The 72,089-nt window shown below is 36.0% G+C and overlaps 3 protein-coding genes and 1 long non-coding RNA gene across 13 annotated transcripts in view; 2 read left to right on the top strand and 2 right to left on the bottom strand.

Annotated features, from left to right (window-relative positions):
* The window catches only part of tcf7 (transcription factor 7), a 69,262-nt gene extending 65,730 nt beyond the window's left edge, over positions 1-3,532 (bottom strand). For 3 of the 10 annotated variants that reach the window (XM_024265599.2, XM_024265639.2, XM_024265638.2), the window contains exons 1-3: positions 2,221-2,403; positions 1,934-2,003; positions 1,066-1,172 (exon numbers count right to left, since the gene is read on the bottom strand). In XM_024265599.2, the coding sequence (XP_024121367.1) occupies positions 1,066-1,172; positions 1,934-2,003; positions 2,221-2,403 (360 nt within the window). Of the gene's footprint in view, positions 1-1,065; positions 1,173-1,933; positions 2,004-2,220 lie in introns of all 10 variants that reach the window. The other 7 variants (XM_024265593.2, XM_024265622.2, XM_024265631.2 and 4 more) reach the window with 7 other exon arrangements.
* Positions 3,533-40,261: 36,729 nt separating this feature from the next.
* vdac1 (voltage-dependent anion channel 1) lies at positions 40,262-49,210 on the top strand. The gene is made up of 9 exons (XM_024266104.2): positions 40,262-40,411; positions 43,221-43,290; positions 44,262-44,311; positions 44,589-44,741; positions 45,259-45,311; positions 45,412-45,639; positions 46,235-46,385; positions 47,524-47,581; positions 48,179-49,210. Exons 2-9 carry the CDS (start codon positions 43,224-43,226, stop codon positions 48,268-48,270), a joined length of 852 nt encoding a protein of 283 aa, XP_024121872.1. The 5' UTR covers positions 40,262-40,411; positions 43,221-43,223; the 3' UTR covers positions 48,271-49,210.
* A 1,936-nt stretch (positions 49,211-51,146) lies between these two features.
* lg14h5orf15 (linkage group 14 C5orf15 homolog) lies at positions 51,147-56,553 on the top strand. Its single transcript, XM_024266723.2, has 3 exons — positions 51,147-51,297; positions 52,781-53,448; positions 55,161-56,553. The coding sequence occupies exons 1-3, from the start codon at positions 51,177-51,179 to the stop codon at positions 55,293-55,295; spliced, it is 924 nt and encodes a 307-aa protein (XP_024122491.1). The 5' UTR covers positions 51,147-51,176; the 3' UTR covers positions 55,296-56,553.
* A 13,007-nt stretch (positions 56,554-69,560) lies between these two features.
* Positions 69,561-70,035, bottom strand: LOC118599652. The gene is made up of 2 exons (XR_004949087.1): positions 69,880-70,035; positions 69,561-69,792 (listed from the first exon to the last, which is right to left on the bottom strand). It is a non-coding gene; the product is annotated as an uncharacterized LOC118599652 (long non-coding RNA).
* Between the last annotated feature and the right edge of the window lie 2,054 nt (positions 70,036-72,089).

Below are 72,089 nucleotides of genomic sequence, written 5' to 3'. Positions count from 1 at the left end.
GCCAAGTATGAAGATGGTTAGGAAAACAACAGGGACACTCGCTCACGTTCTGTTCTAAATCACTGCAACGCAACTTTTTCCTCAAACACCCAAAAGTTTGGGTTGTTTTTTGTAAACATTTTTTAGCATTAATGAAAAGGAAATGCAAACAAATTATTTTTTAATTTTTACTTTGAGGATTAATAACGTTTTATTAATTGAGTTGATTATGTCCTAAAAGCTTTAAGGATGAGCATAAATCTTTAAGAGGTTTTCCAACAATAAATAAATACATGTTCTATAAAAAAAAGGCAAAAAATGGGAGGAATTTAAAGACATAAATTCAATGGGTTGGTAGAGTAAACATTGAATGGGAAACTACAAGGTTATATTCTAAAAAAAGTAGTTTTTACCCATTTATGACACAAAATGTTTGCTGTTTAAGAGCTGATTTATGGAGGCGAGAGCCTCACAACACCATGAAAATGAGGCAAAACTTCCCATGTTTCCCACAATTAGTCAGCATTTTTCTGTTTTTGCTGGTTACTTGAAGGGATTTTGTGATGAATATTTTAGGGCTGCTTGAGTTGACGTTAAACACTGAACTGCTGTCGAGACGACAAACCTCGCATCCTTCGCTGTTGACACCAAGACACAAACAAAAACACTTTTCTGTCTTGTCTTAATGCAAAACTTCCATTTCATGAATAACTTCTTTGTAATAATGCATATTTAACAAGGAAAATAACAGAAAACAAAAAGAATAGTTGAAATCATTTGTATCTAAAACCTGCAGAAATATTTAAAAAATATTTTTAAAAAGTGCCTCAAAAAGATGAGATTCAGTAAAGTAGAAAAAACACTTCACTAAAAAAAGTTTTTGGATTGTGGAAAAATAATTTAAAAAAAGCATAAATCACGAGACTTTTGCTGATATTTTGAAGTGCTTAGTTGTTGCACGCCGTAACGCCAAAAGCATCACTACACAAATCAGATAGAGTTCAAACTCAAAACCACATTGTTGTGTTTAGGAACAAAAAAAAAAACCAGCCAGACTGATGCAGGAATGAACGCAGGCGGACTTACAGATGGAGACACCGAGCTGTTGGGGAGGTAGGGGTCCGGCAGCATCAGGAACGGATACCCCGGGTACGCCGCCGACTTGTACATGCTTCCATCTTGTTGCTTCGACACTAAATAAAAATCAGAAAATCTGCGTCAAAACTGATGCAATCGAGAAAAAAATCAATAAATAAATAATGGATAAAAGTTGCATCAAAATAGCTGCAAAACTTACTTCCGCAACACAGATGAAAAAGATTTAGAGCGAAAATAAATAAATAAATAAATATGCAGCTAAAGTGAAAGTTGCTCTGAAAGCAGGTGAACTGTTACCAAGTAGTTACATCATGTTAGACGCCTGTATGAGCGGAGAGGAGATAATGCCTGAGACAAAACCATGACAGTCGTCACCTATAGCCTGAGAGGCGTGAACTCCTCCAGATTATTTCCACCACCCATATTAAGTAAGACAGGTTGATGGTGTAGCAGCTACACCTTACAACATCACTTCTGCTGATTTCACTGAAGGCCTTTCAGAAATCTGGATTTTAGGGAGAACATTTTTCTTCTTTCTGAAGACTGAAATGAGGTACACTGACTGCAGCCTGTAATTAAAGCTGCCAAGCAAACTACACATTCTGTGCCCACATGTAGGGAGGGAAATTACTCTGTTCTTTTTGGGTGGTAAAAGGAGAAAAAAAGTTGGGTGACTCTGATTGATCACTTTCTGTGGAGATTTTGTAACATTTTCGAGAGATTTTCATCAACATAATTCCATTTTGTGTCAAAAAGTGTGTTAATGAACCTACTTTGGAGTAGAAACGTTGCAGTTTTTGATGAATCTGGTGTAATCTGTGACAGGTGGCCATCATCACTTTAATAGTTTTCTTACCCACTTCGAGATGCTCTCGGTGTTTGTCTGGGAAGCCCCTCTGCTCGCCCTGCTGCCCCCGTCTGACCGCCTGGAAGTGACCGAAAACAAACACGGAATGAGCTGAGAGGACTCCCGAAGAAGAGGAAACTTTTGCCGCATTTTTACTCGCAAACACCGCTGACAGATCAGGGAGTTTTACTACTGTAAGTCCGGACCGGCTGCGCGCCGTGCGTTCATGATCCGGCGCGTCAGCGGCAGCGTCTCCCCGCATGGTACCGCAGCCGTTTACGCGCCGTGCCACCTACCGCCGCGCTCGGACTCTGATGGATCTCCGACTCGTTGACCAGGGAGGACTTCAGGTCGGCCAGGTCTCTCTCCGTGAAGGCGTTTTCTTGGATTTTCTCCTCTTGTTCTCCCTCGTCTTTGAACGATATCATCTCATCATTTGCGCCCAGGTCATCCCCTCCGCCACTGCTGAGCTGAGGCATGACTGCTCCCCCCTGCGACCTTATTTACGTTATGTAAATAGAATAAAATAAAAAAAGAAAAGGAAAACAAGCAAAAGTAGGGGGGAAAGTGACTTTTCTGTTAACGCTCCTCAGTCTGGGGCGCCTCCAAAGTCGAGAAACCCGCAGCGCATTCAGAAAAAGTTGCGTTGATGGCGTTCCCCCGGCTGCCCGATCCGTAGAAGACCAATGTTTCTCCACTACAGCAAACAGCTCATTTGAGCGCAAGACAAGGCAAGGAGTCCCGACATCAAAGGGCGCCGACCGGATGATTGACAGGCCCGATGACTTGTTGGGGGGTTGTACGATTGTTTCGGCAGAGCCTCTTAAAGAGACATCACCTCCCCGAGCTCGACTCAACAGGCGCTTTACTTCACTTCCAGGGGCGGCTCTGAGATTTTCACGGCCCCACTCTGACAAGCTTCATGTTAAATATATATTAGTGCTTTCATAATGTGTGATTAATTAATCGTGATCTGTAATTAATTAACCTAAATAATCTATTTTAATTATTTTTATTGCTTAATATTTGCTCTAAAAAGCCTAATTTTGAGATATTTTTATTTAAATTCATAACAAAATAAAAGATCAAAATGCAACTAAAAGTTTTACCAATATATCAGACTTCCAACCCTCACTTTCACATCAACAAGGGGTGTTTTTTTTGTCTGAAAAAGCAAAGCACAAGAAAAAAAAAAAAAAAAAATTATTTAACCAAAATAATCCCATTAATGTTGCAAACTTCTTTTGGCCACCCCAGATAATTAAAAATACTTTAAAATTTCAAGACAATAAAAAAAATGTAAACACTGAAACATATAAACAATACATCAAAATCTAAAATATGTGGAGATTAAAATAATAAAACAGCGAAAAAGAGAAAAATGTCAGTATTTTGTGGAGTTCTGTTTCAGGTTCAGAGTGCTCTAATTTAACGCATAAAAACAGTAGGAATCCCAAAAATATTGACCACAAACTTCTTATTAATACCATAATACATGTGGTTTTGCTCTGAAGCACAGAAGTTTACATTTAAATGTAGGTAATGACTTGTTGCTTTGGCACAATATTTTTAAAAATTACAAAACTAATGTTAAGTATTTTTGAGCGCTAGCAGTACCTCGCTAACGTAGCTGACCGGCCACTATTGATGATGTCATCGAGTGGGAGTGACGTCCAAATTTGAAGATACTATCCGTATGAGGGGATAAATGTAGGGGTAGGGAGAAGCCGTAGGGGAAGAATTTGGATTTGACCTACATTTCCAAAATTGAGAAATTTCCCAGAATTCTCTGTGAAAAACCAGTGTGCAATAATGCTTCAGAGATTGGGAAATATAGACCACAATGCATTGCGTTTAGAAAAATTTGGGGTGAAAATTTTTTATTAAAATGTGTTTTTTTAAATAAGCAATACATGTTTTCATCATCAGAACAGAATGGATTCATAAATAGTCATTGTAACATTCTCAAATTGATCAGGTCTTCACTTCATGATATCAGTGATGTCATATTTGGAAAAAAAAAAAAAAAAGTAGTGAGCATGGTGTCTAAATTGTTTTCAAGATCCAGGACATGAAATGGTCCTATACTATGTTGTTTTTTTAATAAGGAGAGAATAGCGTCTATGTCCGTCCGTCAATGCAGCACACTGCGGTCAACAGTCAATATTTGCTCCTATTTTCTGTGTTAAATTAGAGCACTGTTTTGTTCTAGTGTTCTTCTTTTTTTTTCTTTTTTCAAGATAAAAAAAAAACCCTCTGGGGGTGTAAAAATAAAAGTTGGAAGACTGTTATATTAGAAAAACTTTTAAAATCTCTTTTTTAGTTGTGTTTTGGTCTTTTATTGTGCAACAATGTCACAAATTTAAATGAAAATACCCCAAAATTAAGCTTTTCACAGCACTTATTAGGTTAGATTAATAATTGATTAAGTAGATTACATTAATGACAGGTCATGATTAATTAATCACACAAAAAATAATCACATGACAGAACTAATATTATTGCTTCTCAAACAAAAAAGTCTATAATTGTGTCTATTTGTATTGAATTACTTAAATCCATTTAATTTTCAAAGCTCATGCTTTTATTTTAAAGAAATATGTACATGTTTATATTGTTGCTGTTGTGCAATTAATTTTTTTGTGTGATTAAATAATTGTAATGAATTACTATATTTATTGTAAGATAATAATTGCTGAGAAAAGCCTAATTTTGAGGTATTTTTATGTCATTGTGGCACAGTAAGATGCGGTCAACCCTCCATGCACCGCATTCATGTATGATAATGAACACCTTTTCATGCTTTAGCCTTACATAATAAGTAACAGCTGTGGTGTTGGTGATCAAGAACTACAAAGTCGCACATTGATGATGTCACTGCAGAGATGTGCAGCTGCAGAGACAGTGATGAAAGACGCTTTTTAAGCCGAGTTCAAGTAAAAAGTTCATGCAAGTAAACAGTTGACTTGAGAACATGAAAACAGTTATAGATACAAAAAAAATAGATTAATGTAATCAAAAAATACTGCTAATTTGTCTGTAAGTACTTGGGTATGATTAATGTCATCATTTATGTATTTATTTTAATAATTTATACTATCTTTTCACTTTTAAAACTAACAAATAAAGTTTTTATATCTGTTTTTTTTCTTTATCTTCACATGTTTTTGCTCACCTCTTAAAGTCTTGAGGTACTGCTTGATAATAAACTGTTTTTCATTGTTTCTTACAGCAAAAACATAAAAAAGTCAGTAAGTCAGTCTGTTTAATATTTACCAAGTTTATTATTTTTAGATATTTTTTAATGTTCATTACTTTACAGCTCTACTTTTATACTTAACGAAACCTGAACATAGACTTTTTTATTTATTATTATTATTATTATTTGTGCCAAAACATGTAAACGACAACAAAAATGGACCAAATTGATATCACCTTTTTTGTCTCCACCCCAATAATTTTAGTTTCCTTCTTTGATTTTCTGTTTTCTCCTGTTAGTCACATGTTTGCACATTTATTCGGGTTTGAATTTTTTTTTTTTTTAGTTAAATGTGTCAAATCCATACCACAAACCCAAACATCCTTTCTTGAAAAAAATACTTCCTTTTCCTGCTTTGCTTAAAATGAGAAAAAATCAACTGTCTTCATAATGTCATAGTAAACATGGCACAAATGTATGAATAAAAGGCATTTTTATAGAAATGTGAACATTTACAAATTTTGATTAAAAAAAATAAAGAGTGGTTGTAAAATCTGAAAATGCAATTTTACTGCACACAGCAAATTCAACTTTTTGTGTTGGTTTATTATACTTTTAATTATTTTCGCCTCTTTTCTCCGTCAAAATCTACTAGAAAGACATTGATCGCTTTAACAATTAAAAAATTATAGTAATTCAAAAAACATAAACGCCGGAGCTCTGATATTAAGTGTAAAAAGAAAAATATTTGATTAAAATGTTTTTATTTCAAGCAATTTAAGCATTTCACATAAAAAATGACCACTTCATGAATTATCCCAGAAGTTATTCTGAAAAAAATGGGGCAAATGTTTCAATTATCAAACTTTTTTTTTTAGAAATTATTTGATGAATAAACAAATATAAGTTCATGTGGAATATTACTATTACAGGGGTTAAAGATTTAACATTAAATGCATACGTTTTGTGTGAAATGATAATAAAAAAATAATTGAGCTCCATAAGGAGTGCTACACATTTAAAGGGGGAGGGGGTCATGGTCACATTATGAGTCCAAATCATCACCCATCCATCTCTGTACCTCCCATGAGGCTTTGCTGTGACACGCTCCATCTGATTTTCATCAAAAGCCAGAAACTTCCATTTTATTCTCTTCTTTCATGAAGACACTGCCAAAAGTCTTGTGGTTTCTCGTGCAACTTTGCAAACCTAGTGCTGCCATGTTTTTTTTTTTTTTGAACCAGTTCTATCTGTGCAGTCTCTTATTTTGGGGCTTTTATGAACTTTAGCATTCAACCTAAAGACTGGGAGTCTTTGAAGGTTTTTCTGAGTATTGTCTGACAAAAAGTTGGAACATTGAGGCAAAGTTGCAGAGACCTCCACACGCAACAAGAAGAGCAATGGTTTTCAAATCTTTGAAAGAAAAGAGTGGACTCCATTTTTTTTACTTATTTTACATATTCAAGCTTTTAATTTGGTACTTTTTTTAAACAAATTTTAATGCACATTTTTTCAATTTACACACTCAATAATGCAATAAAGGACATTTTAATACAAGAAAACAACAACAAAAAATAGAAATAAGCACAGGGATTCGTTTTAATGTCAAATTTTGATTGCTTTTTGATTCTTAGTGTTTTGGATACTCTTAATATATAAATTAAAACCAGAAAAAAGTAAAACGAAACATGGTTTTTGTCCAGAGAATTTGCATTTGTGAATATGATATTTGGGCAAAATGAACAAGAAATGTATTAAAAACAGACCAGAATCCCTTTGCATATTCTTTGATATGTGACCCAACAAGACATCCTTCCAGAAAAAACAAAACTAGTTCATGAAGGAAATCACAAATTTAACTGGAGGACAATAGCAAAAAAGATGGGTAACTGTTTTATGGGAATCACAGCTAAATCTACAAAGAGTTTCAACGTTCAAGCTAAATCTATGTTAAAAGATGAATGGTATTCTTTAAGATTTTAATATCAATGTTTAGTAATTAACTAAATCATTATTTTTCTGATATTCTTTTTTAAATTGCCTCTATCTAATGTCTAAAATGTATTTCGCTCTTTCCTGACAAAAAAGTATGCATCTTTGTTGGAATTTTCCTTAATCCATATATTTCAAGAAGTTATCTAATCCACCGTTTTTGCATTTATTTCTACAACGGCGAGCAGCTCAGAACTGCAGAGTGTCAGCTTGTGCAGGAAGAAGGAAATGTAGGACGTTCTGTGAAAACATCAGCAGCTCATCAGTAACAGAGGCACAGCATGTTTTGGCTGGTCCTTACATCCCACAGATTTTGTAGCAGTCTCCAAAACAGCAAAAAAAAAGTGCTGGATGTTGCAACTACTTGATTGGAGGAGGAGGGAAAGACGATGGGGGAGAGAAACACAGTTCAAAGATGTAGCACTGAAGTTCTGATGTCTTATCAAACTCATAATTGCCCCCCCACTCCACCTCGTTCACCCCCCCCATCACCAATGCATTTTTAATGCTGAATTCGTAGCCTAGCTAGTCTTCAGAGTTTTTAATTGAGAAATATTTATACACTCCCATGCTGTGACTTAATATTCGACTTAATCTTAGTCTGTTGCCTGGAATGAAAATGACGATCCACAGCTGGGGAACAGAATTAAATACAAACAGAAAACGGGCCTGATATTTGCATAAAACTGCATATTTATACAATATCGTTGATGCATATTAATAAAAAGATTAAAATGAGCAGTTTTAATGTATGCAAATCTAAATTATAAATGAGTTGTTTAAACTCCATGTTTATTCGCCTTGATTAAATATAGACAGCTGTTTTTCCAAAGAGACAGCACTACTTCTGTTTGGGCTTGCGAGCTGCACTCTGGTCACCGACAGCATCTATAAATTTATACGTTTATCAAAGTGCAGGTTCACCTGAGGCCACGGAAAGGCTGACACAAAACAGAAAGTCGGAGATGAGCACATACATGTAACCTGTCTGATGTGAAACCTGCGAGACTCAAACCGACAGACATTTCTATCATTTGGTGCTTTGTTGTCCTTTTTTTTGAGTGGTGGTTTGTCTCTTCTTGTTAGATCACACAGTAGTTGAGTTTTAGGTTTAAATCAGCTCTTTCTGCCAGTCAAGGGGGTTTGTGCCTCACAAACATCCTTTCTCCTCGTCTTTTATCTCACATTTTAATGAGTGCCGTTTGTGACATCAGAGCAACTGTTGACAGGAAAGGCCAAAAAAGGAGACGCGAGCAGATAGAGACGATACGCAGCCTACACAGCCAATGCATGGCTGCTGCGACCCCACAAGGTGAGCCCAGATACAGCTTTACCTCAGAAAAACACAGCGTCTGTGGTTGATAAAGGAAACGTCTCTGATGGGAAGATGTTCGGGTTTATATTTAGCAGAGGCTGCTGGAGCACGGCTGCATTTTATGCGACAGAAAACAGTGCAAAAAAGGCTTTCATGCTCATTTTTTGAGTTGGTTGAATTAGTTTAAAATTAGTTTGTGGTGTGTTGATAGAGACTTTCATTAAAAATCAGCAAGTTACTAAATAAAATTTACATTTAAGTCAAACTTTTCAGCAAGTTTAAAGAAAAAATTGAGAGAAAAGTATTAAAGATTTATTATTCTGAACTGTACTTGTTTTGTTCTTAAGGTCTCACTTTTTAGAGAAGTGATTATTACAAACTAATTTAAAAGAAATGCAAAACCAGTGTGTCAAAAAAGTAACTTGTGGAACTTCTACTAACAAAAATACAATACTTTTTCTCAAAATTTGTTTAAAAAATAAAATAAAATCTTTTTTTTTATTATTTATTTATTTATAGCAATTATTTTCTTTACATTACATGTGAACCTTGAACCTTTATTTTGAAATATTATAGTATTTTCAAAGTAAAGCTTTAAAAGCATTTTTTTTTTGTTTTGTATGAAATATTATTAATATATATTAAATTAAATTGAAATATTCATCATTAAATTTTATTTTTTAAACTACAGTACTTTATATTGTTAAAACATTGAGGTTAAACACTTCAGTTTTAATGAATGGAATGAAAGTTTAATCAATAAACTGGTGCATTCTATAGTCATTTTTTGTTTTAACTTTTTTAGTTTTTATTTTAAAAATACTTAATGGTCAGATGTATGTTTCTTAACTTTTTTTCCTGGATTAATGAAGAATGTGAGCATGTTTGTCTAAAAAAAAACAAAAAAAAATTCAAGCAATAGAAGAACAAAGTTACAATTTTCCTGTTGCAACAAAAACATCAGAAACTGGAAAAAAGCAGTTATGCAAGCACTTCATCTGTGCCTCCTTTAAATGCTTCTTCTGCAGTGAGCTTGCATAATGTTTTTCCACTATCATCTCTAACTATTCAGAGAGAACTAAACTGCACTGAGTTGAACATAAATAGATATGTTGCTGCACTAAATAATTTACTGGCACAAAAACAGAGTTTTGAGTGGGATCAGCAGATGAGACAAATGCTGATTTAAATCACACTGTGGCATAAAAATATATTGAAACTAAAGTTATTTTGAGTGTAGTGATTAATTGACTTAATCAATTAATCGATTTATATTCTGAAATCCCATCAGATCGATCTGTCTGAGGTAAGCTGTTAATAAAATCATGATAAAGTTGTTTTAAAGAGAAATAAATGGATTATATTGATCTTGGAAAATACAGTTTAGGTTGAGACAAATTAATTTTTGTTGTAACATGACCTTCTTAAAGTTATAAAAATGTAGTTGTTATGAATATTTGAGCACTGGAAGCTCTGCGCTAATGCTAGCATACCAGCTACTATCGGTGACGTCATCGAACGAAAGTGACATCCGAAATATGAGACATTATTTTTTTTAATTTCTCCATTTGAAGGGGTTAAATTAAGGGGAAGAGAGAAGGGAAGAATTCAGATTGGGGCTAAGACCTTCTTCCACTAGCTTACAGCCCTCACAATTCCAAGCCAACATTAGTGGTGCAACAAAAATGGCAAACAAGGATCTAGTCGTCTACAAGTGGATGCATCAGAACGGAGCGGAGCAGGGAGCTTGTGGCTCCGCCCAGCGTATATTTTACGTAGCAAATATTAAAATTCTTTTCTTTCTTATGCTCCTGAGTCACATAGAATATGTCCTTCATCATTAAAAATATGCCAAAAAAACACGTTAAAATAAAGGTTAAAATAAAATCTAAACATTTTCGGTATTCCTTTTGAATTATTCCCCTCCACCCCACTACATTTTTGGCTTTTTTGGCTTAAATCACTGAGATAACTTCAATCTATGGGTCTAAAAACACCAAAAAGCATCATTTTCTGTGGTGTTTGTCAAATATAAAAGAGTGAAGATCCTTTTTTGTGTAGTTTGACAAAACTTTACGCTCATTTTGGTACATAAAAACCCACTTAATACATTGCAGTGCTGTCCAAAAATACACCAAAAAAGTACCAGCAGGTGATTTCACACATTTCCTGAAATCGTTCATTTGTCATGAAAAAGCTGATTCTTTCGCATGTCTCTCCAGTATTTAGTCAACGCTGCTGAAACTCTCCTAAACGTGTCTGTTTCTTTAAAAATGAATCACAATTGGTTGAAAAAAAAGAAAAAAAAAGATTACACACTAGGAGTTCTGAAGAAACATCAGGCGCATTAAAACTGTAGAGTAATTAAATCATGTCCTTTCATTGGGGTGAAGCCACATCCAAGCGAACGGCTCTTAACTGGAACCACTTGTGTGCTTTTTTATTGGCAGTTTTCCTACAATTAAAACCATGTCCTTGAAGGCGGCACGCAGCTGCTCGAGTGGAACCTCAACCAATCATTTCAACAGTTTTGTTTTATGTCCAAGTTTTAAAACCTCGATATTCAACATAGTTCCTAAAGATGAATATGCTACTTGATTTATTTATGAGCTGGCATGAAATTATATATATATAAAAAAAAGTTCACTATGAAGATGTTTCAAAATGTTTGTGTAGGTGGGTTTGATATGTGTAGGAGGCTAAAAATCAAACATTAAAAGTCTTAAATGAAAAAACATGAAGACCTCAAGGACTAAAAGACTAAGGATCATAGAAAAAAGGTTTTCTGCTCAAAAATACGGAGAAGAAAAGAGTCTTCTTTTGGTTTGGATTAGGAAGTTTGTGACCTGAGGTCAATTTCCACCTTCAGCTCGCAAAATACAGACAGTTTTCAGCTTCCTTTAAGCTGTGTGAGACTTAAAAAAAAACACGGGAGGGAGAAAACTGCGCAAAATAAATAAAATACAGAAGTTGGTGTTGTGAGGAGTCTAACAAATCCTGCGTGTTTACTGATTTGAATCTGTCTCTTTTGATTTCGCAGAATGCAGTCCCCTTACCTCTTCGTTAACTCCTAATCAATCATTTATGAGGTGATAGCACAGATCTGTGAAGGGCTTTGGGGAGGAAAATCAACAAACATAAACACGGAGGAAAAGAGCTTTGAAAAAAAAAAAAGAAACAGCATCTCCGTCCACTGATCATCCACAGAAGACCTGCAAACAGTTTGTCTGCGATAAGACATTGCATGTAATTTGATGCTGTCCTGAGACTCTGAAATCAAGATTGAGGATGCACTAATCATTCATTTTTTAATGCAAAAACACTGAAAAAATTCAAATATTCCAGGTTTACTTAAATGGACTGGAGCAAAGCAGCCTGAAAGTTTATAATGTTGTGTTCTCCTCTAAAGATCAGAGGAAGGAACTAGCAATCTGTGGTCGGAAAGTCTCCACTCGACTTTATTTCACGAGCTTTTTAAAGATAGAGCACAAACAAATCAGGCCCCGGCTTGTGAAACACGGCTCATATGGTGGCTGGAAATAGCAACAAATAAGCTTCTACATCAACCTTTGTTTCAAGTGCTGAACGCCATTAACAAGTTCAGACTGTTGTGAAGCGTGTGCATGAGTCTGAGAAGCATGAGGGGCTGGAAGAGAGAGCCTGTGAGCAGGTGTGTCAGGTACTGCAGATGTTCACGTCTTCAGTAGGAAATTATATTTTGTTTTTGCAAGTTTAGAAGTGAAGAAGGAATGGAAAAATAAATAATAACTAATTCAGTTGATAAAACTGATTTTATTTTTGTCATGAAAACATTTTGGATTTTGAATTGATTTACTTCAATCATGCAATCAAAACAAAATTAGTTATACATGTAAACAACATGGATATATCAAACTCTGGATGATTAATTATGATTTAATAGACTGATGACAAATCACCTAAAAATCAAAAGTAAAACATATTCATTTATATACATCCACATGCACACATAATTGATGCAATTATAATTACTTTTAAACATATATAGACATATTTGTACTTATGCATACAGCATACGAAACACTGAATCCATTATATATTAAATTTACCAGAGTTTAAACTAGAAAAGTTGCATTACCTCCAATAATACTAAGATTCTGATGAAATTTACTGTAATTGCTGAAGGTATTTGCCAAAAAACTATTTGTATAACGCTAAAGTTGCTAAAGGACTTAAAATTGCAGAAATTGCTCAAAGAATTTGAAGAATTTCTTGAAAAATAAAACAAACAAAAAAAATAATAAAATAAAAAACTGTGTAAATAGGTTGAATTAGCCCAAAACTTCAGCAGATGACAAATTAGCAAAAAAAAAAAAAAAAAAAATTCCTAAAAAGTTAGCCTAGCTCCAAAAAAGACCCCAAATTCCTAATTCAAAACACCTCAGTAGAGGCCAAAATTAGTCAAAAAAAAAAAAGCTAACATGTCGCTAAAATGCTACGTGACTCATATTTAGCTAGGAAAAACTCAGTAGATGTAATATTAGCCAAAAAAGCTAGCACATTACTAAAATATAGCTTAACTCAGAATTAGCCCCCAAAAAACTAATTAGATGTCAAATTAGTCAAAAATGTTAGCGTGGTGCTAAAATATTAGCTAAACTCAAAATTAGCCTTTTAAATCTCCGAGCAAAAATGTCTTTAACACGCTGAACGTTTTGATACCCGTATTGCATAGTTAGCTAAATTTAATGAATTAAAAAAAATAATTAAGTAAAATCGTGTAAAATTTAACAAAACCAAAAGTACAAGCATGAATTTCTTGAACATGTTGAATGTTTTTAATTGCATTAATTGCGTACATTTGCAAAAAATTCCTACTCATTTCAATGGGGCTGAAAAATCGCACAAATTGTGTAATATCGTAAAAATCGTAAAATTTACGAAAACCAATAATACAAGCCATGATGTCCTTAATGAGCTGAACGTTTTGATACCAAGAAGTTTTTAACCGTCCAAAAAACGTACAGAAGAAAAATAACTAATAAGAAAGAGAAACAGAATCACTATAGTGTGAAGGCTTTGAAGCATTCACACAAAACTTGCTTAAAAAGGAGTAGTAGGAAGCTTATATATTCCCACCCCTATAATACTTATTGATTTATTAATTTTTAATTTCATTTTTTTAAGAATTTGTTAATTTGCTAAAAAAAACTTTATTAAAAAGTTTTAATTTGCTAAAAAAAACTTTATTAAAAAGTTTAGTAAATAAAATAAAGCTCTAAAACATATATTGCCTGTATAGAATATGGACAGAGGTGTGGTCATGTGACTCACTGGTCAATAATAAAATACACCCTATTCACAAGGGATTCAAAACAAATGAATAAAATATTATTTTTTAGAAAAAAAAATGTCATAAATGTGACCACAAAACCAAAGGGTTTATTTCTATTTTAAATTTGGACCATTTTACATTGTAATATTTGTAACTTTTAACAAATCACCTAAAAGTTACTTTATGAAATTGAAAAAATAAAAAAAGTTCAAGCAGCTTTTGTTTTCAAACCAGCAGAAACAAACATGGTTACCTCAGACCACTTCCTTTGTCATCTCCGCAGTAGCAAGAATGACAAATGCATTCGTATTTGTTTGTATTCACATGACAGACGTTAATCTGCACAGTTGATCCCAACAGCAGAGATGCCAGCTGAGGTGGGATAGAAACAGACAGTTTGGGACTAAAACAGACAATTTTAATGCATCTATCTGTAGCCTTTCAAGTTTTTAAAAAAGTGAATCAAAAGCAAAACAACTAAAAACCGTATGAATTAAATTATTTACAAACTTAATCTTTCAATTATTAAGAGTTTGTTCTTTGGAGCTGAAAAATAGAATAAGGCTAAATTCTTTCTACACTGATTTAGGGAAGCACTCTGATGAAAATTGTGTTTTTTTCATACTCTGGTGGGATTTTTCTTTAATTCAAAGAACATCTATTAGGAAAACTAAGCTTAAAGTATCATTTCTGAGCCTTTTTTTCAAATTGTAAATCAGTAGCAAATAAAAAATTGGTTTTGAAAAAAGGTGACATAGAAAATATGTCAATAAATAGATCCATGTACGTCTTTGCTTTTCTTGTCTGAACTGTACAGCTGGATGGCTCTGATATTAATAAACATTTTTGATGCACTGGTAATGTTAGGTTTTGGGTGTGAGGGGCTGTAAGCTAGTGTGTAAACAGAGCTCTCAATAATTTAAAGGGAAAGGGGGCGGGGTTACTACACACCAATGGTCCCGCCCACAACTCAGAGGTAAATTTCTAATAAACTACTGCTGATCTCAAGTTTTTTGGCAACAGGGAACAAGTTTTAAAATAGATCAAAAGATGATCAAAGTGGATCTTTAACCCATAAAGACCCAGTTTTCCTTAAAAATAACATTTTGTGGAAAATACCACAAACCAAGTTGATCACAGAAAACCTGTCAGATATTTTCCTGTTACACTGATGTCACGATGGGTTCTTATGAGTTAAGTTAGACGAAAGTCCATCAAAGACTTTAGTTTGACCTCATAGTAGTTTGAATCTTCACTGAAAGTGTGAGATGATGTGGCGTTTTCTTCATCTTCATCATTGACAATAGTGAACACAGAGTTCATCCGAGTTGGGGCGGAGTGTCAGGAGGAAACATGGAATTTGTACCAAAGCCACAGAGTCGCTGGAGTTCCATCAGCTTCATTTGGAGGAGGGTTGGTGCGCATTCTACATCAACCACAAACAGATTACTGAGCGGTTCAAATCTGGATTTCTGGATTCTGTAGTCAGCTTGTTGCTGGGTAACCTCTATGCTGAATAGTGAGTTTTTCAGCAAACTGAAGCAGAAGAATCTGCGTTCTTGCAGCATCCTGAAGCTGCACGTTGAGGACATCAAGATTGTTCAGGATGTTACACAGAAACTTTTTATCCTCTGTTTTTGCTTTCTAGAAAAATATTTCCTCAGTCAGAAAAAGTCAAAATCCCATAAACTTCCATTGAAAAATATTTCACAGTCATTTTATTTATCAGAATAACCATTCTTGCTATATTACTATATTAATATCTTCGTTCTAATCCTAATTTTAAAAAAAAGTGTTTTCTTTATTTCAAGTTATTGAAGTTCCAATCAGAATCCTCACTAAAAGCATGTGGTGCCCCAATCGAACATTTAATTGACAGATTCTCCTGAGCAGTGGAAGGGGCGTGGTCTTCGAACAAGCTCAGACGTGATTGGTTTACAGTAGTTCCTCTAAAAACTTGACTCAGACCGACTCGGACCAATCACTGATCAAGGTTACAAAATGGGAGAAGTGTATCAGGAAGATTTCGCAAGAGCCGGAGGAAAGGCATTTTCTATGGGTGAACTGGTCCAGTACGCACCAGATAGTGCATCTGTACCCAAACCTGGTGCTGGTACCCAACCCCAACCCGCCATCAGACCAGATTAAGAAACCGGACGCGGTACCAGATGCAAACCAGTACCAGGTTAAGGTTTGAGTACTGGTACCGGACGCGTCCCAAGGACCAGTGAGCATCCGGAACCGCATCCGGTACCGCATCTCCTTCATTTTACGAATGGCCCGTCAAAAAACAATGAGTTGGGTACACCCAAAATGTCAAAAAGTGACGCAGAACTTAACCAAATGTCAATATGTGACAACTTGGGGACGACAATGTTTTGTTTTTTGCCTTTTCTTGTTTGTTATGGATTTTTGTATTTCTTAAATCAACTGTGTAATTTTGCAGGTCATCACGTTTGGCGGGGCAGTCCCAGCCTTACTCCCCCTTTGCATATGTCTCTGTATCCGGCCTTGGTTCTGATGTTCGTTAAATGTTCTGTTCTTATGGCTTTGTCAAACAGTGCTTCCAAGTTTTAGATAATAATAAACCTACAAAGTTCTCTGGCATTTTCTCTCAAATCCCGCCCACCAGTCTACTCTTTTGATTGAACATACAACAATCAAACACTTAAGAGTTTATATGATTTTTTTGGAGAAAGGAAGTACGGTATGTGTGGCTTCTTTCTCAGTGCTAGTGGTGGCTGCAGTGTTATAGTCAAACACTAGAGGGCAGTAGGATTTATTTACCTATGTTGGTATATGAAACAAAAGGAATAAAAATACTTATTAATTATTTCGGAAACCTCAGAGTTTTAAAGATCACCATCTTTGAAGTAACTCAAAGTACTTTTTTTTAATTCCAGCTGCTGGTTATAGTAGCTGTTTTGTGAATCATAAAGAGGAGCCAGTTACTTTACAAGAAGAAAATGAGGAGGAGGATCAGGCCTTGGCCTTTGGTCTGCAGGTTACCGTGCCCTTAACACTCTCACACATTCACGGGCACATTCACACAAACGCACACACTGGCAGCATGGGGAGACGTGCTGTAATCTGGGAGGCAGGAAACAAAGGACCTCGTTAATGCAGAGACTCAGAGGGGCCTTTGATGTGGAGCCAAGCCATTCACTCCTTGCTGCTCACTCACACAGACAGAACTGCAGAAAAAGGCATATGTGCAAATACAGCAGACTGCCGCATGCAGACTTCACCACAGAATCAACGAAAACGCTGAAAAGATAGTCATCTCTCTGAGCTCAGGCGGCGTGCCTGCTCTTTTAAAGCGTGACATAATCAACTTCAACGAGGTATGAATGAACGCACGTTAAACTTGATGAACTTTAAAGATTCATGATGAAAATTTAATTCTTCTGTTTTCCGGATCAACATTTTGACATTTTGCTTCTTTTGTTTGATCCGAGTTCCTGTTTTCAGATGATTCCCCCTGTAACAGTCTCACCTGCTTTTATAGATAATTGTCCACAGCTGTCTTCATTTATGTAATCATCCTAAGTACGTTTAATGAAGTGTCTGGAGTTAGTTCAGTAAGTCATCTGCTGCTTTGTTCCTCTTCGGTTTTGTAACTTTGAGTTAATTGACTGAAGTTTGTTCAATAAAGTTCATTCTCCTGCATGTTTTGGACCCTTAACTACTGGTTTCTGACAGACCCACCAACCAAGTAGGAGATTCTTCACTGCAGTAGGACGGTTCCCGGCGCCGCCATGCTCCTACTTCCTTACAGGTGTTGCCAGGTCAGTCAGGGGAGGCAAGTGAGGCTCTGCCTCACCTGCAAAATATAACTTAAAAACACATAAACTAAATAAGATAAATACTTTTTCATTAATAAAAATAAAAATCTAATATTATTTTGCAGACATGTTTATTCTAAAATTACTTTTTTTCTGTGCTGATTTTCAATGTTTCTTAGGTTTCTGAGAAATAAGCAGGTGAGGCAGCGGCAGCTCGTGTCTCACCTACGCCACACACACTGAATGGAGCTGCAGCCGACATCATATCATAAAAGATGCTTTACTTTGAATTAATTCTATTCCTTGACATGTGTCTGACTACATTGGTGCCAGTTTGTGACTCATTTAGTCGTTTGAGTCGCTAAAATTGAGCTTTAGAAATACACCAGGTGAGGCACACACTCTGCCTGCCTCACCGCAGTTCGCATGCTACAAGGCAGAGGGCGCTGGTGAGCCCAGAGAATGTGACTCCGCGGCTAAAGAATAATAAAATTAGTGGTAGCAAGTCAAGTGCAGCTATCCAGATATTCTGTAATATTGTTTAGGATTATTTTCTAAACGCAGGATTGTGGATTTAAACTCAGGAATTGGTGGAGACACGTCACAGGCAGTGATCTCCGTTGAGACGGATACTTTTAAAACTAAAGAAAGAAAAGGAAGACTTCTACAACCAGGTTATTCATCATGTTTTTTTCATATACGTAAAAGTAAGTAAATTATAACAACTCTGGTCATTTTTTTTCTATGCCACACTTTGTGAAAAATAAACATAATACAAAATAATAAAAAAAAGCTTAAAATTGCATTTCTGAATATTTCTTTATTCAAATCGTTCTGAATCAGGAGCAGACAAAAAAACGCCCTCCATTCACACCTTTGTTTTTCTTGTCCTAGCTGGCATCTGGCTCAAAATTGCATAGCTGGACAGCTCCTTGGTCATCATTTTTGGTGCACGGGTAACATTAGGTTGGTGATCCAGGATGTGAAGGACTGTAAGCTAGAGGGGGAGCATGTGAACAGGTGGGAGATTGTAATTTCTAATGAACTACTGCCGCTCTACAGAAATTATGTCCAAGAAAATGACACAGGCGTTCTAATTTTGGCTAGAAACTGCATAATCCCAATGAAAAGACCACTGGGAACGCTTTTAAAATAGATCAAAAGTATTCAGAGTGGTCTTCAAGACAACGTCAGACTCTTTCAGTTATTTTAGGGAGAAGCTGAAGTGTTTTTCAGGATCAAAATAAAACCTCAAGAAATCTGCTTTCACCAAGGCTTCTTCCCAGGACGATTTTTCCACAATAATTCCTGTTCTTTTACTGCAGAAACACTAGAAAAACAGGAGTACAAATTAATCCAGATTGATCAAATGGTTATTAAACAAAGTCTTAATATAGACCAGTGAAATTCTGGAGCAAATTGTCAAGTAATCATGAACACAAATGACTAGAAGAAAAATAAAACAACAGTTTTGTCTTGTTTTGTTGAGTTTATACAGTTGGACTTCTTCTGGGTGAAAACATCACAGAGGAGCACTTTGGAGACAGATTTGAAGTTTGAAAAAACTATTTCCTCTATTTATTTTATAACATTTTCTTATGGATTTCTGTTGCTTTTCCCACACAGAGTTGCATAATCAAGCATCCCTGATTTTTCTTTTTTTTCTACTAGAACATTTTTTTCCAAGTTTTTTTTTAAATATGCTGGTTTGCTTTGATACTGCATACCATACACCTCTATCCGCCTTCTTTGTTTTTCTCATCTATCTCCATTTCTTACATTTGAACGACAGAATAGAGCAGTGCTTGTTTCCGTTTATGGCCAAACGTGGAAATAATGGCCAGGATCACAAGCAACACGACCACCTGCAAGAAGGTTTTTAGGAGCCTGGATCAGTGAGAACGTAATTCCCTACATTTAAGCAAACCTCCACTGATTGTCTTCTGGTAAAGATCACCTATGAAGGGCTTCTTCCCTGTTGTCAAGTTTTTGCTTGTCTCTAGTTAAACTAAATTGCAGCACGAGGTGTTGAACTGTTTATTTTTACAAAGTGTAAGGATGGTGTCGGCCTACTGAAACCAGATTGTTTACGAGATCTGAAGGTTCGCTCTGTGGTCTAAAAGGTCTTTAGAGATATAAAACAACAAAGCCAGATGAGATAAAAGCTTTTATTTTGTGGAATCAAGATCATTTAAAGTTTCAGTTTTACGTTGCAGCTATTTTTGTATTGACGAAGATGTTATTAGAGAGGTTTTTAATTATGAATCTTGATCATTTTTTGTCATTAATCCTTGTATTTTCTAATGCTGAAAGCCGCAGCTGTCTGGTTACTGTGGCCTTGCTGTTTTTCTCTTCTGTTGAACCAACCTGACATTAGTGGTGAGTGTTCACCGCACTCAAAGAGGCCTGAATGACTGTTGTACAAAGTTTCATCAAAAGACAGAGGACCTTGAGAAACCAGAGGGGTTTTTTTTTTCCCCAAACTTTTCCAGCTTGAGTCACTTTTTTCCCTCAAGTAACAAATTTTATTTTGCATCTGTGTTGTTCTGCTCTGCTTGTTTTGGTATCTAAAGAGCATTGAAAAAGCAAGAAGATACAAAGTACAGTCAAATGATTCAGTACAATAAGAGGGGTGAAGATTTTTAGCATTTTAATACATAAAAGATTCAACTAACTATGTGGTGATATGATACAGTCCAATTCTTTTATCTAAATACAGTGGCGGACTTTACAATTTGGGGGCCCTGGGTGAACAATAACATGGGGGGGCCCTCTGCAGATGTCGAGTTAATCTTTTTTTTTTTATTTTTTTTTTTAATCCTACCAACACTTAAGTGTTTAGACAACACCAATGTCAGGACTAACAGTTTTTAAATAACTTTCTAAAAAACTAAAATTTATTTTATGCATTATTTGTACTTAAATAGAAAACATTGAATTTATTAAATGCACCAATTTATTACCCACACACTTTGGAACAAGTTATGCTTTTTTACAGTCTTTTTTTCAGGTTTTACTAATGAATTATTTAATTATTTAAATGATGAAACAAAAAAACTGCACTCTGGAGAGGCATCAATTTAAAGAAAAATCCCATAATTGACATTTTCTACCCATCTTTTGTCTTTCCTCTCCTTTTCTGTCCTTGTCTTTCTTGGTTTTTTTATCTGCTTTTTGAGTTCCTTTGATTCTGTTAGTTTAGGGTGATTTCAGTCACACATATTTATGTGCAACAAGCCAAAAAGTGATTAAAATCCATGTTGGCCTCAAGTAATACATGCTGCCAAAATGGACATTATGCATTCAAGGCTGAATTTTATTGTTGGCTGGCCGCACGTACTTAAAGTTAAACCTAAAGTTAAAGTCCCATTAGCTGTCGCGCTCCTAAATGTGTGAAATGTGTTCCCTTCATTTGATCCATCCCCCGAGGGAGCGGTGAGCTGCAGAAACAGCCGCACTCGGTAACCATTTGATCGTTTAACTCTAATGGTGACACAAACATTAACCCTTCCTCTGGGTCCGTGTGGCCAAAAAAAAGTTCGTCAGTGGACGCTCTTATTCTGAAAATTACATGAAAATAGTCACTTTCTTTTTCCTGTTTTGTTTTTCTGCACTTTTGGAAGTTTGACAACAAATGTCTTTCTTTCTCCTCACCTTTTCCTTTTTTTTGGAAAACTAGACTTCTGCGTTTTACTGCTTACTGCTTTTTTATTTTTTAACATTGTGTCAAAAAGTCTCTCTCTGTTACTACATTGATGTTGATGGAATATTCCATTGCTGCAGAAGGATGGGGGGGAGATGAGCAGTCTAAATCCATTTGTGATTTGGGTTTTATAATGTTGGAGTCAAGTGATAATGGATATGGAAATTATTTAGACATATTAAGTGTTCAGCTTAGGCAATCGCCTACCTTTGCTTAACGGTAAGTCTGCACCAACCTAAATAATTACAATCTAGATATTTATTATTCAGTTGGTATTTAAAGCTATAAATTAAAGTTACTTTTAATTTAATTGCTTTTTATTTGAAGCAACAGGGTTTAACATAACATCAAAACTTGGCATTTTGGGTCTTCTTTGTGGCTAAAAAGTGCGTCATATTAATTTATTCAGGTATTTTTTGAAGTGCTTTTTAAATATATATTCAGTCAAACAACACACACCCCTAACAGGGGTTCATCTTGCCTCTATGACTTCATAGAAGCAAGCTTGTGATTGGACGACTTCTTGTTTGCATCACATGTTTATAAAAAGGCAAAGACGGTAGAGACACAACAGGAAGAGGAACTGACAAAGTTTGGCAGACATTGATTATTTGCTTTTGATTCGATTTATGTTTTTAACAACACAATCTGTGGTTTTCAACCGATACTCAAAAATGCTTGATACATTTTTTGGGGGGTATTTTAAATCTTTCAAGCTTAAGTTAAAAAGCATCAATCTGTTTATTCCTCGTCTATAACAATAGTTAACGTTGCTTAATATAACAGGAACAAATTAGACTTTAGTTCTAAAACTTCCCTTCAAAATCTATATATTTTTTAACACCTTTGCATATTCAGCTCTATAAATTGCGGGTTTTGCTATTTTAAAATTAGCAATAAATTTAAAACAGATTTATGCTCTTTTTATAAATAAATGAATCCTCCATTGGTTCCTTGTTCATGATCTCCCACAAAAACCGCGAGGAACTGAAGCGTCAACATTTATCTCAGCTGTGTCCACCTCTACCAGTCGGTTGATTTAACTGCAAAGAGGCTGGAAAATGGTAAAAAAGAAAGAAAGAGCAGTCTAACCGGGAGGTGCTTGTGGTCACGCTGATGACTTACCCACAGAGAATCCACAGACGGTCCTTTATGTGAACTTAAAAATAAATAGTAGAGCAGGTCAGAGAGTGTGGGTGGTCATGTTCGTCTGACGCAGGGGTCCGGCTCAAACTTTGAGTGGTTTATGATCATTACATATGCGCACCAACACACACAGCCGCTGCTGAAATATTAACAACATATTTGTGTTTGCATCAGATTTATGTTATATTTTATTTTGAAAACTTTCAAACTAATGTGTGCCAGCAGTGGACGTGGAACATGAAGACCTGACACCACACAATCACACACACACTTCAACCACAGCTGCAAGCAAGCCAGATAATTCACCTTCGACGACAAAAGACGCAGACTAAAATCAGCTCAAGCCTCCTCTGTGTTTGCTCTCTTTTGGGTTTTTCCCAAAACAAAAGTTGCAGATCCAGAGAGGAGATCAGAGCGCTCACAAACTAAGCCCCCATTTACTCTGATGGCAGGCCCATTAAACGCATGCGTCCGCAGTGGTCTCTTTCTAGTGGGAAGTGGGCGGTTTGGAGTCCTGCAGTTGACAGTTAGCAGCCGATTCTGGGATCAGTTTTTCCGCAGAAAAGGGACTGATGTGGCCTGGAGGAGGATGTGGATTCCTGTGATGGATCATTGTTTAGGTTTAAGGAGGAGTTTGTGAGTCGGTGTGCATGTGTGTGTGTTTCCATTTCAATCCATGCAACAGGATTAGGAGTTAGCTCCACTAAATCAGCATGCATGGTTAATATACTCTCCGTGCATGTGCGTGCACGCTTACACCCTCATGAGGGGAAGTACCTGTGATTATCATCCGTTTTATCAAACTTTTGACATTTGGTTGATACCATGCACTCTATAGTACCCTTAAAATTATCTTAGGGAGAAAATAAAAACTTGTAGTTTACTTTTTGAATTTTATTTAATAGAGTTTTTGTACATGGGGTGTTTAGCAAAGAAATAAACATCTGTATTCTTGTCGACACAGAGAAAAATACAAAAAAAGATGTTTAACTTTTGATTTTTGATGTCAGTATCAATAATAAAAAACGGATGTTGGAGTAGAAAATAAAACGATATAAACAAGCTGATTAACTGGAATACTGAAAAGTAAGATTTTCATAAACTGGTACAAATGAAAAAATATTATATAAAAAACACATTCAAATCTCTCTTAATCTTAATTACCTCGTTTTTTTTGTTTTTACTTTACTTTACAAATCTGTTACTGTAGTGACTTTAAATAAAGGTTACAGGGTTTTTTTCGTAGTAAAACTTTGTTTTTTGTATGTTTGCACAAATAAAACGCTGTCATGCATCAAGGAGGTCAAAAAAGGTCAAAGAGATGTTCATACTGATGAGAAAATCTTAATTTTAAATCATGAAAAGACAAAATCATGTATGGTGGGGAAAAAATCTAAGGAAGTGAAAGGAAGTCCATAATTTAATCAAAATTATGCAACGCAGAAAGGTATTAAATGCAAAAAAAGAAAAGAAAATCAGTATTTAGTGTTGGAAATGTCAACCTTGCACCAATTTCTCAAGATTTGAACTAGGCAAACATAACAGCTCATAAAGAGAGCAAAAAAAGATGCTTACTGTCTATTATTGGAAGAATCACACAGTAGAAAATAAATGGCCAATTGAATTACATTTTTTGATTTCTTTTTCTCGTGAAAAAAAAATATATATAGATATATATATATATTTTAGGGTGTAGTAGGAAAAGTTGGTGTATTTCTAAAATGTAAAAAAAATGTTTATTAAAGATTTTTGCAAGCTACACCTTTTTCAAAAGTTTTTTAATATTTAGTTAAGAAAAAAGGGCTTGTTTAATTTGAAAATTGTCCAAACAGAAATATTCTTGTTCACGTGTTAAAGACACATTTTTGCCTGAAGTCAGTAAAGATGTTTTACTATAGGCGAGTTGGGATTCTGTATATTCACATTTTCTACATAACAAACAGAAACAGTTCTATGTAAAAGCCAGTATGCTATTGGAAGAAGAATAAAGAAATCCTGTCTTAAATAACTGTCAGCAGCTTAAAAAAATAACAGTAAAAAAAAGGAACAGCATCAAACTTCTCAGTTTATAATTTTGAAATAACTTTTCAGAATTATAAGTAACTTTTTGTATATTTATTTACACATTTAAGCCAAGTTTAGATAAAAATTACAAGTTGTCAAAAGTAAGATTTTCATAAACTGGTACAAATAAAAAAAATATTAAATAAAAAACACAGTTAAATCTCTCTCAATCTATAAAGTTATATATTTTATATTTGACTTTTCCATGGCTATATCTGCCAAATAATAATTGTCTGACTTGTTTTTGATAAATGATTTTTCATTGGTTAGTCTGAAAAACATGACAACGTGGAAATAGTTCCCAAACGAGATCAGATTTTCTCCTTAAAACATAAATATTATTTTATTTGATTCATAAACTTTTAAGTGTTTCATATTTTAAGTTAAAATACCTAAAAGCCTGACTAAGAATGGAACATTTTTTTGGGTGTAAAAGTTCCAGAAAGTCGTTTTTATTATAACGATTTATGGCTTCTTGTCACAAAAAGTTAACTGAACACTGAGGAGTCAGTGCAGTATTGAAAGATTAAGCTTTCTCTCTGTTCCTCTCATCTCATGCACTAAAGTCTGATCTCTATAACTAAAATTTTTAGGTACCTGAATGTGAAAATAACTTTTTTTTCTGAAGATCTGCAGCTTTTGTTGGTCAGAGTGGGCATCTGCTGCTGGCAGAGGGAGCTAGACTGACCTCTTCAGGTACATAAAGGGAATTATAAGTAGAATGGGATTATTTTAGGTTACTTAAAAAAAAAATAGAATTACTGCGTTGCTTAAAAAAATTAATATTGTAAAATTGAGCTTTAAAAATAGGTCAATTGTATTTATTCCAAACTGTCAACTTTTATTTTGAAAATATCAGGAAATCCCCTGGATGCGGCTAAAACAAATCATTTTAATTTGATGGGAGGCTTTTGGTTTCAGTGGAAGCTTTTTGTTTTTTGGAAATTGCTGGATTGTCGCTCACATCCATCAGTCTGGATGGAGAAAACCCTCTCATAAATCAAAACGACACAACAGCAGAGAGTATCCACTTCACCCCAGCAGGAAGACGGACTCTGTTCCCATCTGGGTTTGATCACTACAAACTTCAGTTTTTTTTCCCCTCTTCCCATGAAAAGAAATGTGGTGTATGAAACAGAAATTTCCTCAGATTTATGTGACATTTTCCTCTAGTTGGTAGGATAATGTATTAGGTCCACATTATTTTTCTCTCAGACTTCTGTCACAGTAGAAAAACGAGAATTGTTTAAAAAATAAGAGCTCAGGGTTGTATGAAAATGTGGTTGAGTCGGTATGCAAAAACTGACAAAAACAAATCAGAGTTTATATTTCTCACCTCTAAAAATACCTTTAAAACTTTAATGAAATACAGTTTCATATTTTATAATATTTACAGTTTATCGTGTAAAATATTTCGACCTCTCAGAGCTTATTTTATTGCAGGGAGCCTCTCTTTAGAAAGTCATGAGTAGATTTGAACGTACAGTTTTGTAGAATGTATTATTGCCTGCAATAAGTTGCTATTTTTATAACATTTTAAATACATAAAATTTTTCAAATGAGAGCAAAACACAAATTCTTTGCTGTTTACAAGTTTTGAAATTAATCTAAAAAAAGCAAAACTTCTGGAATGTAGTAAAGAAATATCCTCAAAATAACAATATAAATCTAAGTTCAGATAATACAAATCCAGCTGGATTGGATAACAGTGTTTTCTGTAACAAGAAGTAAAGTTTAAAATGGAGTCAGAATAATGCAGAATTGTTGTGCTCACGGAAGCATTTTATTTCAACTGTGACCTGCTTCTGCATTGTGACACTTGTTGTGGTTGTCTGCATTATTCTAAAATTAACAAGCGTTTGGTTGTTTTTTAAAAACTGTGGGGAAATGTCTGTTAAGAACTAAAGTCTCTAAATTTCAGGTTTTTATTTTTCTTGTCTGAAAGTTTGAGAGGACAGAGCAGACACCAGGCTGGAGCTCTTTTTTGCCTTTTTCTCCCTCATTACGAACCACTCCTATGAAGTTCCTGACATGTTCTTGTGACATAATTCTGATGATGGAGGAAAGAAAAATCTGCTAAATGTTCTACTTCTGAGTATTTCTTCATTTGAGTCATTGTGAATCAGGAGCAGATGAAATAGTGATGTTGAAAACCACAAACTCCCTGTTTAGTGTGGCTAAAAAAATCAAATTCTCATAGAAATGTGATAAAAGCATAACATTTTGAATGGTAATTTGTTAAATCTACCTGGTTGGCCATTTGATAATCCAAGATGGTGGTCATTTTTTTAATTAGCTACTAAACTGATTCTTTGAAACCTTGTATTTCACTGAAATGCATCTATTTAGTCAATTTACGGAAAACAAAAGACAGAATGTTTAATCTGTGATCAGGAAAGTGATCCTTTAGAGAAGCAATGACCATAAAACTGAGCAAGAGGGTCAATGACGGTGCCAAGTCTCTCCATAATGGGAGTGAAGTGTTTTTCTGTATTTTATCTCTACGCACACAATATACCCATTGATGTTACGTCAGCAATTCAGAAGCATAAAACAATAACTAAATGGTAAAAATTAGAAAAATATATAATTTGAGTTTCAAATGCAATAAAAAATACAGTTAGCATGCCAAAAACATATAAGTGGAGCTCTCAAATTGATCATCTGGGTGTATTTCCATAGTAAAATGGCTTTGGACGGCCATTTTTCAAGATGGCCGATATCTTTGATGTTCAAACAAATTTGACAGCAGAACCAACGTGCCAAATTTGGTGCTTTTATCACAATTTGTGGAATCATTCATGTTATCTGCCCCACTAGTTCTGCTCCGTTCTGATGCATCCACTTGTAGAAAAATAGATCCTTTGTTTTCCTCGTCTGAGTTGGTATTTGGCATAAAACTGCAATAATGTCAGGTAGGTTGTGAGGGCTGTAAGCTAGTGGGAGAACATGAAAATGGCTTTAATTAATCAAAATTATATTTTTGATTGAACTAATTAAATCTCAACATTTTTTTAATAAATCTTTTGTATAATTTTTTTGTAACCTTTGTGACATAAATGTACCAGTTTCTTCTTAATCTTGTAACTCACATTTTACTGTGAATGAAAATTGCAATTTCCAAGAGTTCTAACTAAACTCTGAGACTGAAATACAGTAAGAACAACAATAAAGTTTCCATCAAAAGGAGAAGCATAGAGTTATAGTAGTGATGAGTTGTGAGAAGCTTTTTTGGGGGAAAACAAACAAACAAACAAACAAATTAAGGGTGATATTGTTTTATGATTGTGTGACTTCCGTTCAGATTTTTCTCCTCTATTGTGTCCAAACTTCTTCACACAGTGACAATGAGCAATAAGCTGCTTGATATTTGTTCAGAACCGCCAAAGCCTGTAATAAACCAGAAAGAGGAACTAACCTCAAACTTATAGTTGAGAAATACTTTTACTCCAACATGCAATGAGTGTGTCAAAACAACATCTGAATGGAAGTCTTCTCACAGTATATCACCACATATCAGCAAAGGAGGCTTGGGAACAAACATTATTCTCACAGGACTTGTTGTTTCCAGTGTGGTTGTTGTCCATCCTTAAAGAGATTTATAGGCAGAGTACACTGGAAGAGCAGCTCAACCCAATCGGCTCTGGTTTTTCTGACTGGGAAGATTACAGGGCTTTATCGCTATGGCGACAAATGTGTCGCAACATCTGTCTCCTGGTTGATATAAACACAGAAAAGAGTCAGACCTCTTTTAACCTCTGTTGAGATTCTGGTGTTGTGGTGTTTCCTTGGAGTTTGTGTCAAACTTTAATTTAGTCTTTAAGGTTCCGGCGCTTTTACTTTTTTGCTGTTTTAAGTGATTAAAAAGGATCTGGAAAGAGAAACTTTCAAGTTAGATAATTGAGGAGGGAAAGAATTAAAAAAAAAAGGTATCTTCTTGAAATGGAAAATGCATCAGCGCACTTATGAGAAACATGGAAAAACTAACAGTGAATGAGTAGTTACAGCAGTGTTGTGACATACACGACCTACTTTACCTGAAATCATTTTTTCGAAATATTTCATCAGAGCTTTGAAAACAGTTTGCATTCTTAAACTTCCTTAAGAATAAATCAGAAACAACAGTTTCTGGAAGAAGTTTTAGTAAAAGAATCAGAGGATAATCAAAATGCACGTCATTTTATTACTTAATAAATAATCTGCAATTTGATCTAATAATAACCGGATAATGACAAATATGCAAAAATATATTCAGTATAAAGAAATAACGAAATGTGGGTGGAATTATAGACATTTGGTTTTTCGGTAACAAATAAAACTTTACTTTATTTTATAGGCAATGAATGAATTAATATCTGAAATTGGTTTGATATATCTGTGTTCTCTAATTTTTTTTTTGAATAATTGAAATAAACAGATCAGTCAATTAAAAAAAAAAGTTATTCAATTTTAAAAGTCTGTTTAGTAAACTTTCTAAGGGGAGAATTACTTGACTTCAGTCTGTTTTTGAGTTATGATTATTTGTAGGTGTTTTTTTGTGATATCATATCATTATGATCAATGATGTGATGTCAAAAAACAATAAACGGCAAAAGCAAAAAATTGTAAACTGAAAAATTTGAATTTAAATTCTACATGTAAATTTAATTGAGTAAATAAACAAACTAATATTAATCCAATTGAGACATTTTTTTAGAACCAAATTCCAGACAAATCAGTAATTTTAGACGAACTGAAGATAAGCCTTTTTTTTACAGCCTTTTCAAATAGAAGCTGCACTTCCAGGGATTTCAGTTTTAAAATGCAGAGTGCCAATAACACATAAAAAGCGTGTATAAATAACACATTTATTATAATTTGCACATTTTTTAAATTTTAATTTTAGTAACAGACATTGATAATGAATAGAAAAAGAAGTCATATAAGAAAACCTGTTACTCAAATTTGAGATTTAGACTTCTTTAATTTTATTAGAGAGACAAAATGTGTTCCAGGACTGTCTCTTTTTAATTGGAGTTGGATTAACTTTAGGATTGATTGGGAAAAAAAGAACTTTAGGTTTGATAATGTATTCTACCAGGTAAAACACTTAAACCTGTCGTAGTGTCTGTATATACTGTAGCACATACTGTATGTGTGCTGACAGATATAAAAGTGAGATGGGTGCAGTACAAGTCTTGTGATGTTTTTAAACCCAAATAAGTCAAATGAGTAATATTTAATCCTGTTACACGAAGTATAAAAGATGTGCACATGCAGAAATCAAACAGCAAACGACTATCTTTTTTGTGGATGTGGCTTGCGTGAAGGTGGAAGACTGAATGTATTCGTGTGTGAATATTTGTACATTAGATGTTGGGAGTGCACTTGGCATTTAGCTTTAACCGTCAGTCTCTTGACAAACGTCGTATTTACACCCAGACAACAGTGCGGTCTGGGTTTTATTTCCACTTATCTTTCAGTTGAAAGAGGCCTTTTCACGTCTACAGTAGAACATTTGTGAAGGCGACGTTTCTGAAGGACAGACCGAATTACACAACCTCTGAAAGATGTCAGTGCTGATCGCACACATGTGAGGAGTCTCATGCACCGCCCTGCTAACTGTAGCTTTGTGTGCTGTGTAAACGGAATTTACTTTCTGGTTCAAAGTGAAATTTGTGTATCTGAAGTTGCACAACAGATTTTCCACAAAATACAAGGAAATACTTCAAAAAAACTATAAAAAGTGCATTTTTTTTTTGTCAAACATCTGACCTACAAATGGCAAAAAAGGCCTTTGTGAGGAACTTTGTGTTGAAAGGCGAAAACTGTTGTCTTGTGGACAAAAGCTCAGCCACATGATGTAATATTGAACATGCAAAAAGAGTCAAATCGACTTGAAAAGGACAGAAAGTCAGTGTTGTCTTTGCTGCTGAATGTTAAGCTTTTTAAAGCAGCTTTTGGACCTTACAAACTGTGACCAAATGTATTTGACAAAAGATAATGTTGTTTTTTTCATTTTTGGAAATTGCAGTTCAGTTAAAAGAACAGGTTCAATCATCTGTGGAGAATATTTGAGTTGGGGCGCAAACATCTCTGAAGCACTTATGGAAAACGTTGTGTTGTTTTTGTTTCTGGACAGAAGTCTAGAGTGAACTCATGCAGAGAAATACTGTTTCTGGAATAATTTCATGACATTATTTCAAAGTTGCAAACCGGAATACGAAAAATATAAGTTAAATTCAAGAAATTAAATTGTTTTTGACAAACAATATTTCATAGATTCAATGTGTATTGCAATTTATTAATCAGATTTAATATTAAAAATATTTATAATTACATTATTTACATGGGTATGTGAATACACTGTATATTTTTAATATATATTATTTTAATATAATTTTTCTTTAATTTTCAATCAATGAATGACTCTCTTGTTTGTCTTCTTTGTATTTTTTTGTACTTTGATTGTAATAAATCAATTCCAATTTTAAAAAGTTATTCAGTGCAAAGATCAATAATTTGGCCCCTTTTAAGTCTTCTTATCTTTTAAAAGTTGAGCTCAACTGCTCAGTCATAACAACTGAATGACTGTAAGATGATATTGAATTATACTCTCCAATGTGAGAAATGTATTCGTCTTAAAGCCTGAAATAAGAAGTTATAACAACATTTCTGAATTCCATTATGATTAAATTATTTTTCAAAATGAATTTTGAAAAGTTTTCAAATTTTAGGTGAAACTTTTACATTATAGCGTTTCCATGGAAGGACAGAGATCTGCAACCTTTGGTGTTAAAAGGGTGATTTGGTCCAGTTTTTTACCGATCGAGAGCTGCAAAGTCACTGTTTAGAAAAATAAACTTTATCTATGTTTTTGTAGCCATTTATTTATATAAAGTATATTTTAAATAATAATAATGATAATCAAATTTTTTTACAACTATTTTAACTTATTTTACTTTTAACCACAGCACATACGTTCCCTTCAAAATAAAGTACCAAATAAGCTTCTCCTGCTGCAGCAGATTCTCTTGAAATAAAAATAAAATAAAGTCAAATCAAACATAGAATTTTCCATTTTTAGGACTTTGGTGCACTTTATCCATTTTCACCTTTTTACTATCAAATATCCTTTAGCAAGACAGTTCCGGTAAGCTGGTTAGCACCGTTGCACGGCAGTTAAGTGTGTTGACCCTTAAAATGCAAATATAATACAACTATGAATCTCTCAATATTCACGGCGACAGACTGAAATCCTCTTCATGGTCCAGGTTCACCAGAAGCAAATTTAAAGAAAGATTTGAAGTTATTTGATTTGTTGTTGCCATTGATTTTCATGATATTTTTACATGAATGAACTTAATAATAAAACACGCACACACACAAAAATAAATAAACAGCTGTGACTCAAGATTAAAAGGCTTCTCAATTTAAATGAAGTTCTAAAAAAAAGTTTGGAAAATTTGTGTTTATGAAATGTTAATTTGGGCTGCACAGTGGTGCAGTGGTTGACAATCTCAGTTCAATGTGAGAATGGTTCAATTCCCAAATTTGTGTTGAGTTGGCATCTTCTTCCCATGTATGAACCAGGGTTCTTGTGAGGTCTTAAAAAGATGAAAATAATACCTTAAAAAGTCTTAAATTTTGATATTTGACCCTTAAAATGCTTGAAACTTCTCAGTTTCACCTTCCTTGTCAAAAATTACATTTTTTATCCACGATTATTTTGATCAAATAACATAAAAAGACGGCGGGAGAAGCAGTTGTTATGCACCGACCTGCTGAATGCCCACAGCTGGTTTGAAAAAAGAAGAGCAGTACAGCATCAAAGCACAGACAAGATATGAAGCTACAGTTTTGATCATAAAATAGGGAATAAACAAAGAAATTGATCTTAATTTTTGGCCTTAAAAAGGTCTTAAATTTAACTTGAAGAACATTTTCTAGGCATTGCTGCCTCCTCCTACATCCCCAAAAACATACGTCATAAGTTAACTAGTATCTCTAAATTAAGCTAGTTGGGTTGGCTCCAGCAACCCCAAAAAGTTTTCAAGTCTGACTTTACTAAAAGTGTTATAAATGATAACTATTATTATTAATGTCTTTTCAGGAGGACCAATTATTAAGTATTTTTGTTTGCTAAGACATTATCAACAAAAGAATCAGTTTCCCATTTAAATATGTGAATAAGTTTTTGTATTTATTGTTTAATTAAACTGGAAATAATTTGCCTAAATATACAAACCTGCTGAATAATTAACATTTTTACATTAAAAACTTCATAAAATATGAATTTGCTCAGGGAAATATTTGTTTTAGTTCTCTGTTTAAATGGTTTTACATGTTTTGGAGTCAAAGTTTGATCCCCCATGAATGAGTGACACGTTAATACTTCTACCACCTCTGCTGTGTGCAGAACCATAAAAAGCTTGCGCACAAGGATTTCCATATCTGATCTTGTGGTATAAAGACCGAATTGGTGTGATCAGCTCACAACCAGGTGTAGGAAAAACCTGCGATCTTCACAAACCACAGCCCTACCTGCCGGGTAGCAGTGTGGTAGTCATGAAATCAAATTTCTTCGGCTGCTCCCCGCCTGTGTCTTGGGGCTGAAAGCTGGGCTGCTTCGTACACTGAAAGGCACAGGCTCACCGAGAGAGATACCACGCCATCCTCTACCTCCTTTGATGTTGGCGGGGCACCTGAGGGGAATAATGTGGAGAATGTGTTGATTACAAAATCCAGTATTCAGTACACACATCGATCCTGGATGTAGCGTAGTATGTGTGTGTGTGTGTGGAGGGTGTAGGGGCTGGGGGGTGGCGCGGCGTGGCAGTTTGAAAGTTTGTGGTTAAAGTGCTGGCAGGCCCAGATCATCAATCCCCGGTGCCAAGTCTGTGGTTTTATATAGTGGTTATCGGCAGCAGATGTGAATCGTACTATAAAATGAAGTATAGATTACATTAATCTTTAGTGCTGCATATTGGTTAGTTAATGGGGTTGTTAACGCCTAAACAACTACTGATGGTTGCTTGATGCCAAAGGCTAGCACAAAGCTGCAAGACTGCAAGGTTTTTATGGAGCTCCACAAAAATCACTTTTGATCCAAATATGGTTGAAGTGTTTAATCCAGGGGTGTCAAACTCAATCACACAGGGGGCCAAAATCCAAAACACACCATAGATCCAACATTCACTGAACTCTTTAAAACTTTAAAACCATAGTATTATGCTAGATATATAGCATTACCTGCAATACTGCTAGTGTGAATGCTGTAAGCTAAATTTGGCTGCTGAAGATGCTAGTACTGATGGCTAAAAATGCTGAAATTGATAGTCATCTAAACTATTAGCCTAAAACAGAAGCAAGCAAAAACTTAGATTAGCTAAAATAGATAGCATGTAGCTAAAAAAAAATCTAAACTTCAAAATATCCTTAAAAAATGTAAAAAAGCCTAAATTAGCCAAAACAGCTAGCATGTAGCTGAAATATTAGCTCAACTCTAAAATAAAAAAGTAAATGCCACAATAGTCCAAAAAGCTATCAGAATGCGAATTTTTAAAACTTTAAAACTCTAACTTTTTAACATAATTATGAATAATAAAAAGGCAGGAATATTATTCCTGAATAAATCAACTTAAACCTTAAATAACTTTCAATATTTTGCTCTCCATGAAATTATATTTTGTCAAAATTATACAAGTTAAAAATAAGCGCAAGATAACATGAGGCCATTAATAACAATAAAATGAAACGATCTGGAGGGCCGAATAGAATAACTAGGAGGGCCGGATCCGGCCCCCGGGCCACAGTAGACCTGAATCATTTTCAAAAGTTAAAATCCCCTCATTCAGAAATACATAAACACACGCAGGTATAGAAAATCCTGTGTCTCAAGCTCCTTCTGAAAGATCCACTCTGTGGAAATGTTGGTGTTTTTAGTATTTTCTTGTGGCATTTTGCTGATGATGGAGAATACATGTGTAAAGAAAAGTATGCTAAAACTGCATTTTTTAGTATTTCTTCATTCAGATCGTTGTGAATCAGGAGCAGATTCAAAAAGACCGTTTAAAAAAGCTTGTAGTTGAGACGCAGAATTAGTATTAGTATTCTGAGGCATCAGTACCTAAGACACGTGTCAAACTCACACACACAGGGGGCCAAAATCCAAAACACACTTTAGGTCACGACCCGTACAGGATAAACATTTATTGAACACGCTAAAACAAAATTTTTAAAACTATAAAACATTTTTTTTTTTACCATAGCTATGAACAAAAAGAGACAGGAATATTATTCCAGAATTAATTAACCTAAGCCTTAAATAATTTTCAATATTTTACTCTCCAAAGAATTTCTCCCTGAATTTCCCTGAGGACTTTCAAAGGGATTAATAAAGTATATTCTATTCTGTTCTATTCCATAAAAATATATTTTGTCAGTATTATATAAGTAAGAAATAAACTTAACATTAAAGAAAAAACATTCAAATTTATTTATTTTTATGCCATTTAATTTACCAAAATAAACTGATAAATATCCCAAGATATTTGTGACTTTGACAGATGTGGTCTAAGGCTTTGGTATCAGAATGACAGATCAACTCCATTGAGGGTTTTAAGTCAGGTCAAAGCGTTTTTAATCAGAAGAGCTTTTAGTTAATCTATTTTTGTCTTTTATTGTGTTGTGCATTACTTTTACTATCTTTTATTTCTGTTTGTCTTGGTTATGTGTATGACTGGTTGTAATTTTGTGTTTACTTTTGTGAAGCACTTTGAGATTTTATCTGGAAAGGTGCTATAGAAATGAACATTTACTCAATACTTACTTACATCCACCTGTAGATAAATGGATCTGAGTAGTGCTGGGTGATATGATGCTACGTGTCAAGTGTATAACGTGCCATTGCTCTTCTTTAGCTTCTATTGTTTTTATTAGTTTATTTTTATTGCTGAACTTTTGTGTAAAAATGTATTTTCCTTCTTAGAAACTTGAAACTGTTGTTCACTTTTAAAAAATGTTTCTCATTTGTGACAATTCAGTTACGTTTCTTGAAAAAATAAAGTCAGAGAAAAGTGAGTAATTACATTTTTGTCAATTTTTTTCAGGGAAAAGCTGAAAATGTGCTTTATTTTGGCATATAATTATTGTGATATAAAATGATTTATATTTTGATATACAATTCCTTCCATTTTGTCCAGCACTATATCTGAGAATGTCTTTGTTTCCTCGTCCTAGCTGACATCTGGCTCAAAAACTGTACATCTTAATAGATCCAATATTGCTCACTTATTTTGCTAGCTTGTTAGCTTGCAGGAGAAAGTGTAAACAAATGGGATGATGGGATATCAGCAGAGGCTTACTTCTGCATCAACTGTCTCAGGAGTAAATTTCTAATGAAAAACTGCTGCTCTGCAGAAACTATATCAGACAAAACAACATATTGGCCAAAAAAAATGAAAAAATAAAAAGAACAGCATAATTATAAATAAAAGACCTCTGGTGATGATTTTAAAGATGATCGGCTGCTCACTTAGAGAGGTGAAGGTGCTCGTTCGTCCTGAAGTTGAGTCATGCAAACTGGACTTCAAATCTTGTTTCTTGAAACGTTCATCCAAGTGACTTCATCAGTCTGAGTGATGCGGGTTCAGTCCATATTTGTACTCTGCAGGTGAGTCACGCACTCCCATTCCTGCAAATGGATGAACCAGAGAAAAACCCCTTTCCTCTTGTAATCCCATCACACGGCGGGACAACTTTAAGACTATTTCCTGATGTCACTTGTTCAAACTGGATTTAGAGGAAGATTTTTTTTCTTTTACCAAGTGATCAGCTGTGTAAACGACGGGTGGGAAACATAATTGATTAAATGTTGCAATGTTGAAACTTAGAACTCCACAGTATAAAGTATTTAGTATTAATATGTCAAGATTTCGTGAGCAAATTGAGAAGCTGAGTCTACTTAATGTCTGTCACATCTCTTCAACAGAAGATCTCTAAATTTGTAAGAAAGTGTAAAAAAAAAACAAAAACAACAGCACACACACTGAAGTATTATCAGCTGATAGTTAAAAAAGTCTATATTTTATATTGATTGTTGTCTCAGAACCACTGCTGGTTAGAAATCAGTATTTAAACTGCTTTGGATAGTGAAGCTTCAAGTAGAAAATGTAATAATTGACTTGGCTTTTCTCCTTTTTTTGTCTTAAATATAACATTTTACTTTACATACTGAAGCCCTTTTACTCACTGTGAATGTTCTCACAATGTTTGGATACAAAAAAAAAACAGAATTAATTTGTAAAAAGGCAGTTTTTATCACTTTTCCCCCAATTTCTTTTTTCATCTTGCATGAAATTATTTTTTTTCCTTTATATTTTGTACTTGATCAAACCAAACAACAGAAACCTTTTTATACAAGTAATAAAAAATAAAACGTTGCACCAATTCTAACATTGGCTGGATGAATTGTTTTCTGCTTTCTCTCATTTTTACAATGTGTTTTTATTTTATTGTGTTCTTCTGAACTCCATCCTGCTGCTCCACTAACATTTGGAAGGTAATCAATGTGGCAGCGCAGCAGAACACGCAGAATTGGGCAATACTACAGCATTACCTCAGTTTCCACAGAACAAGGCAGCAGGTGGCTTCATGAGCAACGTCAGAGCCTATCAGCTCCTATCTGCCAGGCGCATACTGAGAAACTGACTGTTAACCAGCTTACGCTACATTTCCTTGGACGCCATGAATGAGAGATAAAGATCACAGCATCTGCTCGACGTACACTCACAACACGTCGCTCTTTTTCTCTCAAATGCACACAGCAGCATCACACGCTGAAAAGTGAGTCACTCACTGATCTGTGCAGCAATCTGACCACAGCTGAGCTTTGACATTTTCTCATACCCACAATGTGTTTACAAAGTTCACGCAGCTCTCAATTTTCCAATCACATCGCCCACTTATCAACAGAAATGCTGATCAAAACAAAAAGAGGCATGCGTTCTCTTCAAATGCACCGCCACAGACGGCTTCTTTCCATTCGCTTTTTCCACTTTGAACACAGCTTTTTGTAAAAGAGTCGCAGCGACATTTCATTCTTGTTGTGTTTTCAGATTTTGAATGAAAGAAAGAGTTGTGTAATATTAAACAAGCATTATTGTTTGAGAAAAAGAAAAAACTTTATTGTTCCTGTCCATGAGAGCATCTTGTGGTTTGTTAATAATGTGAAAAAATAAACATCTGCATTATTATCACATAAAGCAGAATAAAATAAATGATATTTTGCTTGACTCCTTGATATAGTGTTTTTTCGGCTTTGAAATCTTGCTTCCATAATTCATTTATTTGTTTCCTTTAGGTTTTGACTGTTGCCATCATTGTGAAAGTCAATCTGTGAGTTTTGAAGTCCTGCCGCGCTGCAGGGTGCATCTGAAGTCAGAAGGTCGAGGGTAAAAAGGTTACAGCTTTTGCATTGCTCAAACCCAAAACGCAGTGATTTAAAGCCCCTCTTTCAAAAAAAGACCTTGTGCACTTTGACTTTGGGCTGGAAAGCTCCAGTGAAGTCACTGACTCATAGAAATGGTTTCAGAGTGGCTGGGATGAGAGTTTGGATGCTGTGTGAACCGCTGAATTAAATAATAAGGAAGATAGATGACAGGCAGTTTTATTAATCCACATGGAGCAAAGTATGACATCTGTTCACAATTTATTGTATTTGCTTTGGTGACGCTTGGCCGGGGCTGATTAACATTTTCTGTTTGTTGTCTTCTGGAGACGGGTTTGACGCTCCATGACGGCTGTTTGAAGTGAGCACAGCTTTGAAGCTTGGGAGATGAAATCAGAGCATCCACATATGACTTAAGGATCATCAAGAAGTGCATTTTTTCTTTTTTTATTGTATTTCTCTGAAGATGGCTGACAAACACGCTGCTAATTGTTGATTAAATGTTACTTGAGATTCGGTGAGAAAGCAGAGACGGGGACTCCACGGTAGAAATGGGGAAATAATTTCAGTGTGTTTATTTAATGACAGCAAGCTGTGGATGTTGGGGACTGAGTAAAGCATCTCTTCTCTTTATCTGTCAGACGACTCCCCTTATTTATGAGCCACGCTGGTTGCACTTAAATTATTGCCATTAATCACATTTCCCATCACAACTGTCTTCAATATTTCTTGCAAAAAACAAAAAAACAAAAAAAACATCAAAACATTTTACAATGACTTTTCATTTAGATGTGTCAAAAACTGAAGCACTTTCATATTTTTTTTTATATATATGTTTGAATGGTAGCCAGCTGGTGGTGTTTAAACCATGATTGGAAAAGTCTTTGCTTTAAAGCAGATGAGTCTGTCTCCTGGAGATTGTCATAGGTAAAAGTCATTAAAGTCATTCCTTTTAATGACAGGGGAATTATGCTAATGTATACTTAATATTCAGGTGGAAAAATACTTAAACAGAAGTCCTGCTGGCAAGAGATAAAGCGTTTCTGGCATTGACTTTACTGTTGAAGTCAATCTCAGGAAGTCATTCTTTTGCATAATCATCTCCATTACAAATCAGGCAAATGCTGGCTTTCAAACAAACATCTGTGAGGAGAATATTTTACTAGCATATAAGTTTTTAACGATTGATGTCTTGTTGCCTAATAAACATGGCAATAGAATGGAATTTTATTTTTTATTTTTTGTAAACTGTAAATCAAACTTGTAAGTAGTCTTAATCAGAAATAAAAATGCTATAACAATGATTAAGGAAAGAATTTGAATGAAAATGTTGCAAAAAGATAAATAGTTAATTCTTATAAACAAATACAAGGAAGAAGTACAGGTTTTTAATTAAGAACTATCAACTCAAATTTAAGATGTAAACTAATATTTTGATGTAATGTGGCTAACAGCGACACCATCTGGTCAAATACTAAATTACACTAGATTTAATATATGTTAAATTATTCATTTCGTTTGATGTTGAGGATTTCAATGACTTTTGTGTTGAGGGGGAAAGTATTACTTGTGAGTGGTTTTGGTTTATTTCATTCATTCATAAAAATAAACCTGAAAAGGTGTGCCTGGAATGGGAATGTCCAAGTTTAAAATATAAGACATTTTTTGCAGCTCAAAAATTAGTATGTTTTTACATGTTTTTTTTAATTATGACCTTCAGTTTAACCAATAGTTTTCCCCTTTTATTCAATTTTTTAGGCCTTTTATTTGTTTCTCTATTTTTTGGATTTTTTAACATTTTCCCTCTTTAGTTTGATTAGCTTGATGCACAAAAATTAAATCTTTAATTGATCAAACTTTAAAACTTTATTTTTGTTAAAAAACAACTTGTCAGTTATAAAATGCATTTGTTATCTGTCTAAGCCTTTTTTTTTACATTTATTTAAATTGCATTTTACTTTTAATTATCGAGGCAAGACAGAAGAAGAACAACACTTTTTGTTTGTATTTTTAAAAGTAAAATAGGCAACAAAATAAAAAAAAAATTAGAGATAACTGTTAAATAGATTTGGGTCTTATTTATTTATTTACTTACTTACTGACTTACTTACTTATTCGTTCATTCATTCATTCCCTTTTGTCATATTTTATTCTAAATAAATGACCTTTATTTACTATTTGTTGAAAGTAAAGTGATTCATATTGAGTTATTTTTGGGAAACTCGCTTGATGAAATCTTAAGAATAAGAAAGTATTACACTCTTAATTAAATGGGACTGTTTTAATATTCAATCTATATAATGTAATTAAAAATATTTATATAAAGGAGATAGTACCCACCGCTCCGCTATCAAAATTTGACACTTCAGAAAAATTCTAGTCGAAGTGAGCTGTCTTACACTGAGAGCCTGAATAGGATCTTCGTTTATGACGACATCCTGTCGGTGCTTGCGTGATTTTTAACGTGCTCGTAGCACCGCCCCTCTCCCTCCTCTGTCGTTGTACAGTTGATACTTCTCAGTTCAGGCTGCTACACAGAGGTAGGTGTTTTAAACTTTACTGTGAATATAATTTTAAAATTGCGTATTTTAACCGCAGCGGCTCGTTGTTCTCACCGGGCTCGAGCTTCCCTCTGGATTCTGGGGAATGTTCCCATCATCCTCGCGTTTTTGAGCGCAGCGGGATTCTTGTCGACGTGCTGAAAAAGATGCTAGGCCCTCTGCTTTTATAAGCCGTCTGGTGCTAGCTGTGTGGCTAATGTCTCGCATTGCGGTCATTCTGATGTTTAGTGCTCAGGTGTTTGACTAATTGGGAAGCTATTTTTATCTTTAAATTATCTAGTTGTTATGAATTGTTTCTTGTTTTGGACATTTTACTTTATTTAGCACACTTTTATCTTGGGTCATTTACAGCGTGCAAATGCGTGCTAATCTGTTAGCAGGCGAGGTCAGGAGGATGCTCTCCTCTTAACCTTTATTTCTGGGAAGTGCTCACCTTTGTGATGTCATAGGAGAGCAAAATAAATGAAAAACACTTGAGATAAATAACTTTGTCCCCTTGTTACTGCTACATTTCGTAAAAAAGGTTTGAGTGGTGCTGAAGGACGTTCAGATGCCGGCTCAAAGTTACGCTAAAGGCTTCATGAATGGTTCCAGTTGTGTAAATATTGTTGGGTTATTTTCTTTTTCTTTCACATTTGTGGAAAATGTGTCGAATAAAAGTGGTTTAGGTTTTGTGGAGGGAGTGTCACGTCATTTACCAACCGGCTATGACCTCGTGCGTCCTCTACGGAGTGTCTGCGTGAAGCCTGGAGAGCACGCAGACACAGCAGGTGTACCTGTGCAGACGGTGTGTTTAAGCATTGCGAGGGTCTGAGCTGCTTAATGAGCAGCAGGCTATTTCCACGGAGAAGCTGGGGCATCAGATGAATTACACTAGTCAGTTTCCTGGCAACTGAGGCCGTAAATCTAATGGAAATGATTGACAAAGCTCTTCTAAATTACATCCAAACTAATGATGAGATGTTTGAAAATGACGTACAAAAGGATGAAGCAAGCATAAATTACCCAATCTAGTAGTGTTCGCTGCACTTTAAGTTCATTTAAAGACCCACTCCGATGAAAATAGGGATGCACCAAAATTCAAATTTAAAATAATAATTAAAATGTTTGGTTGAATTCCGAATAGTTACTGATTTGCAATTAAATATGGCTGTTAATTTAATTTTATAGCGTCTTGACTATTGCATATATAGCTAATAATACATTTTCCAAATAAAGCAAATATGTATATATCAAAATCAGTAGAAGGACTGAAGAAACAGACGACAAAAAACATTCATTCAGGTACACAACATAACCCAGGGACAGGAATAACATCTTAAAATAAAATAAAGGAAAGGAAACCATAACATTTGAAAAGTCTTATAACTGTTTTATAAAGATCATCTAAAGCCATTAACTTCATCATCTTATTTGTAATTCTGTTCACTTTAGCACTAATATTTGCACAATTTTTGTTTTTTCACACACAACTTTCCTTTTAGCTGTAGCAGTTTATCTATTTATTGTGCTGTTCTGGGTATTTGGCTTTTAAATGACATGATAATGCAGTGGTGGTAACGGTTTTAGTAGATCATTTAGTCCCACATTGGATGCAAATTGCAGTTCTTTTGTTGCTCACTGTCACTTTAAACATGGTATTCAGCTTACTTAAACTGGCTTCCACCGAAGACCAAATGTGACTTTTTTTGTAATATTTGTCCAAATATATTCTGTGCCTCCCTAATATGAAAAAAATGTAATATTTGAACTGCATTTCTGAGTATTTCTTTATTCGAATCTTGATGTATCAGGAGTAGACATATCCTACATAGTAGGTGAGTCAAACTCTCCTTGCTCCACCCCATTCCTATGCTTCCACTTGCAGACAAGTAGATTCATTAATGTCTTAATTTTCCTTGTCTGGACTTGTATCTGACTCAAAACTGTACTATCCCATATTGCTATCTGTTTTTACTGTTCCACTGATGCTAGCTTGGGGTTGTGAAGGGCTTTAAGCTTGCAGGAGAGAGTGTTAACAAAGGGATGATGGGATATCAGTCGAGGGTTACATCCATGGCAAAAGTTCCACCTGCAACTCAGAGGCAAATTTCTGATGAACTCCCATCGCTTTGCAGAAACTATGTCCCTAAAAACCTACATGATTTTGGCTAAAAACTGCATAATCATAATTTAAAAAAACCCAGTAGGAACGATTTTACGATTGATAAATATATAGTTGGAGTGGGACTTTACCTGAAATTCTACATTACTGCACTAATACTAAAGGTACAGCGTTGAATAGAATGTGATGGGCTTAAATAGTTTTTACTACTAGTTTTGATTTCATCTTTTGCTTTAAGTTTGAATAAATTATTGCTAAAACTACTGCAAATCTTGTTGGAGTTTTCAGGATCTTGCTCAGCTAACCGTTAAAATCCGTGTCATATCTACTAGATATTGCGTTGTGACCTAGCGCTTGTTGACATTTGCACTCTGTAAATGTGTCTCTGTATGTCGGGGCGATGATGAAATATTTGCACGGCTGAAAGTTTTTGAAAGAGGCGGACAAAGAGTTGGTCTGTGCCAACGTCTGAGAGCCGGCATGAAGCTGTTGGCAAAGACGACCCTCGTTGTCCTCCATGAACTCCTCAGTTTTCAAATCTGAAATTCAGATATTTGTTTTCACTGACATGTAAAGAGGTTTTAAACAGACGGTTTAATCTTGAACTCTCACTTCTTTGTCGCCGTCTACTTCTCGTCTTGCACTAAATCCATTCTGAGGCTACACCTTCTTTTTTTTTTTCAGAAAATGGCTGTACCTCCCACCTATGCTGACCTTGGAAAGTCTGCCAGGGATGTCTTTACAAAGGGATATGGTGAGCCCTTATTAGCCAATCAGAACGCTCCGAGGTAGAAAGAAAAAAAAAAGTCTGGATTCCATGTAAAAAGTAGCTGAAACCTTTGTTATGACTATCTTAAAAATATAGTTTAAAACATTTTTTTTTGTTTCTATTAGCAGAACAAAGTTGCTCTTTTTCAATGTACTGTAAAGTAATCCAAAAAACTTTTCAAGATCCATCTCTGGTATTTTTTTGTAAAAGTTTAGTCTCTTTATAAACTATATTTTTACATCACAGGAAACCCGAGTGTATTGTGTTCATATTACAGAACCTGCTCTGACAGTAGCTGGAGTCGAGCTATGTTTGTAGATAAATAGATCAACACTCAGTTTCCATTGAGTTCCTGTGTCCTTGACTTCAATCGATTCCCTTTAACACATAGACGACCCCAAAATAATGAACAAACATCTTTACCGCTTCAAGTCTGTGACTGATTCAGTTATCTATTATCTGACAGTGAAAGTTTTTAGGAAGTATATTTGGATATATGATTTTTGTTGTTTGTCAGTGTGAAATAGTTCTGCTCTGGCAAAAACATTCATTCAGATGAATGACGTTCAGATTCACATTCAGGGATTTTTTAAAATCCCTTGACGGCTCCATTTTTTTTAACAACTTGTTTTCAAGTAGATGCTAAATGAAGGTAATTTTGGCGCTGAAGTGGTTTGATGCATGAATAGGTGTTAATCACAGATGAACTGTACTGGAGTGGCTTCAACATGAATACATAGATCTACTATAATAACTGGAATATTTAAGGTCTCTTACTGGTGTTGATTTTTAAAACCGTAGGATAATTTTTTATGTCTTATGTTCATGAAATGAACTGAATGTTTCTTTTATTGTGTAAATGTCTTTTTTTTAATAAAGTAAATGTTGAAGATTCTCTGACTTTGATTTTACTATAAGGTTTAAGAAGCTTTTCCTCTTAATGTTGTTTATTTCAGGTTTCGGACTCATCAAGCTGGACTTGAAGACAAAGTCTGAGAATGGACTGGTACGTTGCTGTCTCTTCTTCTCAGATATTCGGTCTGTTCTCCAGAACTCTTATCATAGTTTAGGTAGCTACTTTGTTAGTAATAAACTATTATCTTATCACAGTAAAGCTGCTAGGATAGCAAAGACGTTTAGTTCTTGATAGGAAAAAAAGTGTAACTGTTTTTATTAAAGTTATCGGTAAGCTTTTCTAATAATTTGGATGATTATTTATTTATTTTTTTTAACAAAAATGTCTTATTGGGGAATTTTAGTCATAAGATTTTTGTCATCCGCAGGAGTTCACCAGCACAGGCTCTGCCAACACCGAGACGAGCAAGGTTGCTGGGTCATTGGAAACTAAATACAAGTGGGCGGAGCATGGGCTGACCTTTACGGAGAAGTGGAACACGGACAACACTCTGGGAACCGAGATCACCCTTGAGGACCAAGTAAATGCTTATATGATAAAACTGAAAACACCTGCACCTGTTTTGGATTACACACAGTCATAAACGTTTCTAGAGAAGCAGCTGATGTGGATATCGTGAATTATAGTGTTTTCTTATTTATCGCGGGAATTTACAATAACTTACGATAGGTGAAATCTGCAAAGTAGGTCTATAGACGTTTAAGGCTATGCACTATTCTCAGACATGAACATTTTCAAACTTTTCTCTTTTGTTTAAACTCTCAAAATTCAAAAGTTTATAGAAGAATAAGATCGATACTATAAAATGAAACCGAAGATCTGATTGAAGATTTATGCAGATTTGGAGAGTTTACATGAATCTGTACAAAGGAGATTGATTGACAAGGGCTTCAGAAAACATTGCACTTTGGGAAAAAAATAAAAAATAAAAGGATAACATGCTAAATTACATTGAAAAAAATCTGATAAATAAGACGTGTTTGTACAAACGTGAGGTTTGCTTTGAGTCGACTCACTCGGGCTTTTCTTTTCCACAGTTGGCTAAGGGGCTGAAGTTTACTTTGGATTCCTCCTTTTCACCAAACACTGGGTAAACAAGCTGCAGTGACAGTTTTGAAAAGTTCAAAGTCCTCTTCATTTTACTTCCTGCTGTCAATAAAAATGTATTTTTTTTCCCCTCAATCGTCCAGCAAGAAGGGCGGCAAAGTAAAGACGGCGTACAAGTGCGACCACGTCAACGTCGGCTGCGACGTCAACTACGACATCAACGGGACAGCCATCCACGGAGCCGCTGTGGTGGGCTACGAAGGCTGGCTCGCCGGCTACCAGATGACCTTCGAGGCTGGCAGGAATAAGATCACTCAGAGCAACTTTGCAGTTGGATACAAGACCGACGAGTTCCAGCTCCATACCAACGTGTAAGACTCGAATGCAGTAGATCAGAGTACCACGCTGTGAATATCTGTCCGTAGAGGTGATGTAGAAAGAACTGGAGTATATTTTATACATGAATTATTTTCTGTTCTAAAATGTGACGTTTTAACTGAATGCACTGAATTATTGCTTCTTATCATAATGTCTCAGCAAACTGAGCTTCTACACATGTTCTTCTCCTTCTATCTTTTTCCTGTTTGGCTTCCTGCCGTGCACAAAGGTGCCAATGCGGTATTTTTATACCCAGGTGATGGGATTTACTATATAAGTGAGTGTGATTGGCAGACCGGGGCAGTGTCAGGGAGCAGAAGGGAAGGACACGGTACCGTGTTCGTGCAGCACCCACTGGCAAAGCCAGTGTTGTTTCTCAGCTGAAGTGGTTATGTAAGGTGAGACGGAGGTTAATGCAGGCTTTGCTTCAGCGAAAGTCCACCCGAGTGTGCTGCATTGCCACGAATGTCAGTACTAGACCACAAACATATTTAAGGATGTCATTTTATGAGTTTTGAGGGTTTAGTGTTCCCCTCAGGGAAAACGTTCTTTTCTTTCTCGTTGTTAAACATATTTTTGTTTCCTCAGAAATGATGGTACAGAGTTTGGTGGTTCCATCTACCAGAAGGTGAACGAGCAGCTGGAGACGGCAGTCAACCTGTCCTGGACGGCTGGGAACAGCAACACTCGCTTTGGCATCGCTGCCAAGTATCAGATTGATCCAGACGCGTCTTTTTCTGTGAGTAGTTTTTTTTTTTCTCAGTCCTTCACAATGTTGTTGTCATGGTTACACACTCTACTGCCTCCGCTGACCAACTTGGCAAGACGCGTTTGGTCTTCGGATAGGAATGCAGAGGAACTTGAGCCAAAAGGTTCAAAAGGAAGAATCTGTAACAGACAGGCTTGATCTGAATAAGCCCCGACTTTAACCTCGGTTAAATCCCCCTCAGAGCTAATTAGTCTGATTGGTTGTTTAGACACTGAACCTGTTAACACAAAAATCGTCTATAAGTAATTTAGATTTGTGCAAACTTACTAAGAAAATTGGGATGGTTAGAAACTCTGATCTATTCAAGGGCACAGTGTTTGCATGTACTAAAATAACTTCCTGTTACTGTTAAAATTCACTCTTGAAAAAACCCAAAACGATGTTAAAACATTGTAGTGGCGCCAACCGTTCATGCAACTTCCCTTTTGTGCATTTTGTTTACTCGTGCAGCTGTAAAACCGTGAAATATTGCAGACAAAGAGAGAAGAGAAAGCACGCAAAAAAGAAAATCATCAGAATATCTGGTAGATATGCAACAATAAGAGCAGGGAGGAGACAAAAACACTGGAACCTTTTTTGAAGACAATAGATGTGCAAGTTAGTGACTCAACAAAGATGAAGAGTAAGTTGAGACAAAGGAAAAATTGGAGTGTCAAACCCCTATGAGCTCAAAAACGATTTTGTGATGTCATTATTTCTTTTATTTTGAAAGGGTCGAGCAGGAAGTAAATAGAGGAAAAAAATGTTTCAATGATCTCGAGTTTATTAGAACCACGGCTTAAATCTACTTGACATAAACATGAAATTATCTTATCTTCTATACCTGTTTTGTGTAACAGGGATGCTGGAGCCTATCCCTGTTATTCCATATAGCGTTAGGTTACATTCACGGTAAAGCTACAATGTAGCCACCGATTGACCTACAAAGTATGTTTGTGGACTGTGGGAGGAAGCTGTAGAGCCTGCAATCTTCAAATAGAAACGACCCAGTCGGGATTGGAACCAGGGCTCTCTTGTTGTGAGGCTAAACGGCTAACCATCATGCAGCCCTGTCATCATCATTTCATCTACTCTAACCTTTCTCAAATTCAAATCTGTTCTTTCCCAGGCCAAGGTGAACAATTCCAGCCTCGTCGGTCTGGGCTACACTCAGACTCTGAAGCCAGGTGAGAACTGCTACTTTTTAGTTTGGGAATTTTGTTCCTTTACCCAATTAAAACAGTTTATTGTTTGGTGGGTAGATTTGGGGATTGATTATATATTTGGCAAACTAACACTAAGAATGGGTATAAATATCAAAGTATTAAACCTCAATTTTCTTCTTTCATTTCTTATGATGTTAGTTAATTTTTACATTTTCACCAATTTTTAAATAATAAAATGCAGTTTTCTCATACTTAGTGAAAACAAATCTCTATCTTTCTTCATATCACACAAATTATTGCATTAAAAATGTAATCTTTTTCATGGAAAATAAAAAAAAAATGCTTTTTTCAGAAATTTAACAATTATGGGAGTTAGGTTAATTTTTGTTCTAGTCCTACAGAATACCAATTGATATTTGTATAAGTAATGAAATAATGTCAACATTTTTTTACTGCATGTTTGGGTAGGACATAATAAAATTATTTTTCCATTTATGCAAATTATTCAGGAATTAATTTCTACATTTTGTGTATTAGGTGCAAATAAAGAGGGAAAATCTAAAGTGTTTTTTAGATTTTATAGTCATTGTTAATAAGAAATGTCTTTGTGTTTTGCAGGCATCAAGCTAACGCTTTCTGCACTTCTTGATGGCAAAAACATCAACGCTGGAGGCCACAAGCTCGGTTTAGGTCTTGAATTCCAAGCATAGGGGGAAGATTCCAGTTTTCCCAGTTACATTTCCCAAACCAAAATAATAATAAGAAAAAATAAATAAAAAAACCCTTTCTCCTCACTTCCCACAGATACCTATCTCTTGTTATTTTTTGGTGGAAGGAGAACAGCATAAAGGTCAAGTCGTTCTTGGAACAATCTCCCACTTTTAAAGACCACTGAAGGGAATGTTACACTTAGAGTCTTGAACAAAACTGCAACTTTTAACGGGAAGTTTGATGCAAATTTGTAAAGCTTGAGAGGGAAAAGTAGCCTTGAGTACTTTCACTTTGACCTCACTCTTTCTTTTTAAATCATGGGAACACAATGCTTTAGTTTGTGGTTTACTGCGCTCATCCAGCACAGCAAAAAGGGAAGATCAGATCAGCCCAAGTCATGGTTGACACCATCAGCAGTTTTGTCGTTACGCCACCAGATGGTGCTGTTGTCCAGCAAGCACTCCTCACTTAGAGATCTTTGTGGTCAAATGGTTTTACTGGAACACTTCTGCACTGAGAGCTCTTTCAGTTTAAAGATACTATAGGAAGGGTTAGTTGTTCCTTTTCTCAGCTGCTCCTGGTTGCTCTGAGAAACACTAAACCCCCGTTTGTGCTTTCAGTGTTTTTGTCTCACTTTGTCTTTTGTGTCTACATTTGGTGTGAATCGTCTTGTTACATATAGCAGAAAGGAATATTTTATTGAGAGTCTTGCATAGTTTAATTCACTTGAGGAGTCTTAACTAAGACAAAGACGTCAATCCTCCATGATCAAAACATGTGGAATTTGTAGAGCTGCTCTTTGAAATTTGAGAGGATATACAGATTAATAAAACACACTCCAGGGGATGATTGTCTTCCACGAATGGTTATGGGAATCATGCTTACTGTACTTGAGTCCTGTCATTCCCTGAACTAAATAAAGAACATCTTGAGCCAGTTTGTATTTGTTTTTTCTTTTTTCAGTGACACAAAAATCTACATTTCATTTCTAATTTAGCATAGTCAAGCTGGAGAGAGAAATTCCGTTTTAGAAGAGTGTCTCAGTGAGATAATGGAAGAATGTCTTTCTATTTATCTTCCCTGCATCTATGCAAATATGAAAAAAACTTTTCAGGTACACTCTACAAAAATATAAGGACATTGTTTTCCAATTTGGTCTGATTTTTAATGAAACGTGTAAAAGTTTCCTTTGATTTTACCAATAATGAAGGAGCAGAATGAGCAGTAGTTTGATATTTATAACCAAAAAACTAAGACTATAATTGAGATTCCCCAAAATAAAAGATGACCATGTCAGTAGCGAGTATTTACATTATTTGTTGCAATAACAGCTTGATAGTGATATCACATGCTTCTCACTCGCCTCGTGATGTTCCGAGATGAGGCATTCCACTCTTTCACAACTTCTTCAAGCAGTTCTGCCAGGTCACTTCAATCTTGCAGTTTCTGTTGGTCACGCCACATGAGGCCCTCCCACTTCCTGGAGTCTACAATTCTAGCACCTTGTGTTTGAGCATTATCAACTATGAACAGAAAGTTGGGTGTTTGCACGTGGAATTTAGGGATGATGATGGTTCTAGGAAGTCTCTGAGGTAAGATAACTCCTTCACCAAAGCCAATCCTGGTGACCATATTGACCTTGGTGCACTGCTCACTATTGTTTCTATGCAAGGTGACCCGCATTCACATCAGTGATCAGGACGGTAGACCATTGCTGCGTTGTCCGGGTCACATGGCAAACATTCACGTCAGTGGTCGTTTGTTATTCAAGTCAAAGTCGGATGTGAATGTTTTCCGAATTCCCCTCACATCCGGCAAATGGGCCTGCACCTGTTTGGCATTTGCATAACCATGTCTGAGTCATCAACATGCATATATCTAAGAGCATCTGTCCTTAGGTATTGGGCATGGCTGTATTCTGTCACTGACACAAACTGCAGAACTGCAGAGTCTTGATGCACAAAGTTCACCTGCAACCTGAAGGCACCATGGCCAGACAGCACCGCTCGTCTGTTAACCAACATCCTGCTTGACTGATAAACTTTGAACAACTTACTGGAAAAATCTGCTTTTTATACCCACAGCAAGTTAAAACTGATGATGTATTGAAAAGATTTTCTTGGTGATAAATAAAAAAAACAAAAAAGCTAAAATTATAAACAAATACAAATAAGTATTACCATTTTTTAAGGCACACTGTACAGAGTGAAACCATTATGTGGAAAACACAAAATGAGGAACAGTACATGACTGTGAGAAGTGTCAATTGTAGCCATTTAAAAAAAAAAAATCCTGCTCCTCTACATAAAACATCATACTTGCTTTACAAACATTTATCTCCTTCCTGGAGTTAATTCCCTTGATCAAATGTGTTCAACCAGTTTCAGCCAGATCCAATCAATCAGAGAGAAGCTGGACGGGGATATGTGGAAAAGAAACGGGATGACAGATGTCATAAAAAGGACAAAAGATAATCATTGACAGATTAAGGCATCTATTGTTTCCCTTCCTTCTAAATAGAACTTATAACAAATAAGACAAAAATCTGCAAGGTTCTGTTGATGCAGAACCCTGTGAGAAACACTGCAATATTTTCTGGGAGACATGAATTGATAAAATGTACAATAACTAAACAGCTGATAGGACATGACTCAACAAAAAAATGGGACAAAACATTAATTTTTTACTTGTGGTGTTTTGCTACTAATTAATAACAAGTAGTTTTTGTGGTATTAGTTATAGTTTTATTTTCGTTTGCTAAACTAGTTTCGGTGATTTAAAAGCAACCTCACAGGCTCTAAAAGTTTTCATTTTATTATTTTTTTTCCCACCTGTCGCAAAAGCCACGCCCACTCCAGGATATAATCAGTGTTTGCAAGCCACGCCCTTTTAGCCACGCATCAACATGGCGACGCACGGAAGTACACAGCGAAGAAGAAGCGGCGTTTATGCCTGTTTTTCTGTTTTAATTCTTCATTTGCTTCTCGCCAGATGTGTTTTAGCTGAAGATAATCCAAATCCAGCAGGTATGAACCTTTTTTCATGGGATTTTGATGATTCTAGTTTGTTTTTAACTTGTCAACATGTTGACCAGCTAGCTAAGTGACGTTAGCCTATGTAGCTAGTTTCGTCTTTGGGGTAATATAAAGTCGAGTTTATTGTAAAACAGTCCTTCAATTTATCTTTTAATGTTTTTACGAGTTACTTAAGTTATTTAAGTTTTAGTTTTACTGATGTTTCTTGAAACTATTTTCATTTTGAGTGAAGGGTTTAGAAATGCTAGCTGACGTGTTTCTGTTGACATTTCTACCTGCGTCGTATTTACTTAGAATTTCCTGTCCGTGGCCTTCATTGAGTTATAAATTATGCACCGACAGGTTACTGAATCGATGCCAGCTTTCGGAAACCGCATTCCTTCATGTTTAAAACGCCTCAAAAACAGGTGAAACCTGTCTCTCATGGAGCAGGTTTGAGTCTTGTATGACAGGTGGCGTTTTTGTAGGTCAGAATAACTCAGGCTACTAAACGGTATTGATTAGTGAGATAAAGTGATTGAAGTCCGCCTCAACAGTACAAATCTGTCATGGAAGGTGACTTTAGGTTCACACAAACGAGCTTTGATAACACTCTAGGTGAGGGTTCTGCAACCTTTAACACTAAAAGAGCCATTAGTTTTAGTTTATTTCAGACCAGAACCCAACGAGGGCCACTTTATTGTTAAAAAATTCACAATATTTATGATTTTTTTTTGTCAAGTAAACATTGATTTATAAATGTAACTTAAATATTACAGTAATTAAGTTGTAATATAAACGACAGCAGCATACATCAGTTCCTTTCAAAATAAAACCAACCCTGTGTCATAAAAGGTCAAATAGGACGTTTTTTTATCTTTTAGAATTTTTGGTGTGTTTTGGATTGTGCGATTGACTTTGACAGCCCTACTCTACATCCAGACCCCTTCAGGATATTTTTTTGTCTTGTCATGTGGGTGATCATGCACTAAAGACCATAACTGTTGCTGCCACAAAGACCTCCTGTTACCTGATTATGTATGCTCCCAAAGCTGTAAGCCTATAATGAGTCTCTTTCTCTTGGTATTTCTCGGTCTGCTCCATGTTCAAAAGCGTCTAGTGTTCCCTCATAGTGACCCAAGGTTATGAAGAACGCCATAGTTGCACACCGTGGGACAGAATGGGAACTTTTGTGTTTTTTCACTGGTGTCAGTGATTCAGGAATGCAGGAAAAATGAAGGTTTATGTTGAATGTGAGCCAAGAAGCTCTTAGAGCTGAATAAATGAAGGTGTACATGCAGCTTGTAGTTTGCCTCAGCTCTTGCTCAGACCTTTGAGCAAGGCACTGGATCCCTATTCCCTAATATGCCATGTCTTTAGGCTTTTTCATTGACATGTATGATGATTTTTATCAAAATGAAACATCTTTAAAACTTTTTGTGAACAAATAGGAATGATGTAGTTTATGATTTAATTTGTTTTGTTGTACTTGCAGATCAAAAAAGAACACCAACTCAAACTAGTGGTGATCAGGTTTCCCCAGTAACCATAAATAAGACGCCAGCAGCACCAGTTATTTCACAGAATTTGACAACATCGGTAATTTCAACTTCTGCTGCTCAGGATGGCCCAGAAAAAACTCAGAAACCTGATGTTGATGAACAGCCTCCTACAGAAAAATCAACAGACACGGATAAAAAGCCGACAGAAAAGTCTCCTCCTAGTGACGCCAAAACGACAAATGCCCCAAAAACCTCCACAAAAACGGTTCCAACTACTCCAAATGTTCCAACCACAACTGTAAAACCTGCTAAAACAACCAAACCTAGCGATGCACCACAGCCGGACGTCCCACCGAAAACAACCCACACTTCAGTACTGCCGAGCATCGATCTGACCACTGAGCAAAATGCCATTGTGACAGAGGTGTCTGATTACGATAAGGAGGAGGACGATGATGATGAGGATGATAACTATCTCTCTACTGAGAGCAACAACAACCACGCCGACAAAAAACCGGTGAACAAAAACCTGATAGATCTGACGGATAACGAGGATCCAGAATACAACGCTGAAGATCAGGACTCCCACTTCTTCGTCCACCTGGTCATTCTGGCCTTTTTGGTGGCCATCGCCTACATCACCTATCACAACAAGAGAAGGGTGAGTACAGGCTCGATGGAAGCTGAGCATCAGTCATCTTTTGACCCATTTAAAAAGCCTTCCCGTAGTCTTTCAATTATGTCGTAGTTAACCAAAATAGAATAAAAATACAACTTTTTGTAGGACATTTTTTGCAGAGCAGCAGTAGTAATTGGCCTCTAAACTGTGGGCGTGGCTGTTGGGGCGAAGCAACCGGCCTCCCTTCCCCTCACCATTGCTGAGAGCTCTTTGTTTAGGTCAGGGGTCGGCAACCTTTAACAGTAGAAGAGCCATTTAGGTCAGTTTTTTCATGAAAAAAACCCAGCGAGAGACACAAAGTCCCAGGAAAAAAATCAGTTTTAGTGGATTATTTATCCTTGTGGCCATTAAGCCATTCACAATATTTAACTTAAATATTAACAATAATTACAATATGGCAATTTTAGTTTTTTTTTATATATATATATAACAATTTAAACTTTTTTTTCAGTAAAATAAAATAAGATAAAAATATTTTCTTAAATTGAAAATGCAAGAAAGAAAAACATCATTTTTTTTTACTGTCAAATATCAACATAACTTAATTGGTGTAAAATAGTTTTATTTTATCTGTACTTATAAATGCAAATATATACTTTAAGCAACCATCATCAACTTTCAACATAATTTCGCTTTGTTGTCTGACATGTTAATTTCATACATAAAAAAACCTCAACTAACATAAATTTAAATAAACTATTTTTTATTGGCACCTGTTTCTCAACAATTTGAATAAAGAAATACAGAGAAATGCAGTTTTGAGCTTAATTTTCGTAATATTTTTGTCCTCCATCATCAGAATATTTTAAAAACACAAGTGAGCTTTTAAGGCAGCTCCCTCCTCATCTATCCTCTCACTCCTGAAATACTGTTTTTATCACATAAATTCACCTTTAACTTCTCATTTTACTCCATAATTCAGTTAAATTCAGACAGAATCTTCTTACATTGTGTGGAGATTTGTGTCAACACTTTTTAATAGCACCCAAATTCCTGGATTATATTTGTGGATGTTTTGTAATCAAATCTGTAAGTAATAGAAACACAAATACTCATTAGTGTGAGTTTGTAGACTTGCAGAGGGGAAGTCTGGTTACATAAAATGATCTGATCATGAACACGACCATCCATTCTGCTGCATTTCTACACATTTAGTTTTGCTGGTTGAACTGTCTTAACATGGTTTGCATATTAGTTCTTTTGAATTTGAATTTTTGGAGTGACTCAAAGCTGAGGCGTTGGCAAATATTTGTTTATGCTTTGTTTATGGAATATTTCCTGCACAGTGACGTGTAATAAAAGTAGAACTGAGGTTTTATTGCTGGAGGGTTCGGCTGCTAACAGAGCTGCTATTGAGAGGCTAGCTGATGAACTCTTAACCATTTTAATCACGATGTTCTTTTGTACCAGTGGGCTTAAAAACAGATGAGAGATTTGTCCCACTTTTCAGTCGGAACTTGTAGCAGAATAAAAAATACCGTATATGATAACTTATCATATACGGTCAATGTTGAACATTTTTTTTATTTATTTTTTAATACATTTGTGATGTAATGCTGAGCCAGAGCTTCAGGCCTAACTTCTGCTTTGTATATTTAAATCTAATTAATAAAAGACCACCAAATAACATAATCAGACACTATAATCAACAAGAAATAACCTTTTTTGACTTCTTTTCATTTTTGTATCCTCAGATTCTTCTCCTGGTCCAGAGCCGCCGCTGGAAAGACGGTTTATGTTCTCGCAACACAGTGGAGTACCGCCGCTTGGACCAGAACGTCAACGAGGCCATGCCATCTCTCAAGATGACCAGCGACTACATCTTTTAATCGAGCTTTAATGACCAGAGCAGCACCTCACCTCCAGCTCATTCGCTCTGTCCAGATTCTTTCTTTTGCTCAACACGTCAAAGGAAGAGGAGAGCAGAACTGTCTTGACTGTTTGCCGTCTGGTTGACAAATCCTTGTATTTTAAGTTGATTTTCAAAATTTTATATTTTTTCTTTTTTTTCTCCACTTTTGTTTTGGGATCTTTTTGTTGATGGAATTTTCCCCCCCATTCACTGGAATCCTCTTTTTTTATTTTGGAAATGTCCTGATATTTGGTGATGGGTTGAGAGAATGATAACTGATTTCTTTTGAAAAGGGATTGATAAATAAATATATGCATAAATTTACCAATCAAACATCACACAGAAATAATGTGAAGTTCCTCCTCCAAAATTCAGAGCATTCGACTCAAATCATCGTAATTGTGATGAAAGTTCTGGACCGTTTCTGGTTTAGACCGACTTTGCAGAGACACTTTCAGTTCTGACTTCAGAGGAACAACACTTTACTTGTAATTTTTTTAAATCAAAAGTATAATATTAAATTATTTCTAACAACTAAATCATGATATTACCCTGCGGTACAAGGGTTTATCTTATTGCTTTTAGGGTGAAATGTTTTTTTTAAAGATACTACAATGTTTTGAGTGATTTTAAATATAATTTTTTAATGAATTAATCTTTTTTTCTTTAATTTTTACGCTGGTAAATGTTCTCAGATTGAGTAAAATGAAGTTTAAGGAATTTCTGCATGAGCTGAAGCCATTTCTACACAGATGGATGTTTAAAACGTTCACTTTATATTTATCTTCAGAAGTACCTCTGCTATGTTTACTGTTCACGTGATGCTATGCAGAAATCCTGCAGCTGGACGCCTGTTTTTACGACTTCGATGAAGTCCCCGTCGACACATCCGAATTGGAATCTCTGGAGAACCTTCTGAATGAGTAGTGGCCTCATCCTTGCGTTGTCTGCTAAGCCATAAAATAAAACATGAAAATAGAAATTATCCATCTTTGTTGCCATCCTCTTCTTCATCTGTTGCCTTTCAATGTGACGACTCTAATCCCACGTCTCCGTTTGATTTCAAGTGTCTGTACACGAGGTCTATGTGGGTTGATGGATTTTGCACTTTGCTGCTCAGTCATGCTAGCTAAGTCATTAATGGGAAGTTTTCCTGAGGTTTAGCACTGCTTTTTAAATGATCTAAAATTGTACAATCTTTTTTTTTTTCTTCAATAAAGCACAAACTATATAAACCCTCTTGTCATGATTTGGTGCAGCTCAGATGATAAAGTCTAAGTGATCTTCTGACACTTTTATTATTTTTTTGGGAATAGGATTAAGAGCTTTTATTGTCACAGCTTAATTATGCTGGCATCACACAAGACGTTCACTTTGATCTGAAGCGGCTCAAAGGTTTAATCCTTTTATTGTGGCATTTACAGCCTCAGCTTTGCTGTTGTGCTTGATGAAGATGAGAGTCGAGATGAGTAAAAGTTTAAGGATGAATCCTCAAAAACACAGTCAAAACTATTCTTGCAGCAATACCGATAATTGCCACAAGGAGGCAGTATGCTCACATGTACAGAAAAAGCTATACATTGGTTTTCTTTTGAGCCATTCTGATTTAAGTGAAAGTAATTATTGCACCACAGCTTCTATAAAAGACACAGCGGACTTAAATGAACAATTTACAAATAATGATCATGATAGAGCCATCTGATAGACATCTGAACTATGCACACACCCGAAGGAAAAATGAAACATTTCTTGAGGTTTTTGTTTTATTTTTTGGTATACGAATTGCATTGTTGTACTTGAGTGGAGCGTGAAAGGTCACATCGCGAGCTACTGAAGTCACGCTTTAACAAGCTCTATAACAAGCCTCCGTGTATTGAAGCTGCTGTCAGGTACCGCAGATGGAAAACTTAAAAATACAAAAAAAAAATTGATGGAGATACTTGGGGATTCAGGTTAAATCTCACTTTCTTCCACCAGAGGGGGAAATCCTGACAGTTCTTAAAAACTATTTTATCTCATAAATGTCAATAAAACACATTTTTTTAGTGTGTGCTGGAATAACAAACAGTACATATTTAGTAATCTTTTTGAAACTGGTACAATACAGTCTGAATATGTATTTCTGCTGGTGTTTTGTGACTTTTCGGGGAGATAATTCAATATCAAAAACCTTCCTGTGTTGCAGATTATCCCTCATTTGCAGTTTTGATTACCCCCGCCCCTCATTCTCTGCTTTAATTAGACAGTTAATCTATCTTGTGAGTGTGCTTTCTACCGATAACAGCACAGGTAACGCCGGCAGGTATGAACACCCGGACGCTGCCGAACTCTTCCAGGTTACAGATGATCCTACGTCTCTGAGTCTTCAAAGTCACAGATCCCTCCTCTGTTGTAAATTCAATGACTTTATGAAGGAGTTCTTCAGAAAAAAAATCAATTTCTTTGATCAGTTTCTCAGCATTAACGTTTATCTATCTAAACGGCTTCAATATTTTTAACCATTCCAATGTCTTCTGAGGGGCTACCTATCAAGGTCACTTCTGATTTATTGATTAGTTAGACCTCTGAAATATTTGCTGTATTTTTCTTTTGGATTTAACCAACAAATTCCGTTTTTTTCCCGCTGAGATGTGGATACAGTGGATTGTGTGCAGCAGATAAATCTCAAAGGCATCAGATCCTGCAGCTGTGATCTGATCAGGTGGTTTATTAAAGCTGCATTCACACCAGATATGTGACGCCCATTCTTGAACGCGTGTTTAGCCCATGGCGTTCACACTGGACTGTTGCTACCCAATACTAGTGCATGTCTACCACCTACAGCTGGAAGAGATGGTTGGAAGTGGTGCAAACCTCATGATTTTTTTTTTCCCCCAGCTCTTTATCTGATATATGAAATACTTTGTGTTATATAATTCTGGCCACAATTATTCATTTCTCCTCAATTTACAAAAGATGGGCTCTTCTGTGAATTAAAGGACCACTTGTCACTTTGCCTTAAGCTCTAATTGTGTTCTCCGTGTTTGAACTAAATTTTGAAACAAGCTTTTTATTTTTACCCACATGGAAATGTTTCTTGCCTCTTTTCTGTTCTTGATCATTATTACACAGATTTCTGTTTGGACAAGACAACTGCTGGTTTAGATGTTTGTCATTGAGAGATTTTGAAAGAGTAACTTTGTAAGAACTTTCTAAGACAAAGTTTGACATTTATTTATTTATTTTTGGCAATTTAAAAACACATTGATGAAGCAAAATGGTTTCAGAAATTTGTTGCTTATACTCCACCTCCAGGGCATATCACGGGGTATTTTTTCTTCACCCTGTAGACATGCATTTTTCGTCTCAGGTGTGGAGTGGAATTGTTGGATGAACTGAAACGCAACATCCAGGTGGCGTGAATGTTTATCACTCTCACTAGAAACCTTCTAAAAACTACAAAACCACAGTTGAATAAGATCCGGAGAAATTTGGAGACTTATAAAATATCTGTAAAATATTCCTTCCTAGGAGGTGAATCCAGTAAAGGAGTGGGCAAACTACAGTACCATATACTGATTTAAAACTATTAAATCAGGATCCCTAAACTGGAATAAACTCCATTGATAATCCTTGTTATTGTAGTTTTATTTTCTATGTAATTCTAGTTTCTCCCCATTGATGGTGCACTACAAATAAATTAAGCTTTCAGGTGCAGAAAGTTATTCTGTATTCACGTGGTGTTGAAAGATTTGTTGTTTTTCCAAAGTTCATGTGTGTTTTCCCAGTCGGACAGTCATTTTTCTGATCATTCCAAAACCACTTGAATGCAGCATTTCTCCAAGTTTGCGGTTTTTCAACAAAAGCCACAAATTTTGAAGTAAATTAATTTTCAATTAATGTTTAATGTTATTTCTTTCCCTTAAAAGAGGATTTTACCAAAACATCAGCTCCTCGTTTGGCCCTTCAGTCAAATTTTAGAACCCTTTGTGGCCCATGAGTAAAAACGCTTGCCCACCTCTGATCTAGTGTTACATTAGCAAAAAAGCAGGTGGAGTTAAGTGAACGCACCATTTTTTTCTTAAATGATCAGATCGGATTGACTTGACATCATCCTTGTGGTAAAGCTTGTTTCTTAACTGTATTTAAGTGGTAAAACTAGGAACTTATACTTTATAAATGTCAACCTCTTTAGGAAACATGTCCTATTATTTCCATGCAAAACTTGCACAAAAGTGTGAACAATTTATGCTTACAAATTTTTTTTGATAGGAGCTATAGCAATCCCTTTTTCTAGTCTGAAAATTGTCTCATCTTTTATTGTGAAACTGTGATCACATCCAGGGCAAAGTTTTGGCAAAGTCAAGTTGGTACAAGCGAAAATGTTCTTGCAACAAAGGATGTCAAAGCCTGCAGCTCAAAGACAGCTTTATTAGTTTTTGAGAGAGGGTGCATCACCGTGTGTGCACTCACATCACGGCTGGAGATGCGTTTGTGCTTAATGCTCACAGAAACGCTCATGGAACAGCGGCAGTATCACAGGAGGACAGACAACAAATGTCATCCCCGCATGTGGTCTTAACTCCAGGACTCCCCCGCGTTTCCAAATGGGCTATAATTCAGAGTGTTCCGTGTTGCATTGTTCTTGCGAAGCCTAATGGTGTTGTGTCTTGAATGCAGTGGGTTTCATTCACCGTTTCTGATGTTTGAATTTACTTCAGCTCAGTTTTATTGGTATTGCGCCAATTCACAGAGAAAAGTAATCTCAGGACACTCCACATATTGGAGAAGCCAAACAATTTAACAATTCCCCCCACAGCAAGCTCTTTCAGAAAAAAAACGAAACAAAGGAAAAACCCTTTAACGGGAAAAAAGAAGGAGGCAGAGCCAGCCTCGGGGAGGGTGGACATCTGCCTCAACAGCTTTGTGTAAGAGCAGGAAAAGGACGGTCAGGGCCCCTTCAGTTAATCTAGTGACATCTAAACCTGTCTGTCACGTCACAATGACCTTTGTAACACCTTGTTGTGGCGCTCTGACTTTGCAGGACCCCAATATATTTGAGGAAACGTTTAACTCTGTGAGGACGTTGCTAATGTGCCTCCAGTGACTTCATATCCAAATTCCGTTTCTAAATGTGTGCTTTTTGTTAATTTAACAGCCACGCTTGAATGCATGACGCAACGTGGCGCAAGAAGAATCCCAATCTGAGCAAAAGAATAAACTGAATTTCAAAGATGCATAAAGCTATTATTAACAGTATCTCTGGTGTGAAAGGAGCTTCAGAGACGTGCATAACAATCAAGACACTTTTTATGCATCAGACTCTAAGCAAAGGAACCAAATCTTTTCTAAATAAGAAAAAGAAAAGGTGCAGAAAAAACTACTAGAAAAGAAAGAAAGTTAATAAAGTGTATTGCTTTGAAGCAAAGCGCACAGAAAAGACGATAGGTGCTCATCAAAGCTGTCTGAGTGAGCACACGATGATCCAACTTCTGACTTAAGGATTCTCCATGTTTTTTTCTGGTTCTGGAGCAAGTTTGAGACAATTCTCTGTCTCATTTAGACTTATTACTGTATGTGTAATCATTGACGTTATATCACCAAAAGTATTTACTCACCCTGATTCAGGTCATCCAAACAATCAGAATCAGGTGTCCTATTCATTTGGCCACAGGTGTAGAAAATCAAGCACTCGTGCATGCAGACTGTTCTTGCAAACGGGAGATCACCTCAAGGTTAAGTAGTTTTCCCAATATTTTCTTCATTTGTTTTAGCATAAAATCCCCTTTGTTATATTTCATTTCTGTTGCTTTGCACTTAATGATTAATGGTATTTTTATTTGTAGACTTTGCGTATGCTTGTTTTTTTTAAACCACAATTGATTAATTTCCATGACTACTCTTGTTGTTTCATTGATTTTGCATTTTATGAAGAAAAATCTATACATTTTAATATTTAATATTTTTTCCAGTCTGGAGATGCAGGAGAAATACAGACCAATCATAGTTTAATTAAAACGAGGTGACAATAAAGTAGCAGTCCAAGATAAGAACCATGTGGAACACCATCCTTAATTGGCACATAGCATGACACACACAAAAAAAATAGAGGGCCTAAACCATGATTTTCTTAAGTGTTTCAGAGTAAAATATATCCATATGAGTTAGTGCCCCAACAATATGTCCATTTATATGACGAGTTGGGAGTGAGGACGCATTGGATTGAGGGATTGAAGAAAGAGGACGTGTTTTCTTATGCTGAGGGCTCGTTAATAAGGTAGTCTGGAGGTGGCTCCAAAGTCAGGTCAAATCCCTGCTTTTTTACAACACTGCAAACCTGAAAACTGGACAGTTTAACAACATTTCAGGAAGAACTGTCAGATATTTAGAGGATGCTCAAGAAAAAAATATCTATTAGCCACGGTTACCTTTTAAACTTCATTACAAAAAAAAAAAAAAAAAAATCCATTCACTCAGTTATTACAAATCTCTGGAATAGTATTGACAGCCCAGACTTTGTATGCACTAGTTTCTTTTTGATCTTTGAGAATTATGTTCCTGTGTCGACAATACTCCATCTCCGCCTCGGCTGGCCTTAAGCCCCTTTTTTCTCAACGTAGGGAAGAAAAAAAGCCAGAGGGATCATCTTTATCTTTTGTGAAGGGCAGGCTCAGTGGCAAAATACAAAGACAAAGGAATGACTGAAGAAAAAGGAAAGACAGAAAGTCTAATTAACAAGAGTTTGTGCTTAACATAAGCTCTCTTGGAGCTCTGGCCAACCTTAGAAGGTAATTGGCTAACATGGGAGGGCCGTCAGCCGGCTGCTCACCTGGGCCTTTAGGCTGTAGAAGCTGGCGTCTGCATTTGGACTGCAGCTCTTTCGTAATATTTGGGTTGTAGTTCTTCCTCATGGCGTTGTTTGCACTCCTGCTATTGTTGATTACGTTTTCTGTTATGGTTTTATTTAAGATTTAGCTTTTAGCAGCTCTTGATTATGAGTTGCAGAAAAGATTTGGCAGAGAACAAGTGACATGAATTATAGTTTAACATGTAAAGCTGTTGTTTATTTATCAGGTGTGTTACCTGGCTTGTTGAATGTGAATTCTGCAGTAATATTGGAGCCTATTTAAATCCAGACTTGGTGGAATATTAACCCATTTGTGGCCAGATTTTCTTCAGAATCGTAGAGTATATCATTTTGATATTAATGCTCACTAAAGAATGATCCCACGTTGCTCCTTCAGGCTTGACCCAACCAAGGCTGTGGGAGGAGCCCCGGCCACCAGACGCTTGCCCGAGAGCCCCAACCTTTGACCTGGCTCCAGATTGGGGTCCTGGTGATGCTAATCTGATAATCTGGGCAAAGTTAGAAAATCTTTAATCGTACTTCTAATAAAGAGGTTCTGAAGTGGCAGTTCAAGGAAGGGGGGGTTAGTTTAAGTTTGTCATCTCTCGGTGGGTGGAGTGATGCAGGTGGAGGAGGTTAAATATAGTTCGACAGGTGGATTGGAGCGGCGTCCATCGTTATGCGGTTGTACCGATCTGTGGTGGTGAAAAGAGAGCTGAGCCAGAAAGCAAAACTCTCAATTTACCGGTCGATCTTCGTTCCAGTACCCACCTAGGGTCATGAGCTCTGGGTCGTGACCGAAAGAACGAGATCGGCTGAAAGGAGTTTCCTCCAGGCGGTGGCTGGGTGCTCCCTTAGAGACAGAAGCTCGGTTGGAGTAAAGCCGGTTTGGATGAGTGGAAGAAGATGGATGGAAGGATGCAAACACAGTATAACGTGTACGGTATTCTTAAACTGAGTAGGTATTTCTAAAAGTAATCTTCGACTAAAATCCTAAATATTCAACCCAAATTAACTGTACAAATGTTGTGAAACTGCGAAAACAAGATAAATTAATGTGAAATCCAACTTCACAAACCCATCTTTTCTGTATCAGTCTGAACGACATCCCAGAATCTGCTACTTTGTTCGCTCAAAACTAAAGCTAGCCTGTTATAGATGACACCTGCCCCAATTTTCCTTCTTTTAAATTGGTTTATTTTTAAATATATGTGTTTTCAAAGCAGGCGTTTGAAGCTAAACTGTCTCCTGCAATAGAACGCAAACCTGCAGTTTAGAGCACTTTCATTTCCTCCTGTTGAGATCCTTCATTAAGGTTGTTTCCAGTCCTTCTCAAAGTTCTTGTCAAAATAAACCCAGATTTCTTTCTCTTTGTACTCCAAACTTTTGACTATTATTGTCATTTGACTGTTTTTATTTATTTATTTGTTAAAATCTGTATATTTTGTACTCAAGGGAGTTTTCCTATTCATCACAAAACAAGAAAACTCCTCATTTTGGATGCTTGCCTGTGTACGCCTCAGACAGTTTAGATCTGTGCGTTTCATTTCAGTCTCATTTTGTGTTTCCCTCTTCCGATCAATCTTGTTATTTCTTTTTTGTGTACTTTATTTTGTCTCTTTTTTTCCTTTGCATCCTGTACGTCAGCCGCGGTCTCTCGCTTTGCTTTATTTCTTGCCACTTTGATCTTCCTCTCCCAGCTTTCGATGCCTGCGTGGCATAAGTGCATGTGAGTATTTTTAGGTATGTCTCCTTTGCATTAATTAACCCTCCTGTATTTGGCTTGCTCTCCACAGTATTACTTGAAGTTGAAGGAAATATTCTCATCCTTTTATCCTCTGACTGTTCCGCCTGGAGGCTTTTATAACACCCATCCCAGCTTTTTCTTTTTTGACACGAAGAGGAGTCTGTAGCTGAGCTTTGCTGAGAACAGGAAGGATTGTGCAGTTTCATAGTTATAATCTTTGCACATTATTTTCTCAAACAAAGTCTAAAAGTGTTTTTTCTGTAGTTTTTTAAACCACTGAACACTTTTTTGCATTGTACCATTAGCAAGAAAGTTGTATAAAGTGTATTAAAATACTGGAGTAAGTATATATATTTATATGTATATGGTCAGTGGTCATAAATAACAAATAAATAATTACAATAAAAACTTGTGGTTTAACAGAAATATTTCCTGTATGAAAAAGTGAATGAAATGCTAAATTGAACTTTTTTTTAACATTTAAAAAAATATCACCACACAAGAAGTGAACTAGTTTCTGCAACCTTATTTGTTACTTTGTCACAGTCAATGGACATGAGAATTTATTTTTTCTGTTGACAGAAGTGGTCCTGACTGAGCGTGCTCCAGCCTGTTTTTCATAAACTTCAGGAGACGGTTATCTGACATAAAACTTATAGAAAATAAAAGCTCAATGAGAATGTGAATGTCAGCCCAATATCGGAGTATCCATCCGTGAAAACGTTATATTATGTCAGTATTAGGGTGGGAATCTCAGCGTGACGTAACTTTCTGTTAGCCGGTTAGCCCAGTGGAAATTTCAGAATAAAAGTAGAGCAACTTCCATCGTAGATCAAACTTCCGTTTTGAGTGTTGTGAGCCTTCAGGGCCACCGTAATTCCTGCTTTCGTTGCCGTTTTCACCTCCACATGAAAGTGTAAAAATAACCTTGTTAGCAATAATTCTGTTTGCATGAAGCCTATGATTATTTTAAATGAGACGGACAGGATGAAGAAAAAACAAAAGAAGTCTCTGTCAGCCATTGTCTGAGCCAGAACGTGAGACACGCTCACACACTCCCATCTCTTCAGTGTATTGTGACTCCTCTGCTCACCCTTTTCCTTCACTTTGATGAGGGCACTGTGGCATCACAATAGAACAGAAGGTGCAAAAGATAAAGCTTTTTTAGAGCACAAATTGATAAACAAAGAAGTCAGTGAGGCAGATTAAAACAGGAAACAAAGACCTGGAGTTGTTGATGAGCAAAATAAAGGAAGAAAAAAAACTCAAAATAAAGTTCTTTTATTGCTTTTTGACAATAAATTAAAAATAAATACACCAAATGAAATTTAAAACAATACTGAAGTTGTTCTTGTTGCAGTGAAGCTGAAAAAGCCTCTGATTGACTTTTTATCATGGGGAAGCTGTACAAAAAGCTGCATTAAATTAGATGCCTTGTGTGACCTTCTTTTCTGTAGAATCAATCCCCAACATTTCAATAATTATCTTCAGTAAAGAACTAACGATCATAAGGGTCGTTCAGATTCTGGTTTAGAGAAACCAGCTTGGATCCTGCTGCTCCTACCAAAGGTTACCAGAAAAACTAGACTTCTTTTAATCATTTATGGACTATCTTTTAAGTTTAATCTGATATTTACGCAAACCTTGTTGTATTTTCAGAAGAGTTCTCCATCTGAATGCCCAGGTATATTTATTTTTTCCACCTCTCATGATGTAGATGGTATCTGGGTTTTCTTTTTTGTCCTTCTTGATCCACAATCATCACTTAGACTGTGATCACATTTCTCAAAATGCCACTGAGTGCAAGTTTTTGAGCAAATTTTGCAGAAGGCATTTTCAGTGGAGAGGCGACAGTCACATTTTTACACAGTTCCCTGCAGTTTTAAGAAAAAGTTACAATTTTATGCCAACTTGACAATCTTTTGACATCGGTCAGTGGCTGCCCGGCATGTTTTAAGGTTGCTTTTTGGCAGTCCAGTGACAGGCAGGTGGCAAGAAGGCAGCAGCGCTCCCATCAGTCAATGATCTCCAAGGGCCCCTGATGATTGGTCGATTTCAGACTGCCACCCTCCAGCCACCCCCCTGCCGCTGTGCTGCCACCAGATTGTTAGAAATTGTACTGTAGCAGCGCTGACACTCGATGAGGCCTGTTAGGACAGGATCCAGGAGGTGATCAGACGTCAATCTGGTGGGTCTAAATGAGGAGACGGTACTGATGCTGCACAAAACTCATCATGTAACTCTGCGTATTGACGAATTGCGATGGCTGCTAAGAAGAAAACCAAGAAGACGGTTGTGCTTTCTTCAGAGGAATGTTGTCTAAACATTTTTGCAAATTTGTAAATTGATGAGATAATGTTTGCTCAAAATCTGAGTTGAGAATAAGCAGCGTTGGTGGCATTTGTTACACACATTTACACATCGTCCATTCAGAGCTGCTGCTGCCGCACTGTGGTGTACCATCACGCCCACGATTTTTCAAATAATCGAGCAGCGGCAGCTATTCTTGAAAATGCCTTCCTATCACTGTGGCAGTAGTACATGTAACCACAGCATTATAGTATGTCTGGTTGATTCTGAGGTGTCCACCTGTGTTTTTGGAGCTTCTTGTGGAGCAGAACACGTGCAGATAACAATAAAGCCTGATTTTTATGGTACTGCTGGCTGTGTTGAATGCAGAAAGTTTTCTTTGTCCTTGTCACAAATGTACAACAAAATTCAAGTGCTCCTAAATCTTCATTCATCACAAAAGCAAAAGAATTCAGCGCTATTTAAATTGCAATTAATAAATAGTTCATTAATCAAAATTAATTAGATCATTTTTAAAGGATTGATAAAAAGTACATAATTTGGTCATTAGAAACAAGAAATTATAACAAATTTAAAACTGCTTAAAGGTGCATCTGTCATTAAAATCAAGTATTAACCCTGTAACGTTTGAGGTGTCGCCGGTGACGATTAAACACAAAATCTTTAACACACTGTAACTTAAATAAATCTACTGGAATTATTGTGTTAAAGGTTCAAAAGTTAAACTTAAACACTGGAGCTAAGGTGTCAGAGAATGTTAAACAGTGAGTTAAAAAAAACCCAACATTTGACAATTTGAGCTGTTTTGAATTTTCAATAATTTGAACTATTTATTGCAGTTAAATAGAAACTGTTGATTTTTTTTGTTTGTTTTACTTAAACTGTAATGTCTCTAAAATAGCTATAAATGCATCTTTAAAATAAAAAAGAACCATGGATTGCTCAATGTAGCCTCAATCCCGTTTTTGTTTATTCTATTTCTGGCAGTAGACATAAACGTATTTGTTGCAGATTCAAAACTCATTGTGGAAATTAATTAAAATTGTCTGGTGCACCCATTGTCTGACACCATCCAGGGGTGACAGTCTGCTGGCTTGCATGGAGGTTTTTCCACTGTATCCTCAGTGCTGGATGAATTCCCAGAGTTCTCTACTTTGTGTACGGCGAGGGAAAACCAACCAACCAGAGACCAGAAATGTAGTTTAAGCTTTGAAAAAAAAAATAAAAACACATGTTTGTGTAAAAGATGTAGCAACATCGTAAAGATTACTGCATCTTTCCGTCATTATCTTTAATCTTGCAGACACTACATCATATCTGTCTATGTTCATGCATGAAATAAGCCACATAAACTCTCTTTAATATAGCCGTTTCAATGCTGGAAGAGTCCTTAATTGAAATGCAGGAAGCGATTTGGCACGAGAGCGACAGGCCTATTAGATATAGCTTTCTGTCTGTCGGGGTTCACCAGCGATGCTTTATTACTCTGCTCAAATCTAAACACTAAAACAACTACCAGGCACTGCTATGGTCAAGGAAACCATTTCATCCCCTGACAGCACCCATATAGCAAGAGGAATTATGAGAGAAGCCAGCGTTGGGTATGGTGTGTGTGCGTGATGGTGGTGGTGGGGGTCTGGGACAAGTGTTCAGGGGCTGCTGGAGCAATTTTCATAATGGAGGAGATGCACTAAAGGAGTATTAGGAGGGTTGAGTATATTAGCATACAGAAAAAAGCTTCACTAAATGTTGTGATTTTTACTGATATTTTTTATTGAATAATAAGAGCCTCATTTGTCCCCCAATGGAGAAACGGTTTTATCTTTTATTTTATATAAAAAACTGTAAACTATTATATTTTTTTTCTGTGTGACATTTCATTTTTGTGATAAAAGTATTGATATTTAAAGCCTTGATAGTCTGGCTCAAAACGATACAGCTGGAAATTTATTGGAATATTTATGCTAGCAAAACACAGCTATCGTCATCAGAACGGGGAAGGGGCGGGGCTTTCAGCTCAGCACATGGCCACGCCCATGTAGAGGAGATTTTGAAATCAGTGGCTTCAGATCATAAAACATGACTTTTTAAGACATTCAGGTTGAGGGATTTTGGGTAAAAACTTTACAATCACAATTAAAACACTGGTGAGAACGTTTTTTATTTTATATTATTATATTTTTTAATCCACCAGATGTCATAATTTTCTCATGTAACTTGCCAAGTGGCAGCAGGGTGAGCTGACAGGTCGAGTTTGGGTGTTATTGTCACTGTGTTACAGGGTGAAACCTCATTATTTCTTTGAAGATGGGTGCTGAGGATGTTTTGTTAGGTTTTAAATCACTCTATTGAAGTATTTCCTGTATGAAGCCTTGAAAACTTGGGGAAAATTTCACACACACACAGACACACCCCTTCCCCCCAATAAATCTCAATAATTTGAGTGATCCACTAACACAAAAGTGTTAGTTTGATGTGAGAAGAGCTAAAACCAAAGCCTTCCTGTTTGTAATCTTCCAGTAAAAGTGCTGTAAGATCTTTTGGTGTTCCTTTTTGGCAAAAGAACAAGATTTTGGCCATTTTTAAACATGGCAGCCATTATTAATTAGCATTTGGAGCTGCGTTAGCACGACTCTTCAGATGAATTTGCTGTCAGATTCATGTTTGTAAGGGAATACAGTTAACAGGGTTCATGTTTCCACCAAACAAGATATTTACTACACATTAAATAACCTGATTTAAACGATGTGACATAAAAATATTAAAATAATAAACAATATTATTGACATAAACATAATGCCAGCAAACCACTGGCTGCGATCCAGTGACTCCCAGTGGCCTTGTGTGCTCAGAGATCGTTAAAAAGACTCCTGTACCTGAGCGCAATTTATCAAACTCCTTCCATTCATTCCCAAAGGGAAACATTTAGCAAGAGTCTGTGATGTGTGAAGAGGTTAAGAGGAAGCAGAGATGGATAAATCTATAATAACCCAAAGCTGTGGTTAGTCAAGTTTATTGGAAAGGCGATACTGTGGCCAATTGGATCTCAGTACTTTAATTAACTTCCACCTCTCTGTTTTTTATTTGGGTTTCTATACTTTGTTTCATTGTAGTTTAAGGGGAATATTTGTAGCTGAGAAATTCTCAAGCTAAAAAAAACAAACGAAAAAAAATTCCTTTCTCAACTTCGTTCTGAATTGTTTTTTCAAAACAAACCATTCTCTGCATGAAGATTAGCATTCTCTGTAAAAGATAATGGTTCTATGTTTATCTGTCACACATAACTTTTGTCATGACTACAGAACACGTAGCGACCCAGACGCTGGAACCCGGAAGAAACACAGCAGAGAATTAGGTTGGTAGGTAATGAGTTTAATAGTGTGACGAGGAGGTGGGGTCCTGAACAGGATAGGAAGCAGGTTCCGAGCAGGAGGCGTAGTAGGCGATCTTGTCCTCCGAGAGGGAGATGGCCGTCTTGGATTCGGGAACGTGGAGCAGAGGCAGAGGCTCGTGGTGTGACCGTGGAGAGAAGACCCGACTGGAGATCTGGACGCAGGATGAAAACACGCAACCACTCGTGGTAGGAGATTCCTGAGGGTGAGTGAGAAAGGCGTTAGTCAGAGTCTTGACAAAAACGTGGCAAGACTGTGGCATAAACGAGGTGACCAAACTAAGCACCATCAGGGGCAACGGACTGGCGGGGAATGAAGGTCCTGGAGCTCCTTAAGTAGGCAGGTGAGGAGACGAGATGAGTGGTTGCAGCTGGGGATGATCAGCAGCCAGGTGGAGAGGAGAGGAGAGTGGAGAGGGGGAGGAGACTGACAGAGGCACCATGACAACTTTAGCGCTTTCATGTTCAACGATAAAAAAATAGGATCACATTTATTAATTGTTTTGCATAAAATTGTAAACAAAATGATTGGTTATCTAAAATAACTTTATAATCATGACTGACTGTAGCATTTGCATCCTTGTAGACTTTTTTTGCTGTTCAGCTTCCTTGAAGGATAAAGTCAGATAATAACAATAATGATGTAAATACTTATTAGAGGTTCATTATTGAGACCATCCATCCATCCATCCATCCATCCATCCATCCATCCATCCATCCATCCATCCATCCATCCATCCCTTCTTTTTCTAAACCTGTTTTGTTCCATACATTTCCATTTAATATTCATTTTTTATAATAAACAAACTTTGACAAGTTCACACTGTAAATAATATTAATAGGTGCAAAAATATGCAACTAATATGCTTAAATAGTTTGGATAAATCGTCATCCATGTCACTCTGTCACGGGTCTAAGCTCAAATCCAGACAAAATCAATCAATCCAGCCAACCAACCAACCAACAAACCAGATATATGACAGCTGAGCAGCATCCAGGAACTGTGGGCTGGGGCTGCTGGGAGATGTAGTGCAGCCAGTACTCTGGAGATGACACCCGCTGGTGGCCAGAGGGGGAGACAACCAACCAACCAACCAACCCACCAACCACCCATTTTTAGCTTTTACAGTAACTGCTAGTCAGCTAGCTACAAAAATAAAACAGTGATTAAAAATGTGCTTTTACTATATCTTTAATGCCCACATTTGCGTAAAGATCTTATCAGGTTTTCATCAATTCACATAAGAAAATACAAAATTATCTTCCGGACTTTTGCACAAGTCACTAACGTGAGTACAGGTAACAGATTCCCATTAAACATATTTGCTTTATTTTCACAGCCAGATAGCTCGTTTGCTAAAGTATTTAACAGGAGAATTATCACTTATCAGGTTAGTAATCACTTAATTAAAACTTTTGTTTCTATAGACGCTTTTGTACACATGTCAGAAGGTTAAGATGTGGTTAATGAAATAATGTCACAGCAAAGAAAATTAAAGGCCTCCTAATGTTATTAAGCCTGTTTTATTATCAACATATAATAAAACATGGAGGTTTTGTATTGAACTATTTGTAGTCCTAGTTTTGTTTTACACGATTTTTCAAACAACTAGTCTGTATTGTTTGACAAAGTATATTTTTTTGGCACAGTGATACTGTGGAGATAATGAGAATTGTCCTTGCGTTTGAATCGGCGAATCTATAATTTATACTGAGTTGTTTTTCATTTACAGCATTGTAATATTGCTTCACAAAGATGTTTCTCCCTTTTACTGACTGAATGTGTTTGCAGCCTGTCTTGCAGGCTGTAATAACAACTGCTGATCTGTTTGTTTTACCTCTTCTTCCATCTGTGCGGACACAGATCCTCACATTAGGGCTCGTGTGCTTCCATCACATCTTCATTAACACGTTTTGATTTATTTATTTTTTTTGTTTCTCTTGAACTTGCGTTAGCTTTGACTGTTTCAAGTCAGCTCGCTCGCTTGCTGGCTTGCGTGCCAAAAAGAGTCAACTGCACTCAGCAGAAGGTGCCGCTGAGGCTGCTGCAAATTCCATTAATAGTGTTGGTGTTTGGTCAAAAGCCAAAGCATTCAACACTTTTAAATCTTGACACTGAGGTGCCACTAGAAGTGATGTGATTGCTATATTTTGCTGTCTTTGCTCTCTAGGGATAAAAGAGAGAAAGAAAGAGATAAGAGGAGACCTTCACTGTAAAGAGAATTTCCCTCCTAGTGGTTTTATTTTGAAGAGGTGGCATTTTTTTATGATGAGCAGCATTTTGAATCATAAGCATGAATAAAATCAAAAACACCTAATTCTCTAATCTTTAAAAATACCTTGTCAAGATTACATGATAGATATTTCAACTAACATAGCAGCAAGAAATAAAAAGGATCTGATTCAAATCTATATAGTCCGTCAGAAGTCACTGATTGGATCACATTGACGTCCTTTCCTGGAACAGACTAAAAGATGAAGGGATACTGCTGTCAAC

Source organism: Oryzias melastigma, linkage group LG14 (assembly GCF_002922805.2).
Source record: "Oryzias melastigma strain HK-1 linkage group LG14, ASM292280v2, whole genome shotgun sequence".
Taxonomy (NCBI): Eukaryota; Metazoa; Chordata; class Actinopteri; order Beloniformes; family Adrianichthyidae; genus Oryzias; species Oryzias melastigma.
This window is presented reverse-complemented; position numbering and strand designations above follow the sequence as displayed.

What these genes read in the sequence shown, in the direction of transcription:
- vdac1 (XM_024266104.2), top strand. Translation starts at nt 43,224, where the DNA reads ATGGCTGTACCTCCCACCTATGCTGACCTTGGAAAGTCTGCCAGGGAT. An exon ending in CAAAGTCTGAGAATGGACTG is followed by an intron (nt 44,312 to 44,588) that starts GTACGTTGCTGT and finishes TGTCATCCGCAG; the next exon opens with GAGTTCACCAGCACAGGCTC. An exon ending in TCCTTTTCACCAAACACTGG is followed by an intron (nt 45,312 to 45,411) that starts GTAAACAAGCTG and finishes TCAATCGTCCAG; the next exon opens with CAAGAAGGGCGGCAAAGTAA.
- lg14h5orf15 (XM_024266723.2), top strand. Translation starts at nt 51,177, where the DNA reads ATGGCGACGCACGGAAGTACACAGCGAAGAAGAAGCGGCGTTTATGCC. An exon ending in AGATAATCCAAATCCAGCAG is followed by an intron (nt 51,298 to 52,780) that starts GTATGAACCTTT and finishes TTGTACTTGCAG; the next exon opens with ATCAAAAAAGAACACCAACT. An exon ending in CCTATCACAACAAGAGAAGG is followed by an intron (nt 53,449 to 55,160) that starts GTGAGTACAGGC and finishes TTGTATCCTCAG; the next exon opens with ATTCTTCTCCTGGTCCAGAG.